This window comes from Tachypleus tridentatus, chromosome 12 (assembly GCF_004210375.1).
Source record: "Tachypleus tridentatus isolate NWPU-2018 chromosome 12, ASM421037v1, whole genome shotgun sequence".
NCBI lineage: Eukaryota > Metazoa > Arthropoda > Merostomata > Xiphosura > Limulidae > Tachypleus > Tachypleus tridentatus.
In genome coordinates, this window is record NC_134836.1 from 12,175,322 (window position 1) to 12,232,511 (window position 57,190).

At 34.0% G+C, this 57,190-nt stretch overlaps 1 protein-coding gene and 1 long non-coding RNA gene across 3 annotated transcripts; both read right to left on the minus strand.

The window, feature by feature from the left end:
* Positions 1-21,701: 21,701 nt before the first annotated feature.
* LOC143234677 (uncharacterized) lies at positions 21,702-39,752 on the minus strand. 2 transcript variants are annotated; one of them, XR_013018757.1, is made up of 4 exons: positions 39,506-39,752; positions 35,152-35,192; positions 23,138-23,250; positions 21,702-21,939 (listed from the first exon to the last, which is right to left on the minus strand). It is a non-coding gene; the product is annotated as an uncharacterized LOC143234677 (long non-coding RNA). The 2 variants fall into 2 exon arrangements; XR_013018756.1 differs by lacking the exon at positions 23,138-23,250.
* A 7,063-nt stretch (positions 39,753-46,815) lies between these two features.
* LOC143233538 (small ribosomal subunit protein uS10m-like) lies at positions 46,816-54,781 on the minus strand. Its single transcript, XM_076469867.1, has 2 exons — positions 54,564-54,781; positions 46,816-47,108 (listed from the first exon to the last, which is right to left on the minus strand). The coding sequence occupies exons 1-2, from the start codon at positions 54,642-54,644 to the stop codon at positions 47,025-47,027; spliced, it is 165 nt and encodes a 54-aa protein (XP_076325982.1). The 5' UTR covers positions 54,645-54,781; the 3' UTR covers positions 46,816-47,024.
* Between the last annotated feature and the right edge of the window lie 2,409 nt (positions 54,782-57,190).

Genomic DNA, 57,190 nt, shown 5'->3' on the forward strand with positions numbered 1-57,190 from the left:
GAAAAATTGTAATTTCTGATATAGTGTATTACCTCTTCTCACACAAATAGCTAGAATAACATTGACATTGGTGGAGGGACTGGCATGAGGAAAAGAAACCATTTTTTGAAAGTGTCAGAAGGACATCCTAAGAATAGATTAGCACAGTAGAGGATCATATGGAAGACTGCACCACTTCTATGCACCATGAGTGAAAATTGGAAGAAGTGCATTTACAAAAGAACAATAGTTGAGAGGAATTCAAACCACAATACTGAAGTCTCAATCTTATGGGATACATCAATGTGAATAAGAGTAAAAGGATGTGCCACAGGTGTCAAGTGGTTAGGGTGCAATGGACTGTACAAAGCAAGTCAACTGCATTCAAAGCCCAGCTGGAATCAACATTCACATGATGGCAGGAAAGATGATTGGCATCAAATCATATCAACTATAATCCAGAACCTACATCTGGTGAGAAAAGAAATAGAATATACCATCTCCACCTTAAGTTCAACAGACTGAGGGAATCTTGCACCCATCTACCCTATGAACAGAACGTGACAAAAGTGACAAATTTTACTGAATCCAGGAATCTGACATCTGAATGATTGGTATAGTAAAGTGGGTATCCACTGTAAAATCTCAATTGACACTGCCCTCAACCCCAACTCAACAACATTTTGGAATAAGAAAATTATTATGAGGTAGTGTAAAAGGAAGAACTGTATAAGCTGGAAGCCCACCATCATGACCCACAACAAGAATGGAGGAACAAGAGTATAATTGAGTGAGGAAACAGACATTTAGCAAGGACTTACATTAATTGATCAGCTCTGAATGTAAAACCCAGCCACTATCTACACAGGGGTATGATGAGGGATCCCAATCAAAGAGGTGAATTGCAATTTTGACTACTCACCCAAAGCTACAGCACCCCTCCAAGATAAAACCCATACAGAGATGGAACATAAGACTGGAGTACATCTCATCATCTACACTAGCAGAACACTACCACTCTCAACTGAATAGTTCTATCATTATTTATATCATTATCACATTCAGAAGGATGCCTCCATGGTCCATCATCCTTGGAACTAGGAAAGTAGTAAGGAATTCCATACTTCACTGGAAGAAAAAGAGGAGAAAATATGGTGGAGAGTCTTGAAGAACAGGCAGTGCAATGAGAGGCCATGAAAACCCTATTTTGAAAAGCAGGCCACTACCAATTTATTCATTTAAGGAATGGCATGGACTAGCAACTACCCTTCTGAATGAAGCAACCATATCACAAGAAACCTTAGAGTAATTTTGTAGAATATACCACCTCCACAGTGTGCATTTAGTGGTCACAGAAATAATAATACTTAAGTCATCATGGCCTTTATAGTAGGGAGCTACAAAGAAAAGAAGTAGGTAGGTATTTCATGTTTATTGGCACAAAGCTACTAGGCTATCTGTGCCAAAAAGATGTAGTATCCTATAATGATATATGGAAATGAAGGTAAAAATACATAAAATATTAAAATTAAGACCTGCCCAGGAAGACTGAAGCCCAAGTTCAAACGTTGTCAGTCACCTCAAGTTGTATCTTTCCAGTCCTGTCAGGTCAAAATAAAATTAAAATGTCTAAAAGAAATCATGCTAAAACAGTGTATAGTCCAATAAAACCTTAAGTTAAAGACTAAAGACCAACTGAGGTGGCCAGGTATCACATATGACATTGGCTAATGTCAAGGCAAACCTACCTTAAAAAATATGTTTAAAATGGTGTCATCATTCTTGGTTGTAATGACATCAGGATAATAAAATATGTAAGATTATGACCCGAAAGTCACACAGACCACACACAGCATTCACAGTACCAGATAAAAGGAAGTGGTGAGTTAAAAACTGTGACCAATGTAGCCTAGTCCAAAAAACAACTTCCTCCCTTCAATCTTACAGAAACATGATGACTAAAGAGCAAAAGAAGGCTTGGTTTGAAAGCTCTTATTATTTCCTTGCTCACTCCAGATCAACTACCAACTGATGCATAGTCGGGTTTTGATAACTGACCATAGTCCATGTATGGAACAGGGACGCAGTGGTATAGAGCCAGAGCAGATGAACTTTGCCGCTCTGTCAGCTAGCTCATTCTCACAAATACCAAATTACTTGGTATCCAAAACTGGACAGAGATAGATGATAGAGAGAAATGGGCCAGTTTGTTTTGGATGTTGATAAGAATAGGATGGTAACTAACATGGAATGATGTCAGGGCGGCCAGACAGCTGAGTAAATCAGTATAGATCATACAATTCATATATTGCATAGTTTCAATATAATTCAGGGCAAAATGACATACAATTCGGAAGTGAACACAGAAACTGTAGAGGGGATTCTGTGTGCTACCCCAACTGTAACAAACCATGGCAGAACCTACAGAGTCACCTGATTTTCAACCATCCATCTGTATGGGAATGGATCGATTGTTTGAAAGATGTTCAGCAAATAGAGAGTGATATTTCCAATTAGGAGTACCGGCCTTCCTCAGATGACTCAAAGATAGGTCACAGTTGAGGATAGTAATTAGCCATGGTGAAAGAAGCTGAACTGTTGATACTGCTATGCTATTCAAAGATATATCCAAATTTTCTGATTGTGCCCAAAAATGAAGGCTAAAAGGAACAAAGGCAGAGTTTCTCTAATAGAAAAGTGTGGCTCACTGAGGATGGAAAAAACAAGCCCAAGTAGGACGCTGTGGTAAAGATCAAGTTTGGAAGCATATATAAGAGACCATTGCAAATGACAAATATACAGAGGAGGTTCATAGGATTTGCATGTACAAACTTTGGACTGGAGAAGTATGAAAGGCCCCAGTGCAAGTTGAAGCCCTGATGGTGGATAGGATCTAGCATTTTCAGTGCTGAGGTTCTGGCAGAACCATAAACCATAGACCCATAGTCAAGTTTGGAATGGATAAGGGCACGATAAAGTTTAAGCATGGAGTATCAATCCACTCCCCAAGAGGTGGAAGAGAAGACACAGAGGATGTTCAGTGCTCTTATACATTGGACACAAAGTTGCTAGATATGGGAAATAAAGTTTAATTTACAGTCAAATATAAGACCTAAGAACTTTGCCTCAGGGATGACAGGAAGTACAGCATCATCAGTATGAAGTTCTGGATCTGGATGAATACCCCATTAGTGGCAGAAATGTACACAAACAATTTTAGAGAGAGAAAGTTGAAAACCATTTGCTGTGGTCCACTTAAGTATATGATTGATTGTAGTTTGTATCTGCCACTAAAAAAATCTTGTTTAATGACTGACATGAGATATGAAAGTCATCAACAAAAAAGACCATTTACAACTGTAAGGGGTAACTGTTCACTGATGGCATTAATCTTTATAATGAAAAGTGTCACACTCAGAATGCAGCCCTAAGGGACTCCAAGTTCCTGTGGGAAAAAACAGGAAAGTGTGGAGCCCACATGGACCTAGAATTAGCAGTTCATTAAAAAAATACTTAATAAAAAGTGGCAAATTGCCATGCAATCCATATGAGTGAAGGCCTCACAAGGTGCCATATCTCCATGTTGTATCATAAGCTTTCTCCAAATAAAAAAATAGAAGCATGTTGCTTCAAAATGGCTTCTCAAACCGATGTTTCAAGGTGAATTAAATGGTCTATCATGAAGCGTTGTCTTCAAAACCTACACTGAGTGGGTGAGAGAAGTTTGTTTGATTCAAAGAACCAAACAAAATGAGCATTAATCATCCTCTCTAAGGTTTTACCGAGATAACTTGTCAAAGAAATGGGATGGTAATTCAAAGGGAGTACAATAGCTTGGCACCAAGCATCAGGAAAGACTTTCTCCTGCCTCTCTTACTATTCTCCTGGCTGTCTTTAACCAGATGTGGCACTCAAACTTGCACTTCATCATTTTGGCAATACATCAATTGGGCCTGATGATATAATTATGAAATGCTACACCAGTGTAAGAAGGCAATAATCACTAGAAACGGAAAGAGGAAACGGAAACAACTCGTGTTTTAATAGCTAAGAAGGAAGGGAATGAGTTTGAAGAGTTTAAATACATGAAAGAAACATTCACCAAAAGTATTGGCAATGCTCTGAGCATCAGCAACTTCATGGCCATTGAATATTAAGATAGAGAAGGGGGTAGAAGTATACTATCCACTCACCTTCCGGATCTTGTCCCATATGACTTTTGAACCAGTGGTTGAAGAAATGCTGGAGTTGTATTTAGTCCTAGATTCCTTCTGGCTTTGACGTCTAACTCACCGAGCCTGTGCATGGGCTTGCTGAAATGCAATGCAGTTTGTAAGGATGGGATATCTATGAAATTTATCCCACAGCATTAATGCCCTTGGAGAAGCTCAGAAACATGCTTGGAATAAATTTCATAGATGTCGAAGTTTGGGGTTGCACTGAGCAGTTGCTTGGGCAATACAGTTAGTTACTGCTGCTACACAATCATCTTTCAATGATTTACATAAGATGGCAGGATCAAGTTCCGAGAGAGCAGTGAAAGAGAGCCAGTTGGCCTGGTCCAACTTTCACTGAGGCACACAGGTCAGGTGGCACTGACCATGGTCAATCTCTCTTAATATGATAGGAAAACAATCACTACCCTGTGGATTAATATCAACCTCCCAAGAAAAGCAAGTGAAAAGTGAAATGGAGCAGAGAGAAAGATCTATAGCAGTAAGTGACTGACTGGCTGCATGAAAATAAGTGTAAGAGCCAGTACTGAAGAGAGACAGGTTGTGATTCAGGAGCACATGCTCTATACCACGACCCCTCACATAAATACTAGAACCACCCAAGAGGGGATTATGCCCATTAAGATCCCCCAAAATTAAAAAGGGGGTTGGCAGTTGCTCAATGAGGGCATCAAGGTCTGAGGGATGATAATTTTTTCCAGGAGTAGGATACAGAGAGCAAACAGTGATGGTACAACCCATGGAGATACGAATGGTTACATCCTCCAAAGCTGTATTCAATGACAAGGACTGGGTGGACACATGTTGATCAACCAGCAGTGCTACTCCCCCATGTCCTTGTCCTACACATGACCTGTCATTTCCCGTATAAGGAGTATTGTTGAATTGTGACTGTAGTAGTAGGTTTAAAAAATGTTTCCTGTAAAGAAAGAGACCAGTCAAAAAACAACTTCTTACCAACTCAATGAAGAAAAAATGGTATCAATGGGGTCTGAAATACAAGAACTGGATGCAAGAACAATGGAGGAAAGTGTTATTCAGTGATGAGACTCATTTCTACGTACAGGGTCAAAGAAGTCTGCATGTTTGCAGATCTCCAGGTAGAAACTTCGAGAATCTCACATCATCAGTTCATAAAACATCCTTGAAGATGTTTTGGGGCTTTTTCAGCTACTATGGCATCTGAGGCTTACATATTGTAGAAGGTATGATGCGAGGACCACAGTACATCAAAGTTTTGCAGAGAAGAGTTGTTCCAGAATTGAAAAAGAGATTTCCAGATGGATTTGGCATTTTTCAGCAAGATCTGGCTCCATGCCACACATCAAAACTTGTGAAGAATTTTATGACTACAAAGCAAATAAATGTGCTGGATTGGCCTGGAAACTCTCCAGACTTAAATCCTATTGAAAATCTTTGGGCAATTTGTAAAGAAAGACTTCGAGGAAAAGACTGTACTACGAAAAATAAGTTAATTGAGGCCACAACTGAGTTGTGGTACTGCGATCCAAAAATTAGTAAAGATTGCAGTCAACTCATGGACTCGATGCCAAAGCGGATTAATGATCTTCTGAAAAATAGAGGCAGTCATATCATGTATTAATTTGTAATTTTTGGATTCTCAGAAATAAAACGCAAAAAATTGAAAAAATCGTAATTTTCCGTCCTGTTTCAATTAATTTGCACAAGGGTGTAAGACATAATGTCCACTACACCTGTTGAAGACGTCCTATGCTGGCACTCAGTTTACCGTGGCCAAAATGGAATAGCCAACTGATCTTGGGGGGCTACCCCAGGAATTCAAGGTCAAAGTGGTGTGTTGGAGTTGGACCCCTCACCCACCAGAATCCTCTCCTCCCATTCATGGGTCACCACGCATGGCAAACACGCAGGTGGATGTTTAGATGCCAGAGGAGGTAAACTGAAAGTACAGAACATTCTCTGGGAGGTCCCCTCACCACGTACAGCAATCCACATCGAGGGGAAAAAAAAGTGCATGTTACTGAAAAATCATATATGTATACACACACAAAAAAGTATTTTACCCAATCACAGTTTCACCTAAAAGTGAATGATGGCAACATGTGGAAGACGATACTCTGAAAAGGAAGAAACAGCTACCAGAAGCAGATAATGGGAGATAAACATTTAAGGTGTAGTTCCAGTACTTGATAAAAGAAGTACCTTCAACATACAACAAGAGTAAGATGCAGATAAAAATGAAAGGTGCCCAATCAGAGTAAAGACACCATGAATTGATTACAGAGGAAAAGGAGATATAGGTGCAGTTTAGAGGGAAACAAAAATTAAGAAAAAAAGAACATGTCCCAAGAGCTGCCAATGTGGAGGGTAAGAAAAAATGTATTCAAAAATAAAAAAGAAGATTAAGGTGAAGCAGCTGAGAAAATTAAATTTGTATCTGTCAGAAAGGAGCAAACAGAAAGACCTGAGACAGAGTGGCAAGGATAGAACAAAATCACCCAGGGAACATGTAAAATGGAAATAACCAAGTCCCAATCCTGTCTGAATGCATCACCAGACGAAGCAAGTGGATAACAAACCAAAGACAAAGACATACAGGTCTGGCACAAGCACAAAGAACAAGACACGAAACTAGTATCCAACCCCATAATGAACAAACTTAAGACAGCACCAAGAGGAATGAAAAATAAGAACTTCAACTGCAGGGTTCCTCAGTTGTGGAGATAAATATAGTGTGATAAAAGCAATATAAGAAAAATCTGAAAGAACTGAAGTGTTAGAGGTGGGACAGATCAACCACAGGACTTCAATAAGCATTGAAAATACATAAATAATGAAGGACCTCATTATTGTAGATGTAGGACAAGTAAATGACAGGGAGGTGCCAGGCACAGAACATGAATAAAGAATGCAATGGCCAAACAGACAAACAAGCTATCAAAAAAGAAAAAAAAAAACTGTGTTCTTCTAATTATAGTGAACACCCCACCATCTCCCCAGAAATATGTGGAGGTCTGTAGTAGTTGATGTGTAGGAGCTTGCACATAAACATTTAGGAAATACCACTACACAATAGATGGGTTGATATAATAAAACAGTAAAAGAGCATTTGAAGTTGAACGATTTCTAATGTTCAAAATTTTTAACTTTCCTGGTTCAATTCTGTAGTTTTCTGATTAATAGGAGTTAATAACAACTATACCTTCTAAGGCCTATAGCATACTGACTGTAGTTGTCCAATAATAATCTTCTCTTTTGGCATGTTGCTTCTATACAAATCATGCAAGACTCTAGAACATTTACCAAAGTTTACTAGGCAAAAATACTGTCAATCACTAATATTACATATACAACAAATACATTGTTGATTCTTATGCTCATGAACCCACAAATTTTGAGAACAGGCAGTACACAGTCAAGAATATATATCACATACAAAAAATAAAACTACACATAAACAAGCACAAGCACTAAAATAATATAGAACAGTAAATCTGTTACATTTAGAATAGTCTGTTTGCAAAGTGATTTTTATGTTAAGATTAGAAATACTTTTCTTCATCTCAAAAATCTCAAATTTCATTTGTGTAATCTCTACAATCTCCTAAATACATTTCAAATGTTTGTTTTCAGTAAAATTTTATATTTTATGTTATTTTCTCTATCCTAACTCTACACAACATTGGTCAATTTTACCAATCCTGTAACCTCAAAAATGAAATAAATCTAAATTTCCCTTTTTAATTTCTAGAATAACTTAAAATTGTAACATGAATTTACATTCATTTATCCTATATAACTTTAAACTCATAAAAGTATATATCTATTTATGATCAAATGTTATTGTTTATTGCTCTTCAATTGTGCCTAATCAACAAAGAGAAAATTGTAAATTACTTCAGGAGTGTGCAGCTCATGTTATGTTATCAAATTGCACTACCCATATGCATGCCTTGTAAAACATTATTATTATTATTTTACCTAATATAATCTAAATATATCCTTACTTTTACATTTTATAACAATAAATAAATAATAAACTTGAAAAACAAGAAATAAAGTACTTATCTGTGTCCTTTTTCTGCTGTCAATGACACTTAGCTCCATTTTTTTATACCAAAGAAAGTTATACATAAAATAATTATTTAATTAAATAATGCACCAAATAACAAAATAATAATATGCAAAAAGAAAATAATTTCCTCCTCTTATCACACTTTTTCTGGCTTTCTAACTATACAACAAGAGCCATTACAAATAAAAATGAAACTCATTCTAATAATGAAATTCAGTTCTACATTCAGAAAACAACAAAATATATTGTCATTTGATGAAAGAAAACCCTAGCTTGTTATTGGTTAATGATAATACAGAATTAAACGTAAGAGAAAACAAATATTGAAAGAGAAGATGTGGGTGTAGCATTTTCTATTTGTAACCAAACAAAATTGAAAGATAAAAATTATAGTTTGTCCGAGCAATAACTACCTTATGGCAAGTAACTGAAGTTAAATTTCATACTTACTGGAGGGATTGTGATAAAACAGAGAAGACAGGATGTCTACAGAAAATGTCACTTTTTTTCATACTAAGGTAAATTCAGGATTTTTTAAAATATATTGCTTTATAAAATTAAGAACTTAAAACTTGTATACTTTTAAAATATAGATTATTATTTATAATTTTATGCTATACTAATTTGTACAAGACAAACCAAAAAGTAGTTTAGTAAAATTTTAAATGTAAGTTACTTGTGACATGCACAGTGAATGATGCCCAGGCCAATAGGGTTAATAATTCTATGACAAAAGTTGTAAACCACAGCCAATATTATCAATGCTTGATGCAACAAGATCACTTAGTTTAAGAGTTATTATTTAGTCTATTTTACTGATTTAATATTTAATGATTATTTAGTTTTCTTTAAGAAGTGTGTTAAAAGTTAATTATTTTAAAAGCTATAGTTATGCAAAGTTTCATTTTGTAACTCTGTACAAGATGTATGTTGTGCAAATAGTTTAAAATTGTTGTACTAGGCTTCTGTAATACTGTTGACATCATCATACTAGAAGCTTCTAACTCTTTCTTGTTATGTTTAATAATAATATAGTTATTATTGGACAAAATATTTGTTGATTTTCTCATGTTATAAATACTTGCAAATACAGGGTCAGTGAAAGTAAAAGTACGGTTAGACTGCATGATTGTCAGTTTAGCTTTAAAGGAAGATTTCTAAAATAAAATTTTCACAGTTTGTATTGTATATACAGAAATATAAAAGAAAAATTAATTTCATAAATTAGTTCTGAAGTAATTGAACCAGCCTGTGTGAACTTTTGATGTGAAAGAGAGTTATTTAAAGCTCTGGATACAACTGTTGTAAATCACAGCGTTATGTAAATAAATTTACCACTGATTTTATTGTAATAATAAAGAGATATAATATATTTTCTCAATTGAGTTCTAAGGTAACTGAACCAGAATATGTGGACAACTGACAGGAAAGAAGTATTTAAAGCTCTAGATTTAACTCTGCTAAGCAATAATATAACAAATTTTTGTATATACATTTGACTTGTTTTGAATATATTATTTTAAAACAAGTGGCCTATGTGCTACCCATTTATTATTGAAATTTATCTCCAACAATTCACAGAAACTGTAAAGAATCTTGGCCTTTGTAAAATTGACATTTTGCAAACCAGCCTGGGTTATACAGTGGTAAACGTCAGTAGAAAATTAAAGTGATTGACAGCAGATGTAGGCCTACATATGCAGAGCTGTAATGATGGTGAAAATAGTATGAAGATTACAATCACGCTACACAGTCATATTAACCAATTTTGATAAATGGATAGAGAGAGAGGTGAGTGACTCAGTGCAATCTATGACAGTTTGTCAAACATAAAGATGATCTACGGAGATAAAAGTATAGGCTGAGAAGAGAGGTAGAAAGATTAAAAGAAGAAAAGAAAAAAGAAGGGTACAAAAGAAGAAATGGAAAGAGAAAAGAAACTGCAAATAGAAAGAATAAAGCATAAACTGAGATCCCTCAGCTTGCTCAACAGAAAGAGTAAATACTTAAGAAATGACAATGGGGTCAGGGTAAGTCAGACCAAGCTGCCAAAATTTAATGAACAGAGAGGTGACATTGATGCTTTCCTGTAGATATGAAAGAAGTGACTAAATTTGAAACTGGGCCAAAGGTGACTGGGCAGTCCGTCTCAGCCACCTACTGATAGGAAAAGGCCTACAAGTTTGTGTAGGCATGACATCAGAAGATAGCATGGACTATGACAAATTTAAAGTTCATAGATGAAATGCTATGAGTTTACCAAAGAAAGTGTTCATTAGAAGTTCATAGAAGTCAAACTTGACACTGGGGAAATTGTATTTCAGTTCATGGCACATCTAGGGAAATACTTCATAAGATGGACTGACATAGCTAAGTGTGAAAATAGTTTTGAGGGACTGGCAGATATATTAATACATGAACAGTTCATGTTCACATGTTAAATTGAAATGTCACTGTTACTAAAGGAGAGAGCATCAAAACATATAGATGAGATGATCAAGCTGGAAAGTATATAAAAGCTCATGAAGGGAATATAACTGGCAAGTTCAAGAATAACCAACTGAAGATGAAACAGGGGGTGGCTAACCAGAAACAGGATAACACCAAAGGTGATAGGAAGTTAACAGACAAATGGGAAAATAGATGCTATATTTATTATTAAAATAGGCTACACTGCAAATAAGTGCAAGTCTGGCACCAACAAGCAACAGCATAATTCTAAATACAGAGAAGATGCAGCTATCTACAAAGATGGTATTGGCAAGAAAGAAGAAAACAGTGACTACCACCATGAATGTTGCTGCCAGAAAACACATAATAAAGAAAATCCCATCAGATTCATGACAAAAATGAAGTATTATTTCCATGATTAAATAGTGCACAGCTGATGCTCAGCTGAAGTTAGAAAATGGTCAACAGTGCTGTTTGTGACTGAAGTGTGAGAGAAACATTGAAATGCTAACAAATTACAACATGTCAGCAAGTGAAGACTATGTTGGAGACAAGAAAGTGAAGATCCTATAAGTATCTACTGATCAGATGATGAGCAATGCATGTCTGTGTGTGGTAACTGATGGGACAGTGAGAAAGTTTCTCATAGAAAAATTAAAGGTGGATACTCCAAACTATATTTGAAATCTTGAAGGCACCTGTTTATGACTTAGTGATTAGAAACATACGAGGCAATAGGAGTTTGGAGGTATCAGATAAAAAGGATAGTGATGAGGCATTTTTAATCATTCCAAGAACTCAATAAAAAAAAAGAAAGCAAGATATAAAGCTAATTTAAGTCTTAAAAAGTGACATCCCAAATGTAGGTCCATGGGAACTAAAGGAAGCAGAAAAGAAAGACCTTTCACCGCAAAAGCTCTGGGACAGTGCCCAAGACAAAGGGGGAACTTACAAAATAAAAAACCAGAAAGAAGTACTGTATCAGACTTATCAGTGCAGTTCTACTAGGAAGAGAACATAAAGGTTGTCAGAAGCAACTTTTATGGCCAAGAATCAACATTTCAAGACCAGACAGAAGGCCCTAGCTCTGCTATCTCCAGATAAGAACAAATTCATCATGCAGTGGGAAGGACCTTTTGAAATGAGGGAAGTTATGAAAATAATGGGCTATAAAGTGAAAGTGGATGGGACAATGAAGATCTACCATGTCAAATGAGAGAGAAGACCTAACAGGTGCAGCTAGTGAGGCACAGACAAACACAGCAGGTGTGGCTGTCATAAATGCAGAACAAGGAGACAATTACTTTGTCACAGAAGATGAGGAACTATTATACCTAAGACCATTGACTGGAGATGAGACGCACATAGATATCAATATCAGTGAAAAATGACTGGCAAGCAGAAGAAAGATCTATAATATTTATTGTGCCTGTAATGAGACATCTTCACAAACTGACCAGGCAAAACAGACTTTGTGCAACATATGATCAAGGTAGTGACTCGAAACCAGTCAAGGTGAAGCTCTACGAGATTCCCTATACAATGAAAAAACCAATAAGGGAACTGCAAATGTTGATGCATGCTATTTGAGAAGATTTTTTTTTTTGAAGAAGGGCTTCTTGTTGGATATGCAATATTGTTTAGTTTAAGATTTATTATTTACTTTATTTAGTGATTTAATATTTATTGACCATATTGTCTTCATAACAAGTGTCAAAGGTTAATTATTTTTAATGTGATAATTATAAGTTTCATTATATAACTCTTTACAAGTTATATGTTATGTACGTGAGTTTAACTGTTGTACTAGGCTTTTGTAATGTTGTTGAAATCATCTTACTTAAAGCTTCCAAGTTTTTCTTGTTATGTTTAATAATGACATTACTATATGGCTAGATTTCTCTGTTGCATGATATAATTATGTGCAGATACAGAGAGGAAGTTAGTGAAGTTGGACTGCATGATTAGAAATTGCCTGTTATGGCTAAATTAACAAAGTGAAAGTTTTAGAACGTATTGTAACAACAGATAAAGAATAATAATTTGGGTTCTAAAGTAATTAAACTAACCTCTGTGAACTTTTGACAAAAAGTATCTAAAGTTCTGTATACAACTGTAGTAACCTATGGTATAACACAAGTTATCACTGGTTGTATTGATAATACAGGAAAGACATAATACTTCATCATTTGGGTTGTAAAGTAACTGAACTAGCCTGTGTGTACTTTTGATGAAAAGAGAAAATTATTTAAAGTTATAGATTCAATTGTGGTAAACAACATTTTAGTATATACATTTGGCTTGCTTTGAATATATTATTTTAAACAAGTGGAGTGTGTGCTCTCTTTTTACTGCTGAAATTTATCACTAACATATTAATAAATATAAAAATTTCTATACATACATTTTATTTATCACATGTTATACAGCTGCTGGAGTGGTTTGTAAACCAAATTTGTCACATTTAAATTAATATGTCATCTACAGTAGTGGTAAGTCATAAATCCATAAATATGTCATTGCACTATAAAGATGTACCCAACTTTACATAACTATTCTAAATTAATACAAAGTATAATAAATTTTGATCCAGAATTTACAAAACATGTAGGACACAGCAAGATAAGGTTTAAGGAATTTTCATCTCAACAAAAAGCAATCATGAATTAACAACTGTGATGATGTGTAAAATTGGAGGTTATCACTATTACTAATATGTAACACTAAGAATTTATATATTTTTTTCTAAACAACTTTTCATGAAAAAATTCTTTGTGTATTGGTTAAATTTTGTGTATGCATGTGTACAATATTTCTGCAGCCCTTTAAGATGCCAATTTTGCTGTATTACTTCTTTATAATGTAAAAAAAGTCTCATACTTACAAATATTTTCTTCTCTACTTTTCATTTCCCCAAAATATAAGACTACATTTGTTACTAAAGATGATCTTAAAACTAATTTTGTTAACAAAAATAATGAATAAAAACAAATCCACAAACTATTTTTATTTCATCACTGAGAGAGTTAAATTATAAGAAAAACATTACATATGCCATGATTAAGATGCAAATTAAGAGCAATTAGTAGACTGCCTAAGATGCTGACGAGACTAACAATAGTGCTTTGATAAGGAAAGTTATCATTTCATTTTTATCGGAATACAGATATATGCATATATAAAATCAGGAGTAAAGTACATTCTAAACGTTTTGTTTTTCAAATACAGTGACTGTTGTTTATTGTTACTCAGAAGTCCAAAGTGAAAATATAAAGTATAAATTGTCTATTTCTCAAGATGTATAAATCAGTGATGTTAAAGTGTTAAGTGTGCCATTTTATAACAATTAAATTTTAGTTCTATAAATGCAGATATTATGTGGCATGTTTAAACACACCATTAGTTTAGGTTTTGCATTAATAACAGTTATTAAGTTTACCACATGAGGGTTTGGTATGCTCATCAAAGTTGTGTCATTTATATTTCTATAATACAGAAATAGATATTAATATTTGGTTATACTAACCAATTATCATGAAGAAAAAAAACAATAGATTAGATGACTAAGACACCTAAAACTTCTGGCTGCTTCAGTTGACCAGACTAAAACAAATTCTTTAATAAGATCCACAAGCTAAAAATTGACTAAAATTATAAAACTCTCTATATTTCCCCAAGACTATGAGTAAAATAAGAAAAGGAAATTAAATTACCAATGGTGTTATTATTACTTGCTGGAAATTCTATAATTCCATGCTGGTTGAGAAAATTCTAAGGCTAAAGTAGACTTCATACTCATTGGCTTATATGCTAAAATATCATTCTTATCTCTTTGAGAACGTGTTACTAGCTGATTACATGTACAGGTTATCATAAAATTGTGACCCTCAAATCTGCCTGATAACTTAAAATTAGAAGAAAATAAGTAACATTCTAAAAAAAAAAGTTAATACAATAATAAATTTTACACACACAGTTCATTTTTCAATTATTCCATATCTTTACAACATTCATGTAAAAAATATGCTAAAGGATTTGTGGTTCATGCCCTGTTTTGGACAAAATATACTGTGTACCTTAAATCCAGGGAAGAACCACAAGAATGACATTTAAATCTCCACTTGGTCAGACAAGAACAGTCCAAACATTTGTAACAGATGTTGATGACTAGATGCCATTTTTCTTCTATCATAATTTAACAGTTTTAAATTAGGGGTGACTATACACTGATAGTTTTTGTGTACTTCTATCATGTTTTACTTCTTCTTATATTTATTGCATTAAACTCACTGGTCAATAGTCCTTTATTTGTTAATGTTAAGTTGTTCATTATGGGTGAAAGAAGACATTTTACTCACCTGAAAATGTATTTCATATAGATACTTACCTCTCTGCACCATACTAAGAGCTACTACTTCACATACAACTACTGAGGAATTTCGTGCACATGTCTACATGTATTGTGTCAGCCTATATCATAACTTTCATAATGTTGAAGTCCTCTACCAATAAGAGGGCAACACCTTCCAGGTACAGTAATCCCTATGAGCACTGAAACATGATCAGAGGGTCACTTATAAGAAAACAAATGAAATACACCAGAAGTGGATAGTTGAGCAGTGAGGTAAGCATATATTTGCAACATATTTTTAGGTAAGGAGGGCATTAGTTTCAGAAACATTACTCACCTCTCTGCACTATGTAATAGTAGAATCCCAACAGAAAATAGGATTTTTCTGATAAACAAATGATGAACTACAATAATGAGCTCCTTTCTGAAATGGCATAAAAAGGAGAAAACTTATGGGGTGTGACTTCCAAGGGACTAGGAGTTGACTAGTGGAGTAGCACCCTGTAAGAAACCACATCCTTCTCAAGCAGGGAATACTTTTCACCCACATGCATGCCTGTCCACACTCTTTTATCTAATTCTATCCAGTTTTTCTGGATACCAGGCCATGTTGGTGTTCATGGGAACAAGCTCGCTGACATGGCGGCTAAGTTTGTCTGCTCTAGTGCTATCACGGCTGTGCCTGTTCCATAAATGGACTACGATCCTGTATTCACGCTTGGCTCCGTGCCAATTGGCAGTCGACTTGGAGTGAGCAACATCATAACAAGCTTTTCCAGATCAAACCTTCTATTGCTTTTTGGCCATCTTGCTTTCAGAAGGATTGGAAGGAGGAAGTTGTTCTGGCTAGGCTACTCATTGATCACAGTTTTCAACTGATCACTTTCTTTTATCTGGTACTGATGCATCAATGTGTGGTCTGTGTGACACTCAAGTCACAATAAATCACATTTTACTGTTGTGCTTTCATTACGACCAAGACCAACGACACCATTTTAAACATATTTTTATCATGTGTTCACCCTTGATGTTGGACAGTGTCACTGGTGATGGTGATACTGTTCACCTCACTTGTGTTTTTAAAATTATAAAGACCACTGGTCTGTTTAATTGTATTTAAGATTTTAATTTGAAAATTGGACTATGTTTTGTTTTAGCATGATTCTTTTTTACATATTTTAGAGATTTTACTTTTTTACTGGTTGTTTGGTGCAATGTCCCAGTTTGTACACTCATGGACAAACACAAACAAAGCAGACAGGGATTACTGCCCATCTCTTTGATTTGTGTACTGCAGCTCCCTGGATCAACCTGATTTTCCTCACTTCTTTCAAAGTATGAAAGTCCTTGTTACATATCATTTCCTAACTGCTAAGGTGCTGGACTTTGATGGCTTCCTCTTGTGTGTTGAGAATATGGCATTGGTGTTCTTCCTGTGTTTAATGGCTGCCAGATGATGAATAATGTCTTCCACCAATATGCAGTTCACCCTTCCAGCTGAAACATCCTTCTTCCTACCATCCTTCAGATGTTAATTCCTAATGGATATGGTAATAGGTGGAGCTGGACCAGCAACATGATTTCTCGTCTATGTGTGGCCAGGTACCCTCCTCCTACTACAGATGGATTGATAAATTCTTAATGCTACTTGGTGCTGGACTGGAGATGAACCACATTTTTACTCTCCACCTTCCTACTGTTTCCCAAATGTTGGTTTCTATGAGATGTGGTTATAACTGTTGGATTTACACTTGTTACTTCTCGTACATAGTTACTTCCTATCCATTTCTGTTGAAAGTTTTATATGTATTACCCAATCTTGATATAATCATGGGCTGCATGAAAGAGAGGGTGTTAGTTAAGATAGTTGTGTCATACTCCTATTGGTGGAGGGTTGTTGCATGATCATTTGCATGAAAGTGTGCAGATATCTCAAGTGACTATATGTAAATGTAGGTGGAAGTATCAAGGCTAGTGAACAGTGAAAATTTTTTCACAATACAGTCAGTCACTGGTGTCAAGCAGTCACTTATTGATGGCTTACAGATGATAGCAGGATCAAGTTCTGAGAACAATGAAAAAGAGCCAGTTGGCCCAATCCAACTTCCATTGAGACATGTGAGCTGAGTGGCATTGACCACAGCCAGTCTCTCTCAATAGGAAAATGATCACTGCCTCATAAGTTACTGTCAACCCTCCAAGAAAAGTAAGAGAAAAGTGAAGGGGGAGGAGACAGAAAGATCAATAGTAGTAAAAGACTGACTTGAAAACAAGTATAAGACCTAGTATTGAAGAGGAATAGATTGTGATCCAAAAGCGTATGCTCTATGGAACGACCTCTCCCATCAATATGAGCACCTCCCCAGAGGGGATTATATCCATTAAAATCCCCCAGAATTAAAAAGAAAGATGGTAACTGCTTAATGAGGGTATCAAGGTCCGACTGATCACAGATCTCTTCAGAAGCCAGGTAGAGAGAACAAATAGTAATGGTATGACCCAAGAAAACATGGATGGCTAGAGCCTTCAAGGGTGTATCAAGTGGTAAAAACAGGATGGGCACATGCTGATCAAACAGTAGTGCCACACCACCATATACTAGTCCATCACACAACCTATCACATCTGTACAAGAAAACTGCCAAAAGGTAGCTGTATTGGCAGGTTTAAGAAATGTTTCCTTTAAGGACAGACACAAGGGATGTTAAGAATCAATCAAATCCTTAATGTCATCTATATTTGAATGAAAACCCTAACAGTTCCACTGTATCAGAGCGGCCATTTTTACTTACTTGTAGGAAAACATGACAGGGATCCTTTCTGTTTTTGACCATGTTTGTTTTTTATTTATTGGACAAAGGTCTACTGACCTGTGTATCGTGTCTTGGGTGGAGTAGTCAAGTCTCTGTCTGTGGACAAGGATTCCAGTGACTGAGGGCATGAAGGAATGGTTGTTTTATTTCTCAGGGCTGCAGACCCTGGACCCAAGGAAACACTCAAACCAGAACCCAAAGGAAGTGAAACTGGGCAGTCACTGGAAGAAGTAGCAGGGACAGAGATGGAAGTAGACATATATTTGTCAACTCTTTTAATCATGGAGGGCAAAAGATTATTCAGATGTTTTACAAACGACTCTGTTGGAAGCACGGAGAGATCTGTCTGCATTCCCATTGTGGCAGTGGAGTGCAGTAGCATATGGCTGAGATGGAGTTGGGGACAATAATTTCCTCCACCCATTTAGGGCAAGAAATAGAGTAGGGGTGTGGACCACTACAGCTAACACAGCGTGATTCTAGTTTGCACTGGTAAGTGTAGTGGTCTTTGCCATCACAATGAGCACATGTTAATGAACCATGACATAATGTTTTTGAGTGATCAAACTGTTGACATCGGAAACATCCGATAGGGGTTGGATCATATGGGCATACCTTACAGTTCAGATAACCTGCTTTAAATGTGTCAGGAGGACATGGTGATATAAATGTCAATATCAGAACATCAGTAGGTACCATAATTCTGTCTTTGCGAGTGGAGAATCGGTGCACCACAGAAACGCCTCAGCTGGTGAAACCAGTGAGGATCTCTGACTTGAGAATGTTCTTTAAATCCCTCTCAACTATAACTCTTATGGAATAATTCAGAGTTGCATGGGAAGTAACCTCAATGGGTATATCCTCAATGGCCTTCGATTTTAAGAGGAGTTTGGTATGTGTTGGTGAAGATGTTACCACCAAAATATCTCCAGATCACAACTTCTTTACTCACTTGGAGGAGTAAGCAAGCCCCTCAAATCCCTTTTAAATAAAAAAAGGGGGACATCTGCCCTAAGGATTTTTCAGATACAGAATGGTTAATTAGAAATTGAGTTTCAGGATCTGACTGTTATGTTGACTGTACAACAGAGTTGTCCATGTGTGGACATTTTCCAATAATCTGTTTTTCTTCAATTTTTACATTTTTATTTATTTTTTCATAAATAGGAGTGTCCATAATAAAGACACTACATCTTAGTGCCCACTGACCCCCACCTGCCGTGGAGCCCTAAGAGTAGATACACTATAATGCCAAACAAGGACACTGCAGCAATACCAGGGTCAAATGAGCACTATACCTGAATGCCAGTAGCATACACAGTGTCCACAACACCCGTTGAAAACATCCAACACTGTTACTCAGTTGACCCTAGCCTAAGTGGACCAGACTACTGACTCAAGAGGGGCTACTTCAAGGCTGCCCATCTACAGGAATTCAAGGCCAAAATGGTGTGTTTGAGTTGGACCCCTCAACCACCAGGATTCTCTCCTTCCCTTCATGGGTCACCATGCATGGCAAACACATGGGTAAATGTTTAGATCCCAGAAGAGGTGAACTGAAAGTGCAGAACCTTCTCTGAGAAGTCCCCTTCACCATGTGCAGGAATCCACCTTTAGGGATTGAGTGTATGGTCTGAGGCAAACACCCTTAAGAAGCATAATACCTCAAAGGAATATTTACAAGCAGTTCTGCAAGACATCACATCTCCATGGTGGACATATCTGACATGGTGGGCAGGTCTTACAGTGCAGATTTAAGAATAAGTATTACTGGTCAGACAAAACTCACCACAAAATGGAATCATGAGATGTGTAAAGGGCCCTGCAAAAGAAAGGTAGAAAAAAACAGCACTTATTCACTCATAGAAAAAGCATGGAGCACAAAATGGCAAGAGGAAGAAAATGAAAACCCATAGAACAGAAAATGGCCTCATGATGAAGATAATGAGCAGCGAAAATATAGCACAAATGATATCCTGCAAGAGTTAGCAGAAATGAGCAACCAAAAACATGATAAGTTGACAGATTTGATGTAAAGAGACATAGAAAAAATGACAATCATCCAGTGAAAGGAAAAAAATAAGCTGGTAAATCAAACCCATAGCAGTAAAAGAAGAAAGGTTAAAGGACTGGGGAGGATTAAAAAATTAATAAACAGAAACCACGAAGGAAGCAGTGCATACCATGTAACACCAATGAAATGTAAACAAGCAGAGAAAGCAATCACAGTTGGGCACTCATGAAGGTGTATCTCAGAATGGCTGGTATAGATATTAAAATGTGCCCGACAATGGTTAGTTGCAAACTTTCTTTGATAACCTGAAGTTGACCTAGAAAGGTCAAAACATTGTTCTATGCTTATCAATAAGTGTTAATACCCATACCAGGCATTCTGAGATACACCATCAATAGTCATAAAGGTGTGATATGGAAAGAAGGAAGATGGTGTTAAGGCAGAATTACTTTCCCAAGAGTCAAAGTTTTAGGCAGGTAAGAATGATTTCAAAAAAAGAATATAGGAACTGTAAAATAAAGAATGGTGTCCCCAAAAGATGTAGAACCTCTTGTGCATTGGAAGAAGAGGAGAAGGGCAGATGGAGAACTAGCAGTTTCATAGTCTGTACATAAATGTGAGAAAGTTGAGCCAGACTGAGGAGGAAATGGAAGAATACAAGATATTGTGTGAGAGTGAGGAAAGACTTATTCATCCCCACCAACCAACTAGCTCCAGCGCCTTATTGGAGAAGAAACTGAGTATGAAGGGCAAAGGCAGCCTGTGAATGAGCTTCAAGTAGCCTGTCATCCATATAGCGGAAACAAATGCCTCACAAATGAAGAAAATGGGCAAGCTGTTTGATCACCTAAAAAAAACATTGAGAGCTGATGCAAGTTTGAATGTAAAAGCTTTCACCTAAAAATACAACAGGTTTGACAAAACAAAGGTAATGTCAGGATGTAAAGGAGATGATAAAGTGAAGGGATCCCTCTGAAACAGTTACCATAGTCTTCCATAGACCAGAAGTGAACATCCACTGAACAGACAATTAGAACTCCATGGTAAAACAAGACAAGACCAAGTAGTAGTTTAGATCTGCAAGATCAATAAGAAGGCACCAGTTTCCACTCTTCTTCTAAATGTAAAATAAAATCCAAATGAGAGGGATCCTTTTATTTGATTGCACTCATGTGAAGCAGTTCCTGTACTGCTACTGAAAGATGCTGGCTGGAAACTAGATTCTGAAGAGGAAGAAAAACAACAAGAAGCTGGAACAATGGAGCATGGGAATCAAAATGAAGAACCATACCCTCCAAGACAACCCACAAAACCCAAGAGCCATTTGCAACACACTGTAGCCCAACTTAAACAGATTTTTATCATCATGTTTTTTGTTCACTCCAGTGAATTGTGTCACCTTATAAAATGGCAACCATACAAGAAAAGTCTCAAGGCAATGGATGAGTAATAGTGGGCCATTTCTGTGGCCTCTGAATTCACTGTTTACTGACATGTCAATAAAAACTGTATGAATTGAGCTACAAGATGTTGAAAACTGCATGGCTTTAGTTATTTAACTATTAACATTTAAAACAGAAAAGGAATTTTGGGTCTCCCTCTATAATGAAAAAGGAAAAATAATAATACAAATCTGAACAATAAACCTAGAAACACCCTGAAATCACACTTTAAATGTAACCTCAAAAGCTGTCTTAATTTCTCAAAACAAAACTTTTAATTTTATTTGCTGAAAACAGTTTCAAGTTCTTAGATTATACTTTTTTTTAAAATATATAAAATATAAACACATAGTACCTGGTGAAGGATCAGGGTCTTGTTCAGGTATTATTCCATAATATTTTGCCCAGTCGGCTCTTCCTGTAGCTGCAAAATATATAACAGCACCACATGCATTCCATGCAAAGAAAATGTAAAGTAAATTAAGTCTTTTATTCCAAGTGCTTGCTTTCAATTGTTCTATGGGTCGGAAGCTACCAGATAAATCTCCTCAGCCTGTGACCAATTAAACCCATGAATATTTTTCGTGGCAGTCAGTATCTGTATAAATAATAGAAAACAGCCTTAGTATGAAGCAGGGAATACTAACAAAATGTTTCTATAAAGACTAACAAAATAAAAAAAATCTACAATTGAAAGACAAGTAAAAAAAAATATCTGAAATTAAAATAGCTATATCATCAGAAAAAAAAGCAAATACAACTGATGATACAAAACATAGTGAAAGAATATATTCATAATTACTTCTTATGGTAGATTTTACATTGGCTCCTGCAATAGGTAACTTAAATAAATGCCTTAAAATCCATGTAAAATGCATTTAACTGTTCATCAACTCAATGTCTTCCTTTATATGACGGAAATAAGTGAGTTAATCTAAATTATTAGATTGCGATAGAAATATCAGCAAAATACTTTAGCATTTATTTCATCTTAAAGTTAAATACCACAAAGCATCATAAAGTCACTGACTGTTATATTTTATCCTATGAATATATTTTTTAAATTGTTAGTGTAAAAGTTTTACACCTGCTTATTTGATATTCGGCAGTTCAAAAAATTCTATGTAAAATATATATATATCTCCAAGTGTGCAGACAACAAGCACATTCTGTGATGATGTATTGTCTTATTTATTATTATCATCACTGTCGCACATGGTTGCTAAACCACTAAATTCATGCCTACACCAATTTCAGTCAGCTACTTCAACATGTCATATTTGAAAATCCATTTATCTTTACAAACACATGGTTCTCCTTAAAATCTGATACTGTAATTTTTTGTTGATGAATCAACCAACCCAACTTTTCCATCACAGACAATTAAACAAAGAGTTACCATGTCAAATATAAATACAATCTACAAGACAATACTTAATTCAATGTTTTGTCTTGTTGTATGCTCAGGGCATGGACTAATTTATTTCAATTATTATAAAGTTTACATATTTTTAAGGAATTAGTTTCTTGTCTATTATTTATCTATTTCATTTTTTGTACTTATTTTGCATGCAGAAGTATTTTTGGAAGAAAGGGTTTGAGTATAAAAATTGTATGATATTTGTGTACCTGACTTAAATAATAGTAATATTTTTATTAATAATTTAGTTTCTAAATGTTCAACAATGTGCAAGCTTAAAGTATAGCTTTTAATAGTTCTAGATATTTTACTTAAAAATTTAAAATTCACTTGTATTTATCAATTCATGGCAATTAAATAAAGGTTTAACACTTGCCAAATGAGCCACCCAAGCATCTTTTACTACTGATGGTAAACAAAGATCATTCTGTAAACCAGTAATTAAGGGTTATATTGACAGATCTTGAAAAATGAAGCTCAGCACAACTTCTAAAATGAAAAGAAAACTAAATATTAATGAAAATATGGAATGATGACATGTATATGGATTATAATAAAATGGTATCATATTCAACAAAGTACTTAAAGGGCAAAACTCACATAAATATTATGTATTTTCTTTTTCAGGTCTCGGGCACAGGACAGGTAAATCTTTCGGCGCCTGTCCTGTTAAAGTGGGTTTTTCTCGAGGCGCTCCCGTTTCCCCCCACAGCAAAAACTTAGGCATTGGATCTTTAGATCCCAGCTTAGGCAACTTTATTGCCATGCCCTGAATCGGTTGTTTCGCTTGCGGCTTATGTTCTCATTTACTATGCCATCTGCCTTTGGGACGAGTTCTGGTTGTCTTCTCCGTGCTACCTTTGCCTCATTCATGAATAATATTAATTATGACCAACTTCACCCTTCACCCAAAAAGAGCTAAATTCAATAACCTTCCACGAAAGGGGATGAAGAGGAACCACAACGTTCCTGAACACCCCAGTTGGAGAGAGAATTCTTCTGATTTCTCTCTCTCTAAACTAAACCCCTGCAATGTTAGTTTGCATTTGGTATCATATTGGGTATCATACCACCTTTCTTATATTCACTTTTCATTGTCAAAGTGGTATGTTTAATTTGAGAATTGCTAGGGAAATCATCTTGTAAAGCATTGTGCATCTGCTTCAATTTCAACACTGCATCTTTGGACTTTACCAATAATTTCACAAGATATTGAAACTAATTACTTTTTTATATGTGATTCCAATATACTTTCTGGGTTAATGATACTATTATACCATTTGTTTCATGTCTCACTGTTAATGCAGTAATTGAAGAATTTCCAATTAAAGTGGTATGTATAATTCCAATACCCCTTTTTTAAAGATAACATTATTGTACCCATTGTTTTATGTTTCACTGCTATTGCAGTAACTGACAATTCGATTAGAATACATTCGAATTAGTTCTTCCCCTATCTGATCTGCACCCATGGTTTAGCTCAATTTTTCCACTATTACATTCACAACCCCACCTAAAACATTTCAAATATGTTTTAATGTTATACCATTTTACTTGACATTAACAAATTAACTTCTTCAAGTTGGTTCTTGCAGTCTCAAGTCAGACTATGAGCCTGTTTCAGTGACCTAGATCTCAAAAATAGTGCAAAATTAAAGTAATCCAAACATTTACAGAATAACTCTTCTTCTTTTTTAATCTATAACAGGCTGGCTCACGTGGCAGTGTTAAAGCAAAAAGAAAATCCAAGCCAGTAACATTAAATTGCATACTAACTAAAACTTTTGGTAATACTAAATGTTAATACTGCATTTCAAATAAAGACCTTTTCTTGTTGTGAGAGATGACACTGTAATAGTTAACACTTTTCTGACTTGAAATTTGGCCAAATTGAAGTATAAAAGAAGGAAGACAGAATGAGCCTATACGTCACAAGGATGGGTGAAAAAAGACATAATCAACTGAGTATTTATACAATAGCAGGTTGATTAGACTCAAGGTGTAGTGTGGAGAGAACAATGATCAAGCAATATAATTTGGCATGTATTCTATTGTACAACTGACTTACCTACAAAAACATGAATCAAATCCCTTCTCATTGCATGAGAAGTACACTTTGCTTCATCTACACAGCTAAACCAATAGGAACTTGGCATATTTTTTAACAGGTGTGAGCTGCACTACACTAACATAGACAGCCTTACAATACTTCTCACTGCATGGTGTTTTCCATCATTTTCTGTCCAGATAGATTGCACAAATAGTGAGACTCTCTCAAAGTCAACCACACTAGCAGCTAGGAACTGGTAGTGAATATGATCTCCTGTGTTCCACCCAGTAACCAGAGGGAGAAGAATTTGCACTGAGACTCAATCAGACCTAACCACTAATAAGATATTTTACTGAAGTTAGTGCAATAAATTATGGAAATATCTATTATAAAAAACTATCATTTGTGAAAAGGAAAATGTTGGCTTTTTCCTTGATAGTTCATGGAAAGTATGGTCTGAAATGGACAATAAATATACACACACACACATACAAATATATAAACACCACTGTAGTGGTCTTATGTAAAACTTTATCTCAACAGTGAAACTTTTTCAAAGCTAAAATGATTTCCATTACCAGATGCAGGGTTAGGAAAGTAAATATGCCCTGTAAGGCAAAAAATTTCTAGAAGAAAATAGGAGCACATTATAAAGAGGTAAGAAAATTAAATATGCAAGTTACCAATTAAAGACAGTGAAAAGATTAGAGAATAGTAATTGTAAGGAGGCAATATTTTGGAAGAAACAAAACTGACAGATGGTGGAGAGAGAATGGAAAATGACATTGTTGGGCATATTCCACACTCCAACCTGAAGGATCTCATTCAAGGGTCATCAAAAATGTAAGGCCAGAGAGAGTGGGGAGTCAAATGGTGGATTTGGTATGCTGAGATATGATACATCATGTGAGCATCTCCATCCAAGAAGTAACAGATAATCCAGAGGACCTGACAATAGTATCTAGTATGCAAACAGGAAGAGAGATTCCAAGAAGAAGAGTCTTACACTAAGAATAAACTACTGCAGAAGCCCCAAAATCAAGCATTGAATATCAAATAATGCCCGACTGGCTGAAATGGATAATCACAGAGGGTCAAAACTGAAGGAAAAGATATGAGGGAAAAAAAAAAGCATCACTTATAAAAAAAAAAACATTTACAATAACTTGATACCAAAGTAAGTTTACTTCATAAAACATCTGCCCTAAATATGTTAATGATGTTACAAAAACACATAGGTTCAAGCGATAAAAATGAAAAAAAAACCTATAACTGACGCACTTTCGAAAGGTAGCCCTTTCTTTATCAGGGGCAAACAGTTTGCCCTTGAAGAGAAATGGTCCACCTTCTGAAAGAGTTCAGGTTATAAGGTTTTTTAATTGCATTGAACATGTTAACATTTTTCTTATTAAAAATGTGACAATTGCTTTTCTAGATGAAATGATCAAATAAGTTATAACAAAATAAACTGAAGATTACCAAAAACCAAACAGTATTAGTCTATTCTTCCAAAAAAGGTCAAACCAAGTTTAAATCCAAAAAAACAGTTTAAAAAAATTAATTTCACATATGGTAAATATCTGCTCAAACAAAAAATAAATCGTACAAGAAATACCAAACATTACTGCTTCACGAAAATTTGATACAAATACAATCTGCTTTGTTTCTACAAAATCAAAAAAGTTGGATATAAACAAGTCTATGGAAATAGACAAAGTAAATCCTACATGTTTTCCTCATCTGGAAATATCAAAAAAAATATGAACATTACTGAAAAATAATCAAACCAATCCATTTTTTATGGTACTGTAAAACTCTCAAGTAAACAAATGAAAGAAAAAAATACCTCATCAATAATTTCTAAAAACAACAAATATATTTGATGAAATGTTCATGAAACACACTCCACATACATCCAACTAAACAATTTCTGAATGTAAGAATAAAAGAATATGAAAATCACAGCCTCCATTTGAAAGTGAAAACAGCTATAGCCACCCCTCCATATACCAAAGTCATCAATGAATCAAATTTGCAAAAACAAAACCCAATGCAGAGCTAAAATTTTTTTACCAAAGAAATATTAGGAAAACAACAGAAATACATAAAAAGTGCATACAAACTCATAAACACTAATATAAGCTTTTGGCTCATTCATTGTGTAAAACATGCTTCAACAAATCTCTCCAAATCAACATTCCCAGTGGTTTAGAACTGGGAAAGAAAGGGTTTCTCCATTCTCCCACAGAAGAAATGAAGAAAGAAAATCTCATGTGGGGAGTAACTGAAATGATTATTGGCCTGTGTCTTCTGGCACAATAATCTGGAATTAGTTCCCACACCAAGAGACAGTGCAATAGGTTATTACAATTGCAGACAGAAGTCAGATGCAAGGAAAGACTCAAAGCTGGTGCTATAATTTTTTCTTTTACACTTCCAGACAACCTGAAAGATGCACTGTATAGACATTGCCAAAACAAAATACATAAAACCCCATCTCAACAGTAAGCACTAAGTAGGAGTGAACTGATATAACAATTTCCATTATCCCCTAGTCAATACAAACTTGAGGAAAATATTCCATGTGAGGCAACACTGACTACATGGTGGGTTTTAACGTCTCCATCATACAGATAAATATTGTGAATTAAAGCCACTGTAAAGTGCAGAAAAAAGGAATTAAAGAGAGATGAAACTCAAGGCAAGTTAAACCACACTGTGATGTAAATAATGTGTCAGGGGTCAATTATACAGCTGCACTAAGTTCTTATACATGAGGTGTCAAAAGCTAGATGCAAGAAAAGTTGTAAGATTACAAACATGATGGAAGGAGACATGAAAAGTAAGGAAAGGTTCCTCACCCACAGACAAAGAAACCAGTCGAATGGGATGTATAACATAATCAAATAACCTGAAAGGAGATAAATTACCAGAAAAAGAAGAATCCCATAGTATTAAAGAACATTAGGAAGAGCCATAAAAAGGAACAATATGAGCAAGACTGTGAAGATTCCACACAGAATAATGGAGATGATTTGGGTTGGAAAGACTGATACAACAGAAAGGGAAAGGACGATGAATGGAAAAACAACCAAACCATCCAAATGTATGGGAAGGAGTGGTCAGGGTAGAAGACTAACTTGTCCCTATGATATTAGATTCAAAGAGAAGGTCAAGAAGCTCCTTCATGTGAGGAATGGAGAGTTGCAGGAAAGACAGTAATGATAGAACTCCTACAGTAAAATCAAATCCCCATAAAACACCAAAGAATAAACAAACCACTAGGCAGGAAGGATCCTGTCTCAGGCAGGTTAGCAAAGGCTCACAATCAGTCTGAGCTCCTTAGACATGATAGACCAACAACTGAACATAGTGATCACAAGTTCAAAGCAGAAGGTCCTGGAAAAGTCCAGCAAAACAGAAGTCCTGGATAAAGGAAGGAATAAACAGTTGTCTAAATGTGTATCATAATGAGAAGACCACAGAGATGCTACCTATGATGAGCTCACCATGGATATGGACCCCCCCCCCAAACAAACAAAATAATAAGGAAAAAAGGAGTAATACAGGCATACTGGTGATACATGGAAGACACAGCAGAAGCAAGTCTGAAGCAAGAAGGACATTCCAGGGTTATGCAAGATATAGCGAGTCACTATGGCCACAATATCAGAAAGAAGATAGTGGATCTCTAAATAAATATACCCTCATTTACAGGCTAGATACTACTGAAGGAGGCATTACAAGAACTTTAAAAAGGAACAGGTTTATTAAAAAAAGAAAAAAAAAAAAGAGATGGCTCTAAAGAGGAACAGAAAGTGGAAACATGATAGCCTAATGACCTACAGCTCTAAGTTTCAAATACATAAAGAAGTAGGTTAAGCCTATAACAAGGTAAGAAAGAGTCCACAGTAGGCGAGGTACAGGTTAGAATTGAAACCGAATCAGAGAACTGAGCCAGTTACTCAAAAACAAAGAGGTTCGAAGAAAAGGAAAGTCACAACTGAAGAAGCCATGTTGGAAGGGGCAAGTATAGGCCAAATGTCCACAGAACATTGGAACAATAGACCTCGAGAATATAAGTGATTGTAAGAAGTCCATTGGACTCCAAGTAAAAAAAATGGGGCAGAAACCAGTGAAAAGGGAAGGGATAAGAAATGAATGACTACTGTGGACAAATTGAAAGAAACAAAAGATGGATGGACAAATCAGGATATGGAGAAATATCTAAGACCTGAAAGCAGGCCATCCACCACTACTGGAAGTATTCATCACAGAGTGAGAAAACCATTCATCAGAAACTGAGGGAAGACCAAGCAGAACAGGTTCATAACTGACTGCAAACCACCATTCATCCTGTAAACAATAAAAGAACACAAGGGAAACCATGGAGTGGGGTAGAGAAATTGTCCTATTGCATTCAAAACAGATAAAGTGAAGAGAAAAGGGAAAGAAAAAAATTACTAAGAAAGCACCTGAAGAATACTTTATGTTGTAGTAAAGGAAGCCTAAAGGTATAAAAGTGTGAGAGTACAGTTTCCGAACCACAGAAGATGAGGGGAGAAAGCAATAAAATAAATTGCTCCAAGACTCATGACAACTAGCCCTCAAAGATGGTAGACCTTGATTGATGACAAGAGATAAAGGAATAGGAGAGGAAGCAACTAAATGAAGCCATATGAGAAACATGGTGGAGCTATTTGATTTCAATGGCAAAAAAACTTATTTGAGTATTGTTGAATGCTGCATTAGCTCAACGTTCTAAGTATAAGAATTACCATTAAAAACCATCTCACAAAAAAAGGGAGCAAGACAATGTCTGGAGAGAAGCAAAATGTCAGAAAGTAAAGAAAAGTGACAAGATCCATCCTTGAAACGAAGAAACACAAAGTTGACAGGGAAAGATGGAAGAAAAGAAAATAGGTAAGCACAATTTTCCCCAGCAAAGTTGATAGGATCATAATATTAAATCCACTAAAGATAGAACAGTGTGAGAATGAACAAAGAGATTTAGTAAGAGAAAAACAATAAGATGAAGAATGAAAGAAAAAAATGAGAAAAAGAGATCTTCAAATTGAAATATAAAATTCAAGTGATAGAAGATCATGTAACAAGGGAGTCCAATATTCAACAAGAATTAATGAGAAAGAGAAAACAATAGATATATCTATGAAATAATGAAGGTGGGACTATCTGATCATTGATAGAGAAACAGAACTAGAAGCAAAAGCAATCACAAAAACAAACACTGGTGAAATGGGTTACCAAATGGGGCAGACTCAGCTAAAGAAATAGTAAGAGGAGGTTGAGAATCTTGAACCTGAGATCAGATTGATACTAGCCATGTGGTGCACATTGGTGGTAATATCACTAACCATTAAAGATGCTTCAAGTCATCACAACAGTATTGGATAACACTATGAAAGAATGTCAGAAACCTCATATTTTAGAAATGTGGAAACATGAATGTATAATCCTGTTGCTGCATGAAACTGCTTTGATGTAGTTTCATTTATTTACTAAAGTATGAAGAATGTTATAAAAACCAAGATTTTATATTTTATATATTTATTTATTCTTTGTTGAGAAAGAAAACAAGCCAGGTATGTCAACAATGCATAAGCCCAGTAATGACAGTGAAAACAGAGGATAAAACCTGCATGTTGAGTAAAACAACAGGAACAGACAATAACCCAAAAGTACAACTGTGAATAAAAGAAAAACAAATTGAAAATACCACAAATCAAAACTCAATATGAAAAGTTTTAACATGTCATAACACTCTTCCACATATTCAGGAGAGTTAAAGGCAGAAATACTACACAATAAATGATAAATGAAAGTTTAAAATAATAAGTGCAAAACTAGCAATAATTCCTAAAGAGCAAAACATTTCTGAGAACAAGGAATGTAAAAGAATGCTCCTTAACCCAAATGCTAGTGTCCATAAAGTTTCCTACACGGTGTCCCCCTCATATTGGTGAAGAGCTAAAGTCTAGTAATTTTTACATTACAGCCTGGTGCAATGCACATTGTAAGAGTGATAACTTTGTCCAAGGAATGTATGAACGTACATGATAGTGCATATAAGGTAACACTTCCTTGCTGTGCAGAAATGCAAGTAGTTTTCTTAATTTCAACTTAATATATTCAGAATTAACCTTCCACTTTAAATAAATTTTGTACAAATCTAATGTACAAATTAGCTCAACTGCCCTTAATTCAAAAATTATCCAATAAATTAATCTCAAAAGTTTCCATACATTTATACCAGAGGTTTTAACTGATCAATTATTCATGAGAAAAAACAAAGACAGCAGGACAAAAATCATACACTTATAAATTTCAGCTCTTGCACACACACACAAATGTTAAAATAAATATAGCTTTTAACATCCATATGTACAACCATGAATATTATAAAGAAATCATAATATACATAAAATCCAAACTACATCATCAGAAATACCATTTCATAAGATTATAATTTTATTATATAAATAAAAATAAAATGTTTAAAATATATATAACCACAGGCTTACAAAACACAATCCTGTTACCTATAATATTAAAAATTCATACATTTGACCTTCTTATCTTACCATTCAAACAAATCACTCCTTAACAATTTTGGATGCTTCAGTATAGTCTTGCCTGATTATTTTATGTTCCAAAAAAATATAACCTACTGTACTCTACAAAATTATACCTATTCTTATTCTGTAGCTTAAATAACTCAAGTCAGATAAATACATCATTCTAATGTTCTGGCTCCAGCATGTCCAGATTGTTGCCATTGTCAGGAAATATTTATTGTTTGTTTTTTACAGATAAGTTTTGTATAGTTTCTTAGACAAATTATAAACATTTCCAATTTTTCTGATAATACCAGCTGATATGCTACCAAGAGTTGATCCTTGTAAAAATTCCTTTTTGATTCTAAAAGGACCTTGAGAGGCTTAGTGAATGGACTAGAATTTGGAATATAGTCTTAATATTGATAAGGGAAAAGTTAAAGACATTAAATATAGAAAACTGAAAAGGACTTGTGTATGAAAGAAATATCTGTTTTATGAGATAAGTATTTTAGGCTTGATTATTATTAGGCTAAAACAAGTCTGCAATGTATTTAACTATTCTTTAAAAGTGTACAAATTCCTTAGTTACTGTTAAAGGAATTCTGAAGATATGGACAAAATATGTCTAGCACCATTAAAACCCCTGGTTAAACCTCATGAAAAAAATAAGTTTAGGTCACCATACTAAAAAACATGATACCACCATCTCAGACACAATACAGAGGGGGATTATGCCTATAAAGAAATAGGCTTAAAGGTTTGAAACTGTTTTCTCTGGTGCTTAAAATAATTAAGTGTGATCTGATTCAGTTGTTCAAAAACATTAAGAATTTATAGACAAATTCCTATGGCTTGTCTACTTTAATGATAGAGTGTAAAGGTTTTTAAGTCTGAACATATATAATAGGAATAATAAGATTCAACTATAGAAATTGGAGTAGAAACTTAAATATTTTTGTTAACAAAATATTGTTTGGTTAATTCTTTAAACTTGTGGAATGATTTGACTGATGGATGTCTTAACTCTTAACCTCTTTCTGAAATCAAAAATCACTTTATCCAGCTCTGATAACATTTCATAAGCACTCTTTTTAAACTCCTGTACAGTTATAGCCTCTATAACAGTAAAATATAATTCATTCAACAAAGCTACTACTCACATAAAGATATAAAACTACTTCAACCAAGTATATGTCTGCCCTTTTTTCAAATATTAAAATTACCTCTTTTCTTATTGCTCTTTCCATTAAATACGAAAAACCTGAACTCTCAATCCTGTAATTTTTTTTTTAATTTTAAATGCTTCAATATGATATCTACTAACTATTCTCTTTTCAACAGAGTAAGTTTAGGGATATTGATCAGCATATGCTGATATAACGTCTCATTTATCCTCAATTTATCTTTTTAACAATTAAATGTCCTTTCTAATATAAGAGAACCATAAAAACTCACAGTACTTCAAATAAAGACTAGCAATGTGCACAACACAACTATAACTTCCTTAGACTTGTAGTTAATACCACTATATGCCACAATTCTATTCATTTATTGTAACACAACACTGCTTTTAAGGCTTAAGAACTTTCCTTAATCACAATGAGATGATTCCTATGGAATTATATGAATGATTAATATTATAACTCTCATACACAACTTATAATAAAATGCCATCTGTTGTTTGTTTGTCCACCTAACCAATACAAGTCTCTAAATTCAAAGCATCCTTGTTACAGGTAGCCAGATCTAAGATTTATACATTATCAGCAGTCACACTAACCATGACTAGTTACCCAAGTAGGGAGAAGCCCCTAATGGTGACCAGGACCATCTTTTTCAATACATCTTCATACTTTATCTATTATTTGTTCTACTCTTAGTCATTACAGACTAGATCACTTTGACCAACCTTGTTTGCAAAGCATTTGTGATGGCTTAAGATATTGGGTTGAGGAATAATTCATGAGCGTTTTTTCAAGTTAAAAAAATATATTCATAAATGAAACGCTTTCGCAAAATATTTCATGTCATTTGGTAGATAATTTTTTGCTCTAATAGATGGTGTGTTTGATTTTCATATGTCTTTAATTTTTGCTTTCATTTTCAGCTTATTAAATGGAATGTCAAGTGGACAAAATCGAGCATTTTCGACACCATCTGCTTTTCCCATTTAATATCTTGCAATTTCGTTTAAAACAATGCATACTATATACCTAGGTATTACATGAAATAAAGTATCATAATAAATGTTTTGGGTGTAATGTGTTCATGCATTGAAGTATTGTATAGTCTTGCATGTAATGCTTGAATGAAATTATTTAAAAACGCTCACGAATTATTCCTCAACCTAATACAATGAAGGGAGGTCAGTTACTCTTAATAACCTCAGTGGAACAAGATGGTCAGTCAGATAACTTAATACAAATTCTGTATGAAAATCAAACAGAATTTATACTAACCTTGAAGATTATCTAAGGATATTGATGCAAGGCAAACAGTAAGAAATGAAAATACTGCTTTAATGAATAAAATAAGTACATTACAAATTGCTTTGATAAGACCATTTTGGTATAAAATTCTTTGAAAATTTGATGCTACAAGTGCTAAACATCAAGAAAAGAGACTTAATTTGTCCACTGCTATAAAGCTTAGCAGTTTACTGAAGGAATACGTAAATTAATTATGTGAAAAATTTGACAGAATTGAAATGCAAGCTTCTTAGCTTTCAAATGTTGTAGAATAGCTTAGAGTGAGATTTCTAGAAAGAGAAAAAGAAAGCTAACAAATAAAGAGACTTCTGAAGGTGAAATTAGTTTATTTGGATCTTGGAAGTTTGGTGTAGAAAATTTTATACCAGTAGTTGACGAATTTCAAGTGTGTTCTGCAAATCAGTTTGCTACATACAAAATGACAGAAATAAAGTTTGGTTTTCTATTTAAGTTTAAATGAAACTGAAACCTTTGCTGCAGCTATAAAATTGAGAGACATATGCTTTCCAGATCTAGAGAGCTTTTTTGTCAATAAAATGGTGTAACTTGTGAAGATTTTTTTATAGTGAAGCACCATAAAGCAATACTTCAGCAATCAGAAAAACAAAACTATTTGTTTTCCTAATGTTGACGTGGCATTAAGAATTAACTTGTGCCTATCTGCCGTGAACCACAGTGTAGACAGAGCTTTTTCTCAAATGGCTAGCATAAAACATAAATTGTATGTTTCAACATTAAATAAGTATTTAAATGCTCTTTCCTTGCTCAACAATCTCTTCTTAAAATTCATGTAAAACATACATTTCTTTATCCTCATCTAGATAGGTAATATCCTCAGAAAATATGTTAATAGATAGTAAAGTAGGATCTTCTCTCTATAAAGCCTGTTGGTTATCTGAGAAAAATTTGTAATTTATCAAATTATCCCACATAGCTTTTATCTAACTATACTGCTTTTCTCACTACACAAATAAAACTTAACTGATGTAAACCTTCCAAGACAAAGCTTATCTCCACCTTCCTTTTAAAATTACCTAGATAATGCTGATCTCTAAGCTTCAAAACTTAAGTGATATCATCTACTCACCAATCTCCTGGCACTGGCTTCCTGTCCAACAATCCATTAAAAATGAAAGCATTTGCCAGGAAATCTGGTCCTTAACCTTTTTGAAAACTCTAGGGTGGGTACTACCAGGTCAAGGACACTACCTGTTTTCAATAATCAATTTGTAGCTTTGTTTTTAACAAGTTCTAAATTAAACAATGTACTCACATTTCTCCAAATTCTCAGTCTGTAATCCAGTCAACATTCTCCTTTGAGGAAATTGATAAGAAAACATCATTTAAAAACTAAAAAAATCTCATAAATGTAGTTATCAGTAAAACCCCTACACTCAACCTTCACAAGTCAAAGTATTGTTTTTATATTTTAATATATCTTTAATCTGTCTAAAGAAATGTTAGTTGTTAGTCTAACACTATATACCCACTGTTCTTCAAAAACACTTCCCATAACCTAACTTTTTTAGCTAATTCCTTTATATATACACCTGAAACTAACAACATTTTGTCCTAGAAATGTTCCTATACTTCATAAGCATTCTTCTTTAACTGAGCTGGACATTCAACAGAAGCTACATCATGATTCATAACTTGAAAATTGGAATTAGAATTATATCATCTTTGATATCAGTATGTACAACCTATTTATGGTGATACTGCTAAAATCTAAATAATCTTTCCCACCTGAATGCCAGCAACTATATCCCTACTAGATGTCAACAATGTAGAATCTACATATGATGAGGTTGCTAAAATCTAAATTATCTTCCTCACCTGAATACCAGCAACTATATCCCCACTAGATGTCAACCACAAATCCAGTATAGAATCCTCCCTTTGGCTCCTTAACTAAAAGAATGCCAGCTTGAAGTCACTACAACCACATACCACCTGGTGTTCATGATGAAAATTTAATGCTGGCATTCTAGGATTAACCAAATGTTAAAGGAAATAACCTTGTATTACCTTCCAGAAACCTCTCTCTTCACACCTGTGTACTTTACATTCTTATTGAATATGTCTAAATTATAAAACTTCCTCTGATAATCATCATATTGTAACATTTTAAGTTAAAATACATTATGTAGCAATTTGACTAATTCAGTTCAAATATTTGAATCCACACTTGAAAATTCTTTAGGCAAGTCAAATAGTAAAACCTGTGAAATTGTGGATAATTTAAGAAACCAAAGATTTAAACAAACTGTTCTATATTCAGAATTTAAATATTTTTCATAAAAGGTTATTGTTACACACACATGCACATACAGTGGTGTGTTGAAAAATCTTACCTCTGTGAAAGTAAAGCATGTTTAACTTAAACAAGATAGTGAGATAGTGTATACTTTCAAGAGTTCTAAAAGAATAACATGAACCTATAATAATTATAAAGTATGTTGCCTTTTCTTATTTCTTTAAGTGAATTCCCATTTTGTATTTTATTAAATACCAAAAACTTCTTCTCAACTGCAACATAAACCCATCTGTCCAATTTTACCATCTTTCTCTCTTTGCTTAACATGAAAATAAAGCATACTGTTCACAATAGTGCCTGATGACTATATGCGTAAGTGTTTGCCTTTGTTTTTGAATTTCGTGTAAAGCTACTCAAGGGATATCTGTGCTAGCCGTCACTAATTTAGTAGTGTAAGACTAGAGGGAAGGCAGCTACTCATCACCACCCACCGCCAACTCTTGGACTACCTTTTACCAATGAATAGTGCAATTGACCATCACATTATAATGCCCCCATGGCTGAAAGGGCAAGCATAGAGTGAGTACTTTAAATATGCATATGCTACTACAATATATGATTTGTAGTTTGCCAAATTTCTTGTATTATGGTCTTCCAAAATGTACACGTTCCTATTTTTTGGTGATCATATGCTTAAACCTTTATCTTGCAAGAAGAATTCTTGATCTCATACAAAATTTCTCATTAATTTCCTGTATGTTGTCCTATGACACTATAGACAATTTTCTATTATCTAGATCTACTAACTGAAAGCCATATAGATTCAACTTTCCTATTTTACTTTCATAATATCCACTTCAATAGGCTACAGGCTTCTTTCTTATATAACAAGCTACCCTCTAGGTCTTTCAATGTGGGATACAAAAAAAGTGTTATGCTTTAAACTATAAAAGATGAAAAACCTTTTTATTTCAATATCAATTGTTGTATATACAATTTATCAGCAACATGTGCAAATGTTTGTTGCAAGTCAGCCATATGATGACCAAATACACAATGAAAGATATATACTTTAAACCTGAAAAATAAAATAAGAATTTGGAAAACTCTTTCACTACTACATTTATATACAACTTTTACAATACCAAGATTATTTTTATAAACATCATAAAAAAATGGCATATTTCCTCATTTAATCAATTATCTAAAACTTGGAATTTGTAACTGTAAGCATGAAAAGGAATATCCTTTCTTCACAGTGGCACACAACAGTATTCTAGCAACAGACATATTTGTGCCATCACAATAAACAAATTAGATACTGAAATATTAAGCACATCAGTTTTTACAAGATATGTCACAATTATTTTTCTAATGGCTAAAGTCTACTCTTTACTAAAGAACACAGCCATCCTAGTATCTCTAATCTGGACATTTTCCAACAAGTCAATAACCTTTTATCTAAGAAATGATAAAGTTATTAGAAACAATCAGGTAAGGAGTACAAAGGTATTTCTGGGATTACAAGGGTTATCTTACAGTGATTAATTAAACTCTTAATGTACTTTCCTTTGAGAAAGGAATAGTTTAAGTTTATATGGAAGGCCAATAGCATAAAAGCTTTTCCAAGTTGTTTAGGCTGTATTCTGAAAGTAATAGGAAAACAATAAATTTGTAGAATTTGGAAAAACAAGCAAAGCATCAGTTATGATACTTGTTAGCCAGTATGCCACAGCTCAGAGAATGGCTCCAAGTTTTTTTCAAGTACAAATATTTAACTCATAGCACCATTGGCTTTTGACTAATTACAGTTTTGAACTTGGGAGGTAAAATCCTTCTAATTGATATATTTTACCATGCCCAAGTCTCACAAATTAATTTCCTTTAATTCTGCCCAAAAGAATTTCAATTTGAAGGTAAAATGTAAAGATCTTGATGAGTAATAATACTGAATCAGGTTTATGCATGTCACACATTTAGTACTGCTGGTGCACAAAAATATAACTAATAAAAAGGTTTGGTTATTTGGAAATAAGCACAAAGCTACACAAAGGGCTATTTGTGCTCTGCCCACCATGGGTATCAAAACCCAGTTTTTAGTGGTATGAATCCGTAGACGTACCGCTGTGCTACTGAGAGGCCTAATAAAAAGGAAAATACAATCTCATAGATTAAGTTATTCTGGAGATATTAAGAATGCCTTCATTTTTACATACATGTACTTTGTAGATTATTCTTTCATTGTTATTAGGAATTACCATTCATGTTATGTAACCTAGTCTCTGAAACTTTTTATTTTCAAATTATTCTGTGCTCAGTTAATATTTTTTGTTGAAACAAATGTAATAAAAAGAAGGGTGCAGAAATAAATTTTGAAATAAAAGATTTCAAAACATATTTGTTCTTGAAATAAAAATAGCAAAACATTTAAATATAATTACTGACCCAATATTGAAATTTGTGAATAAGTATTTTTGATTAAATTAAATTTTCCGGTTGATATTTTTTCAAGATCAAATGGATAGGCAATAGTAGTTAACTCCTTTTTCATATGATATAGACCTGTTTATTCATTTCAATGTATTCTAGTATCACAGACATAACATTAACACAGTGTCTAGGTTTAGTTCTGCAGAATATATCATCAGTAAAACTGTAGGAGTCAAACTTTGGAATGGACTGCCTTCAGACATGGTACATGTAAGAGGACCAAGAAGAGTTCAAGAGAAAGCAAGCTGAATATTTCAAACATCAAGAATGAATTAAGGCTGAAACGTGTTTGATAGATCAAACAGAAAAGCAAAGAAAGAAATTTACTGTAATTTTCTGTTATCTAAGGGCAGCTAGGTTAATTCATATTTCAAACCTTTTTCACAAAGAAATGTAAATAACAAAACGACTGTACAAATAAATATATTTAATTTAAATTTGTGCTGCAACTAAATATGATAAAGTTTTTGAACAAGATAGATTGAATTTTTTACAATGTTTGTTCTTTAACAATGAGAAGTGGTCATGTACAAAGTACAGTAATGTGATCATGTCTTACTGTCACTCTTAGACACGTACCACTGTACCAGCGGTTGATTGCTTAAACTTTTAAATTTAAAGCAAGGAAAACCAACGCCGTTTACCACCACTAACAATACATTTACAAACTTTCGGGGCAAATTATATTAATATTCTCAAAACGAATATGCTTGTAGTGATACAATGACAGCATAAGAATTTATCATACTATTAATATTATCAACTGTCTACACATCTTTAATCTTTAACTTTTAATACTTACTCAGTTTTTAGTTTTAAGTTATAGTTACAACCTAAATCTTAATAATAATAAATGAAACTTAAAATTTTCATCAGTTACCATATGATTATGAAATACTGAAATGAATCACTCTGACCTATTTTACGTTATAATGAAGTTTTAGTTTAGCAGTATCCCTTATAAATTAATTTATTTTCACATACAGTTCACACGATCAACCATCACAACAGTAGCTGACTTATTCAAAGATTAATCCGCCTACAGGCTTACGATACTAAAAATTGTTTTTCAGAATCTTTGAAATGTAAAACATAAATATCCGTTATTTTTAGAAAATGCTACTCCATCATTGTTTTAATAGATTAAAATTCTTTGCATATATTAACTGGTTTTAGCTGACAAAGTTTTCATTAATAATAACTCAAGTTCCATTTAAATTAATCGAATGTCAGTAATACATTTTTATAATATTAATTTAGCAAAGCAACGATTTACAAGCATAATAAAGTGATTTATTTATCATTGCATTTCTCCCATAAAATCCATCACCTTATGTTTGTTAATCCGCGTTTGCCAACTCACTATAATATTGTCCCCTGGTGGCAGAGCAGTATGTTTGCCGACTTCAAACGCTGAAAACCGGGTTTTGATATCCGTCGTAGGTAGAGCACAGACAGTTCACTGAGTAGTTTTGTGCTTAATTACAAAAAAAAGCTTATCAAACCTCGCATTTTTATACATTGCTATCTGACTTATGGCCTACCTGCTGGATATTGCAATACAAGTAAGATCCAGTTTAGGCTCGGCATGGCCGGGTGATTAAGACACCGGATTCATAATCCGAGGGTCGCAGTTTGAATCCCCGTCACACCAAACATGCTCGCCCTTTCAGCCATGGTGGCGTTATAATGTTACGGTCAGTCCCAGTTATTCGTTGGTAAAAGAGTAGCCCAAGAGTTAGCAGTGGGTGGTGATGACTAGCTACCTTCCCTCTAGCCTTATACTGCTAAATTAGGGACGGCTAGCGCAGATAGCCCTCATGTAGCTTTGTGCGAAAATCAAAACAAATTAACCCAAGATCCAGTTTCAAAAACTAACATAAAGTCGGTGTGCCATTATTAGTTTAGACATATAAGCCACCAGGCAATAAAGAGTTTAGAGGTCAATGAGGGTAAAGGGCAAGAAACTGAGCAGCAGCAAAGGAATTCCAGTGAATCTTGAAATTTGAAACCTTTCAAGCTATCTGAGTGTCACGATATAAAGTCTGTTCAATATAGATGTTATTAGTTAGGTTATTTTGTGAATTAATATTTTATGATTTTTAATTATTTATTATAAGATTTAAAAGCAGACTATTATTGGAAATTGTGTTTATAACACAAAGATGTAGAGAATATAGTGAGCAGACAATTAAGTAATAACATTTAAATAGTATGAGATAAGCAGACAAAAGCAGAAGAGAATAAAGTCACGGTTATGGAAAAGTTCTCTCAAATGGCAATAGATTAGATATGAGAGGAAAGTCAAATCTACAGCTCAATTTAGAAAGTGTTGCCTATAGAACAAAGCTTTGCCAAATTAATATTATAAAAATGTATTACTGACATTCGATTGATTTAAATGGAACTTGAGTTATTATTAATGATCCACCTCAGACAATGGATCAGGAATAGGCATTCTCTGGATGGACGTGTTGCAGAGTCTATCCATTAGTCTACCTTACAAAAGTGGGTTGATGTTCCATAGGAGAGTCGTTCAACCAATGCTGGCTAGATCAAGACTGGAACATCAAACTGCATGAATGAACACAATACAAGCAATAATAGCACCTACAAGTACAAAAGTGGCATTCCGTGGTTTTAGTATTGATAAAAGCCAAATGTATTATATAGTGTTTTTGTTCAACGAACAGTCAGCGTTAGCACAGGTAGTGAGTTGCATAATCAGAAACGAAGTTTCAATATAGACCTGTAAGTACGTGCGATCATCTGTCGAGATAAATGCTGGAATAGTCATTTGCACCATAAGAGAGGTAGGAGTTACCAAATTTAAAAGTAATTTGGAGCTCAGTAGCTCATTAAGTGATTATGTTGATGTGGTTTTAGCTCGTTGGAATGAGCAAGAGTGACTCGGCCCCATATAGATACAGACAATGCGCATCCAACAGAACAATCAGAACTGTTGATTATCTTGAAGTGCTAAAGAGGTTGCAATTTTTCAGATAAAGTGGATGTTGAGAAGTGGAACCATACTGCCTTCGGAAAATCATTTCCAATAGTCATTGCCCTGAAAAAACAAGTGTGCCAAAGTTTTATGTATACTTCTGGCGGGTAAATAGTAATTGTCATTGACACCATCCCATTAACATGAACAGATAAATATCTGGACACGCTAGAAGGCTGTACATGATTTAACACCCTGAATTGGGTTTAAGGATATTACCAAGTCAGGTTTAACGATAAAATTAAAGCTAAATCTGTTTTGACACGAGATGTGGATTGTATGAGTTCTAAATCATGGTGTGTGCAAAACTCCAGCCATTTTTCGGTGGCTAATAAATCTTATGCTAAATGGATTGAAATGGAAGCCACGATTGGTCTATGCCGATGATATTTTAGTATCTATCCACATTTTCAGTTAACATCACAAATTTTGAAGATCAAATTCTTGTGTACATGAAGCCCTTTTTGAATTGATTACAGAAACTTTAGTGCAACAGGGTCTCAATCTTTCTTTGATAGTCGGCCAATGATACGACGGCGCCAGTAACATGAAAGGTGAACATGCTGGGATTCAAATTTTCATCAAAACTGTGGCCCTAAAATCAATTTATGCCCATTGTCTTGGTTCCTTATTTAATCTTACCGTTCAAAACACCATAAAGAAACCACTGAGAAACACTCTAGGAAAAATATAATAAATTTATTATTTTATAAAGGGAAGTTCCAAGCGTCACCAAATTTTTAGAAAATTCAAAAAAATCGCGGAGAGAAAGTCATTGTACTTCAGCCTCAAAGTGAAACCCTCTGGGTCTTAAGATACGTTGCAGTGGCGACTTTGAAGAAACGCATTGAAGCTATAATTCTCGCTCTTCTTAAAATTATTTCAAACGATTCCAGCACTTTGGCCATGGATAAGGGCCTTTTAATTTCAATCTGTGACTTAGAATTAATCTTCACTCTCCTAGTCTGGAAAAACGTAAAGTGAAACTTCATCTTTGTAAACTTACCTTTAATAAAAAAAAAAATAGATGTCTTTTTGGCGAGAAAATCTGCTGCTGCAAAAATCAACAACCTTAAGTCACTAGAGACAAACGAAAAATTTTCGAAGCTATGGGATGAAGCCATAAATTTGATGAAAGACATAAAATAAATAATTAAAGAAGAACAAGATATCAGTTTCAAAGAACTGATCATTCTTCGCCGCCGAATACCGACAGAACGTGTCTTAGAAGCTGGATTTGCATTTGCTCTTGCAGAGTTTGATTGTCTAACCTCTTATGCAAGAGACGCCATCTTCTTTCCCACTGTTCAAGCTTTTATAGAACAAATTCAATCTCGTTTTGATGAAAATGATCAAAAATATTCTTTGCGGTCTATCTTTTGTCATAATGCAACCAGAAAAAAAAGATGCTACAGATAATGTCTCATTACTTTGTGACTTTTATGGACTGAATGAGAATCAATTATATTTAGAAAGAAAGATTGTGGTTGGTCTTCTCGATCATGAAAAACAAAATCCCCATTTGTCTTCGGGATATAATTTGTCAAAATGCTTTTATGAAAACGGCATCTCTCAAATCCTTCCAACTTATTCTCAGTTGACGCAAATGTTTAGTACTGTTCCAGCCACATCCTGTTCTGCTGAAAGATCATTCTCTGCTTAACGTCAAATCAAACATACTTACGTTCAACCATTGGACAAGAAAGAGTGTCTTTTGTCGCCATTTTAAATACTAAACAGAAAATAACAAATATTGCGATGGAAAACAAAATGGGAGAGATAATCAATGCTTTTGCTCTTCAGAAGAATTTTAAAAGCTTATTTTACTTTTATTTGATCTTATGTTATGTGCGTTCGAAAAGTGAAAACACTAGCTGTAGTGAAAAATTTATGTTTACGGTTTTTTGATTCTTAAAAGCAAATATATTTGTTACATTTTCGGAGGGGTCAGGGCACTGACCCCCAATTGAGAAACCTGTATCTCAAGATGGCTGGTATGGGTTTTAAAATTTTTATTAAGATAAAGTAGAAAACAACGTTTTGACTTTCTTAGGTCTTTTCAGGCCATCACTTGAAGATAATCTAAGAAGATTGAAACGATGTTTCAATAAAAATTTTAATACCCATACCAGCCATCTTGAGATACATTTCTACTTCAAGTGTTTCTCGTCATCATGAGTAAGGAAATCTGCCCTGCGGGCCTGCAATTAACCATATATAAAAACTGCAACTATATTGTGACAAGAAAGACAGACGAACATGTGAAGTTTAAATACCACAAAGTTGCCGTGAAATAACACCTTAAGAACACATAAATAATTTAAAATTACCGTCCACTAATAAAATGTGCATGCCTCTCATAGACAAGTAGTTACTTTAAAGTTAGTTACTCAAAACAAGATGTTAATACTCATGGAGATGTTCGTGCCGGTATAGATTGCTAATTATGCTTCGAAAAAGAAACAAACTAGTGCTACAGATGTAAGGTAGCAAATATTAAACTGTTACAACCAGTTATAAAGTGGAAATATTACAAGAATTTTGTATATTTGCGAAATTAATGTTCTAGTATATTAGTTATGTTTGTAAAGGCTATCACTTTGTTATCATTTTAATACTTTACAAAATGCCATATTCAACTGCAAAAGTGTGTTTTCTTATAGCAAAACCACATCGAGCTATCTGCTGAGCCAACCGAGGGTCAACTACAAGAAAAAACACGCTATGGTCATGTTTTAGTTTTGTTTGTTTGTTTGGGAATTTCGCACAAAGCTACTCGAGGGCTATCTGTGCTAGCCGTCCCTAATTTAGCAGTGTAAGACTAGAGGGAAAGAAGCTGGTCATCACCACCCACCGCCAACTCTTGGGCTACTCTTTTACCAACGAATAGTGGGATTGACCGTCACATTATACACCCCCACGGCTGGGTGGGCGAGCATGTTTCGCGCGACGCGGGCGCGAACCAGCAACCCTCGGATTACGAGTCGCACGCCTTACGCGCTTGGCCATGCCAGGCATGTTTTAGTTGCTCAATGAATAATGGAAGACAATGTAAGAACCATATTTTAACCAACTCCAAATATGTTTCGATGTGTTATTCAGAAACAGTTTTATATTCGTATATATTTACCTTTCAACAATGAGAATATACCTTGATTTCGAATAATTAACTTAATTTTTCAGAATCTATTACTACTTCTAAGTATGGAATAAATTGAGCACGGACATTAAAGAAATCGAAGTAATTAGGAGTAAATGAACAAAAACAATATTTATTCTTTAACAATTGTATTATTTCGGAGGTTTTTCAATATGGCTGACTAGTTTCTACATTTTTTAAAAAATGACAATTGACTGCCAAAGGAGAGAATAGTGTATAATTTTTCATGAGCTAAAGATAAAAACCAAAATTAACATTATGCTGCACTGTTAATTTCGGCTACCTAGATATTCCACAATTCAAGGTTCCCTGCATATATGTTTATTCTTATTATACATTAAAGACGGATAAAATTACAACTCATTCTAAATTTTGCAAGTCTCTAGTCTGCTCTTCAGCTTAGGAGTGGCTTAAACCCAGGGAAGTGAAATAGGAATGGAGTCAAGCAATTATAACTTATACTGAAAAAATAATATTTGTAGTCATTATTTAAGATGCAAGCCAGTATATGTTTACAACTGACCTTTCACTTCTTATGTGAGTAGCTGTGCAAGAATATTCAAAAATCTTCCTGCTTGTGAAGAACGATGCCAGCTAACTACACAAGGAAATACTATACGAAGTTATGGAAACAATTGGCGATATATATATATATATAGACACACACACTGCTTCACTCATTCCTACATTGTGTTTTACTTTAAACCTTGATCCACTTACAAGAATTAAGTTTTATCAATAGCTAATCCTTTCAAAATACTCAAATTTAAAATTTTAATAAAATCAGCAATTTTGATACCATTCTTTTGGTTCACCTATTACTAGTCAAATAGCTATATCTCCTATAAGCAAACTATGACTATTGGAGATACCTATCTCACTTTGGACTCAAACAATAAGTCTCGAGAGTGACTGAGCTCTAGGCTATTTTGTAGTTTTTCTTAGCGCTATCTCTCGATATTTTCTCATATCTTTGTTATAGTTTTTCTTTCATCTAGACAATGTGGCAACTTTTTCTTTGGTTATATTAATGGATAAGGCTCATTTTCCATATTTAGCATTACTGTTTCTAACTGTATTTCTATTCTTGCAATAAAACTCTCTTCACTGGGACAAAGATTTTGAAGGTCATCAATACAAGGATTTCTCTCTCCCTCTCGTTCTGTTTCCTTAAAATGTATATTTTAAAACTGCACTTTTTCAAGTACGACCTTATATGTCAACAGGGTACCCTTGGTTTGAAAACAGTGTAACTCATACACTTATAGTTCTTGTTTTCAGTACAAAATGCTCGATCAAAGTCATATCAGTCTTTGCCAGTGGTAATGTTTACCCTCACACAGGAGGCTCATGTCTTAAGCAGCAACTGCTATGATAGAATTGCTTTGTTCAATTACAAAACCCTCAATTCAGATGTATAGAACTGTAAACTTCATTTACAAAGAGTAGATCATGGTTATAATGTAGATCTAAAGAATATATGTAGTCCGTGTTTTTTTTGTTTACCTAGCTCATACAGCTGCAGGCTGATAATATAGCACATGCACACAAACAATCGTGCAACCTCATGGGACATGAAGGTGATTTGTTACTTGGAAACTCATAGAACACGCTTCTAACAATAGAATATGGCTGCTAGTGTATTATTAGCTTCTTAGTAGTGTTGTGAAATAGTTATGGTTGTCACCTTTTATTAAAGAGATTTCCACTGTCCCTATCTACTATCTAGTGAAACCACAACCAAGGGAACAGGCTTTGAGAAACTAGCGGGGAAACGTTATTGCTATTACTTCATTACACAAATTGATCATTCTATTGCCATAAACTCTGTTGATTATTTGAGTTAATATTTGAAATATCAAAACTTAAGTTTAAAAATAATATTTCCACATTTTTTTAAATTACAAACGTTCACATCTTTAAACTTGACAAGCAATATTATAATCTTCCTATTTGTTCATCATTCGTTTATTTAGGGCCTAATACAGTCTGATAAACTTTTTAAACAAATGAGTGTACAACCTAGAAAGATTTAGAATTTTAAGTTTATTCCATACCTCTCACACATTACATTTACTGCAGTACAAAAGAGTATAGATAAAAACAATAAAGCTCACTGAGCCCCCAGAAAAAATTATATTTGCAAATGAAATGTATTATAAATGAAAAACTAAGTAATCTACATGTACACTTTTAAACTAATAATTCATTTTGATGTATAGTGATGGCCTAGTGTTAAGTTTTGTCAGTTTCTGATTCTTCAGTTGCAGGTCTTGCAGTTGGTGCTTGTATATGGTCAGGAACCTTTTCTATTGCATGCTAAAAAAAATAATCAGTAAGCTTAGTTTCCTCACAGAAAGTTTTACACAGTAAACTTTTGTTCTTGAACATATACTTGTTAAAGGTCAAAAGACAATATAGAAATAATGGTTAAAACAAGTCCTACAAAAGCGTTTTGAGAAATTAGAGATTTAGAACACTTAAATTGAGGTACTTAGAGCCATCTACAAGAAACAAATTAATACTCTCTGATAGCTTATTAAGTTGGTTAAAGTTTCACGTTTTGTGTCTTATGCTGAGTATTCCCTTTTGCTTTTACATTTAAGACCAAATTACCTTTAGAAGTACAATTTTATTAATATTTGCTTTCACATTTTCAACAAATTTGAGATCTAAATTATTTTTGAAGCAGGCAAGGACCAACTAAGACCTTAATTGATGATATTAAGAAATATGACATCATATGAAAGACCTATGGTTCTCATTTTGATGTTATTTTAAATGTCATATACTACATATAGTATCATAAAACTAAAATTACATATTCAATTTTTATCTCACTGAAGATATGCAAGAAACAATTAATCATTTATTTACTTAAGACCTAATACAGTCTGATAATTTTTTTAAACAAATGAATTTACAACCATGATACATTTAGAATTTTAAGTTTATTCCATACTTCACACACATTACACTGACAATAGTATACAAGAGTATAGATAAAATTAATAAAGTTTACAGGTTATAAAAAAAAATGTAATAGCCAAAACTTCAATTTTAATGTAAAAAAGAAATCCTCTCTCCTATGCTTTAAATTACCAAATGTTATCAACTACACAAGGCTAACATTCAAATTATTAACCAATAATGTGGGATATTATAAAATAGTCCATTTCAGCAAAAAACAAATGTTCAAAATAATGTCTCATACTTTAGCAAGCACATTGATCTGCCTGACGACTCAACAATGTGAATCTGTAGACTTAAAAGGATGCTTTTTTCTACATCACAGTTTCCTAGAATGCATTCAACTATATTAACTTTGGTGGGTGATCTGAAATTTGAGTGTTCTTTTATGCATGTTATTGGTTTCCTTTTCATAGAACCAATATAACCTTGCTCACAGCAAGGACAAGTAAATTCATAAATTACTAAAAATGACAGCAACATAGGAATACAGTCTTAAAATTTGAAAAAAGATAGATTTACGCATGCAACAATTAGCTTTGGAAATACACCTTAACTGTATTGTTAGGTATATCCTATGAGTGACTTTAGTTGATTCTTAATACTTAAGGAATATTTACCAATAAAATGTATAAAAAAAAATAACAGACTATTTAGACAATTCAAATGGAATAGTACTTTGCAAGTTTTCCTTGTATGGACTTCACCCATTTACAGAATGTGGTAGGAAAGTGATTATAACTGGGTAAAGATATAGTAACTCAATCCTACAATACGAAAAGTGGAGAAACAAGGATGAGTTCCAAGATGTAGAATGGCTAAGGCATGAACTAAAATTGAAACTTTCTCTTGGGGTACCAAGATTCACGTAAGGGTAGGATGAAGATCATAACATCAATTCAAACCCAAGAACTAGGGAATTGAGAACTACTAATTCCAGAGTATAACACATGATTAGCTGTGAGTTCTCAATCCAAGAATTTGACATCTGGTATCAAAAGGAAGTTTTTTTGCATGCAGTCATTGTCTACAACTGTGAAACAAGTTGGGACCACATAAAGGGCAATAACATCCATGTAATAAGGGAGAGCCAAAAATAGAACCGAAACAATCCAATGTATCCATGCTGTGATGTACAACACAGAAGAAAAAACTGAGGTAGTTATATAAACAATCTAAACCTGTGCAATAACTTATGTTGATTGGTTCACATTGTATCCTAAACCAGCCTGTTGGGTATCAACACCCACTTGAGGGTAGTATGAGGGATCCCAATCAAAGAAGGGGGTGCATTTTTGTCTAATTCTGTTGGATGGTTAATTGGAAATTGGAGGATTACATCATCTACACTGGTAGAATAACACTACCCTACTCTGAACTAAATGGTTATAGTCATCTTATGTGGAATCCATCCAACAAGGTGGCCTTCATGGTTGATAACCCCAGTGGAACTAGTAAGTGGTAAGAACTTCCATATTGTAAAGAAGAAGGGAGCTGAGAACACATTGGATAGCCTGGAAGAACATTGACACCCAAGACAGTTCGATGGGTGATTATGAAACCATATTTTAAGAAGTAGACCACAGTAATTTATTCAGTTGAGATAAGGCTATAGTAAAACTAACCCCTTCTGCTTAACACATGAAGAATATGGGTGGTAAAATCCAGGACAAGCTAATTTATGAAGCAAATATTGTAGGTGATCTTGTGAAACATTCCACCTAAAATGTGAATGTGCACAATCCTGGAAAGGAAAGTGCTAGTCAACATAACATACAGTATGGATTTAGTGTTAAATAAACCTAATAAGGCACCACTCTCCACAAAGTTGGATCTATGTACTGAAAGTATGAAGATGGGTCCCTAAAAGAAAACAAAGCACCAATAAAGACTTATCCAGCATTAGAGTTACACCAAAGTCTGAAATACAGCCACAGGTGGAAAGTGAAAACCAGAGGAAGCTGAAACCTCGATACAATATGAATGTGTTAGGATTGGTCAACATGCCTGATTGCAGGATCTCTTCTGAAGGCCAATGAATACAAGTAGCAAGGGAAAACATAGGTTAGGTGTTGCATTTGATCAGAGGTAATAAATAAAGTACAGAGGAAAGAGGACAAAAAGGAATAAGCCAAGTGGATCAAACAACAAACCCAACTGGTGACAATAAAAGGGAAAATATCTCCAGATGAAGAAGGTTGCTGCAGGATAAAGAGACAAGAGCAGGAACCATGGAAGGAAGCCATGCAGGCAATATAAAGAAAGGCACAGGACATAGATGTCTATCTGGATGAGGACAGGAGTAGAGATGAGAAAACAGAGGGAGAAGAGAAATAAACAAAAAGGTGGAGTCACTTTCATGAGCTGCTGAGGTGTTTGGAAACAAGGAACAATCTAAATAAAGGAGAAGATAGGTATGGTGGTAAAGTGTGTGTGTAATGTTGATGATAAACAAGCCAAACTACTGTAGCCCACAGGCCAAAAGGAGAAGAAAATATGCCTTAAGGGAAAGGTGAAAACCACATTAATATCCAATTCCAGAAGAGCAGGTCATTGATGATATCGATGAATCTGGAAGAAATAGATTAACAAGGTAAAGACAGGTGAGAGAATAACACTGTGGTAACTGGAAAGATGAAAGCTGCCTGATAACCAAAAATCAAGTTGAAAAGCCACCAGAAACAGAAGGATGAACAGCAGGAAATCCTTGAACCTAGACCCATATGAAAAAGACTTTCCACTTTTGCTGATACACTTTCTTTGAGGAACAGCAGATGAAGTGAGCCAGATGAAAAGCTACACAATAGGAGAAACTAGATCTCCCCATCAAGGATCAGACAATTTCCAGGAATGAAGATGGAAGATATGAAGTGCACAATGCAGAACCAGTGACTGTGATTGACGAAGGAGAGCGAGTAATAAAGGAAGTGGTACAGAAGGGAATAACTGTAGTTGAAGTAAATGAAGAAACTAGATTTGAGCTAGCCAGTAGTGAGCAATCAGAAGGACCAAGTACAAAGCAGCATGAATAAGGAAAACTACTTGAAGTTACTGTATAGGAGAATAAACATAAAGAAATTTGTGTAACCAATTTTGGATTAAGACATTTATAGCTAAAGGCAAAGGATGAGGTACCAGGGTCCAATAAGGAAAGTAACTGGTGATTTTTGATTGTAGATAACACATCGATGTGAGAAAACCCTACAGACTACAAAACCACCAGAAAATGAGAGGATGAGAGAGACCACTCAATCAGGTAAATCTTGTCGAGGCGAGAAAGACAAACACACAAGGTTGAAAGCACCTGAGATATGACATGCAATTAAATGAAAATGATGCATGTGGGACCAACACAGAAGATCAAATATATGAAAACAGAGGGATCTCGACTGGATGCTGTCTTGGTGATTTATGTAAGCCACCACTGTTGGTGGAACTGACTATTACCAGAGAATATCTGGCAATGGGAAGAAAGTGATCCAAAGCCTAATGAATGGCTAGGAGCTACAGGATGTTGATATAAAAGACTTCATTAGTATACTAATGACTCAAATCCTTATGGTGATTGACCCACCGTGTTAAATTAAACAACTTCTAGAACAAATTCAGAAAGATGTTCAAGTGCAATTGCTGCCAAGCAAGCGAAAGTTTGGTAGGCGATATGTAGATGGAGTCATGAGTACTATGCTCCTATTGATGGAGTAGTGACACATGGTGATTCCTATTAGACAGGGCGTAGGAGGCTTGTGGTATGCATAATAAAAAACTTTTGCATGTGGAGAGAAGTACCATATCAAAAATAAAAATATCAAATTTTATTTTTCTATCATTTAATGCATCTGAACTCCAATTTCTTCACTTACAAATTTTGTAATTTCTAAGATAATTTTTTAATTTATTCAGATACAAATAAATCTATAATACCAATCACAGAAACCCTATCAACTTTATCGTAGCTGATGGACATGTTTATAACCAATAAACAGAGCAGTTTGACTTCTACTTTAATGTTATAATCCTCATTCAATTTTCCTACAAACTATCCAGTCAATAAGAACTGTTTGGTTTAGTGTTCTAGGCAATAACAAAGTTTTCCTTTCCTATTTATACTTTATTTATAAAGCTAGGTAAATTACACTAGCTTTAGAAAATTCTATTCTAGTTTCCAATACATTTTTTATGTTCTTACATGTATATTTGATAGCTACATGAATACTGTTTGACAATCTGTATTTGTAAGCCTCAACAAGGATTAGAGGAAGAATATCAGATATTTTCATTTGAGTGCAAACAACTTAAGTACACAACAAGTAATAGAAATCCTTTTTTTTACATATAAATATTACAAAGGTATATATTTATTAACAAAATTAATACTGCACTAAATCACACAGTTTACTATAGTTTTACAGGAAACAACTAATGGGCTCTTGCTGTTACTTACAACTTTTGAGAGAAGGAATTGGTTAAATGGTAAAAGTGCAGCAGTAAATCCACAAAAAAAAAACATATGTAAAAAAAAAAGGTTAACAGTTGAAATACTGTAATTCATAGCTTTGTAGTCATTTATGCAGAGAAACAAATGGTGCTAATTTTATATCTTAGAACATTTGATTTCTCTGGACAGTGATTATTTATTTAGTTTTAGGGTGGAGAAAATAAGAGGTAATATATAAAGTTTTACCAAAACAAATTCTGACATTCCTTTAGCAGTTATGAAGATAAAATATAAAAGTATCATTACTCTTAACATGAAAATCACCTTTCATACAGACTATGTCAATGAAGGTTTTGGTAATGAACAAGTACATCTATAGTAGAAGTACTTCATGATTTTTTTTTTGGTACAACAGACTTGTAATATTTACAAAAGCTTGACAAATGCTTATTAAGATAACTTAGTTTGTTTTCAGTGATGATGAGAAAATCCACTTGTAGAGAAATATATATGTAAAAACGGCTGGTTAAGATTGAGAAAATTTTTATGTAGAGGAGCAAACAACATTTCGACCTTGTTTGGTCATCGTCAGGTTCACAAAGAAAGAAAGAGGTAACTGACCAATAGCTGATCACATGTTGAAAGGGGGTTGTGTAACTGAGTGTAGAAATGTAGAGGGCATGCTTAGATGTTTGATTATATTTATTAATATAGGTATAAAGATGATCCTTTGTATTAGTTTATTTTGGGCTTGAGTTGTTGTATAAGTAAGACTTCTTTAATTTTGTGTTTGTTTCTTTATTTACTATTTGGGCGTTTTCTGTGGTTATGTTGTGTTTATTTGATTTGCAGTGTTCGAAAACATGTGAAGGTGACTTTTTATGTTCTTTGAATCTGGTTTCATTTTTTCTACTTGTTTTTCCAATATAGAAGTCATGGCAGTTATCACATTGTATTTTATAAATAATGTTGGTGTGGTGTTTGTCAGTGTAGTTTTTACATAGTATAGACCTCAGTTTTGTGTCTGGTTTTTGAATAAATTTGGTATTAACTGGAATGTCATATTTTGTTATTACTTTTTGCCAAATGTTGGTTATTTTTCTGCTGATGTCGGGAATATATGGTTTGGAGCAGTATATGGTTTCGTGATTTTTTAATTCGTGGGATATATTTACTTTTGTTAGTTGATTTTGCTTTTTGTCTAGGTGTGTGTGTATAATGTTTTCTACTGTTTGTGAAGGAAACTTATTGATGTTGATAAAGAATTGTTTTGTCTAATTTGTTATTAATTTTATCTGGTGAGCATAGTTTTATGGCTGCATTTATTTGGTTTCTTAGTATGTTGAGTTTTGTTTTGTTTCATGTGCTGAGTCCCAAGGAATGTATAGTCCTGTATGGGCGATTTTTTGGTGGAACACCTTTATACCTATATTAATAAATATAATCAAACATCTAAGCATGCCCTCTACATCCCTATACTCAGTTACACAACCCCCTCACACATGTGGTGAGCTATCGGTCAGTTACTCTCTTTCTTTCTTTGTGAACCTGACGATGACCAAAGAAGGTTGAAACGTTGTTCGGCTCCTCTACATAAAATGTTCTCAACCCAAACCAGCTGTTTTACATTATATTAGTTTGTTTTGTTTTAAACTTCGTGTAAAGTTACAGATAACTTAGTAAATTCAGGTTATAGTACATATAGTCTTACATTGACAAGGCTGATTAAACTAATTTCAATTTTTAGAGGTTTAAAGTAAATGAAACTGCTTGTTACTTCATGTGACAGTTAGAGGTAAAATGTTGTTGGTTTCACAACTTGTGACAGTATTTGTTTTCTTTAAATTCCAAATGGCTTTTCTTTGGGATCCAATATCAAGTTCAATTATTTTTTTGTATTTCTTACTAGTTTATTTTGAATAATACATGAAGAAGTAATCCTGTTGGAGCAAACTTCCCACCAAATACTGTGAGACCAGTTCTTGAGAAAGGTAAGTACCTGTACCTCAAGAAGGACTTTCTCACTGGTGACTGTGTATGTTTTGCTTTTATCATTGGATGATTCTGAAGCAGCTTCTGACTTATATTAAAATATAATTTCTTATTTGATTCAAAATAATTATAAACTTCCTTTTACCAAACTAAATTCTATTATGATAGGTGAGTAAATTTTTTCTTGACATAATACAATAATTGAGGACAAACTTAATTGAACTTCGACAAAAAATAAAGGAAAATTATTTTTCATTTGTCGTGTATTATGATGCAACTCACTATGCTAATAAATGTACGACTAGCTTTAAGAACAACAACAAAAATCATTGAAAAGAAAAACTGATATGTAGTGCATGTCATTGAAGTCTTACCTTAGTTACTTTCATTGCAACACCTTCAGGTAGATTTCTTTGGATATATTCTAAATAGGTATCAGCAGTTGAACCAGTCATGTATTTTAACTATATTGTAGAAAACATCAAATATAAATTAAAGTAGATTTGTAGAGTTTCTTCTGCAGTCAGTTAAAGAAACATCCAAGAAACAAAATTCCAGGCATGAAAAAAAGCATTACACAAGATGCAATACTAAATAAAATTTAAAATGTATTGAATGTTAAGTTTAAACTTTTGCACAGTTTTAGTAACATCACTTGTTTTAAATAGGGCTTATGAGATATTATCCAATTTAACCATGGTTTTACAAGATAAATATAAAGAAGTTAGAAATTAATATAAAGGAATGTTTAGGTTTCAGCTTGATGGCTTACATATATACATAAAATCCTTCTCTTGAAAATTAAAAGCATAATAAAGCTTTATAGTAGCATATAATAAACATAATCAAGGGATATAAAGAAAATTACAATTACAAATAAATTAGGGATTGAGAACTTTAAAAAAGTAAACATATCACAAGTCTAGAATAAGTGGTTAGAATACATGGAAATATTTGAAAGTGAGAAACTGAAAGCATAACACATAAATGTGTTGGAAATTAAAACCCATTTTAACAGTTGTTCCTTATTTGACAAAACGTCTAATGACACACATTCCTTATCAACTCAAGAATTTTAATTTCATAAAATGCTGCTGTGGAATTTGAAGCAAACCTGGACAACCAGTTTAAAGTTATGTAAAAACAGCAAATCTGAAGGAAATATACTGTAAAGAATAAAACAGAACAAAAACATAAGTGCCAACTCTAAATGATAAAAACGACACCTTAAAACAGAATATTCATTTTTACAGCCCCTTTCTCAACCTGTAGATGCTGAAGTCCATTGAGTAAAATGTGCAAAATGTATGTTTTTACTTATTATGAATGACGAATACATGGTCAATCAGGATTATATCAAAACTTAAATTTCTGCAACACCCAAACTTGGTAAGTTTCATATTAGAATGGTATTTGTAATTACTGTGGTTCATTCTCATTTGTTGTTTTCACCTTTAGCTTGTTTTTACAATGTATTTGTTCTTTTACAGTTCTTCTTTCACTTTGCATATTTGATTTTTTAAGTTTTTTGGTATTAGAGTTGTGTCCCGATACATCAGAATGCAGTAGGAGGATGTAATTTCTTCTTATAATTTTACTGTTATAGTTTACTTTTCCATTCTTTTTCACCTTTACAGGAATAATTTGAGTACTACACTTACCTGCATTTGAGAGGATTCCAAAACACAAGACTACAACTGTGTAGTAAAACGATGACTATAATGGCTGCCTCAATCTCTGAAAGAGCTAACTGACACTATATTTCTGATAGGCTAAAGTATTAGCACTTGTTACAAAAAATATACAAATTGGTTCATTTACAACTCCACAAAAAAATGTTTAAATGACTGATCTTGACAGCATTGCTACCTCAAACCCCATACAAAGTTACTAGATCAAGGCTTTACCAAACCTACAAAAACTTTAAATCGAATTATGCTGCAAAATAGTCAGCTTCTATAGTTGCAAGATACCAACTTAACTGACTGATTAGAGATATTTTAAGACTCCTCCATTCAACAGAGGACCAATGGCTTTTGTCTTCAACAGATACAAAGAACAGGTACCTATGCCACATTGCTAAGAACATACTGATCTATTAATAAGAGACTAGTTTTTGCCATGGGGTGTATTGAGTACCAGATGCTAAAACTGTTAAAATTTCATGATACAGCAGGATGAGAAAATTATTGGAAAAACTGATGTGCTCTGGACTCAATTAATTCAAGATTTAGATTACTAAGCTGTTTGACTAGTGTCCTTTGAATCAGGGCTGTAGTCTATAACAGTTTTTCATTCTTGCAACAGTTTGCATACTTCAGACATTTATTCTACATTTTCCATTCTATATATCAGGCTTACAGTGTTAATAGTTATCTAAGGATGAATACATGAGTGGCATCTCACTTCCTCCTGTTATTTACTTTATGGTTTATGTTATGTCTATTTATTATGTTATGTACTAGTATTCATTTTAAGCAGCTGCAAGTTGTAGAAAAATATGATATAATATAAACATGAACACTTTTTAACCTTCATACAAATGTCATTTAATTGTAACATTTCTTTTTCTTGCAAATTTTAATTGAAAGTATATTCAAATGTTTAGTGGGATATATTAAAATAACTTTGCAACCTACTGTCTCATTATAGTTCACACTGCCATACTTGAAGGTTTGCTCTATCTTACAACTGTAAATAACACTGAAATGTAATTTCCATTGCAAAAAATTCTGATGTAAGACAATTATGTCTAAAGTACACTTCTTGTTTTCTATAATCCATCCAATATAATTGAAAACTATGATTTTTCAAGTACCCTTTTCAACATTATGATCACACAAAATATCTATAAGCATTTGGTGATTTCCCAACAAGTTCACACTGGAAATAACATGAATATCTATTTAATTCTCTAGCTGCTTGAAGTATCCAATGGTTGAATGGACATGTGGTGAAAGCAAATCGTTACTTTTGATGTTGTTTACAACTGATGACTATG

Bases quoted from the DNA above. Each gene is read 5' to 3' on its own strand.
- LOC143233538 (XM_076469867.1), bottom strand. From the start codon at position 54,644: ATGACTGGTTCAACTGCTGATACCTATTTAGAATATATCCAAAGAAAT. The intron at 47,109-54,563 runs GTAAGACTTCAA...TATTTTTTTTAG, and splicing joins TTGCAATGAAAGTAACTAAG to CATGCAATAGAAAAGGTTCC.